The sequence below is a fragment of the Cryptomeria japonica genome, chromosome 8 (genome assembly GCF_030272615.1).
Source record: "Cryptomeria japonica chromosome 8, Sugi_1.0, whole genome shotgun sequence".
Taxonomy (NCBI): domain Eukaryota; kingdom Viridiplantae; phylum Streptophyta; class Pinopsida; order Cupressales; family Cupressaceae; genus Cryptomeria; species Cryptomeria japonica.
The window spans coordinates 364779258-364851346 of NC_081412.1; positions in this window are offsets into that span (position 1 = coordinate 364779258).

Below are 72089 nucleotides of genomic sequence, written 5' to 3' on the forward strand. Positions count from 1 at the left end.
GTTTTCACTGGAAGATCCATGTTTTATCGTTATATTTTTGCAGCTGAAAGGTTTGGCATCTGCCCCGAAGTATGCTGCGCTATTTAGTTCTATGGCGAATCCAGCTTTGTGATCCCCGCTTGGTAGGTTATCCCTTAATTCCAAAAAGTCAATGATGGCCTCATCATTTTGGAAGAGGTCAAGACATGGGGGATTTGGTTGGTTCCATTCGATGAGTTCAGGGTGGATAATGGGCATTACATCATCAATTAGGTTAAGTGTGTTAGATGTATCAGAGAGGGTTAAGACATTGTGGTGAAGGTCGTTGATGGTACTCTCCCTGTCAGAATCAGGCGTAGGATGAGATGTAGGGTCTATGGAAGATGTTTCCAGCTCAGGAACCCAAGAGATCTTTATTTGTGCTTCTCCATAAACAGGGATGTCTTTGCATGGTGGAGGTAGTGATGTGTCTTCCTCATCTAAAGTATTAAGCTAGACAGAATCAAATTCCCACTCATGTGAGTCAGTCTCTGAGTCACTTTCCAGTATCCGATTACTATACCATACTAGGATGTCCTTTGAGTTAAATACTGCAGGTGTGATTGGTTGATGTACCTTTGTAGATGAAATGATTGGTGCTGTAGGAAGGTCGATGGGGATTAAGGAATCCAATACGGGGAGTACTGGTAGTGTTGACTCAGTTGCTTCTGCTGGAACTGCTGGTGTCGTAGATGCTGCTGCGGGTTCTGATACAGTTGCTGTTGCTAATGGTGCTATTGATGTTATTGCTGCTGCTAATGGGATTATTGGTTTGATTGGTGGGATAATTGGCATTGTAGATGGTTGTGCTGGGATTTTAAGCCTTGGTGGGGCAGTTATGATGGTGTTTGATGCTGCATTGATAATGAAAGGTGTCTTCTTTGCAATAGGCTGACATAATGGTTTGTTGGGTTTTCCTTTGAATTTGAGTTTAGGAAAGATCTCTTTTTCAAAGTCTAGGCCTGTATTACCTTTGGGCTTTAATTCCAGCAGCAGAGGTTCATGTCGTCCTTGTTTGCAATATCCCAAAGCACTCTGACCATCATACCCCATTCTTTGCATAATGAGGAGACCTTTGCCATATTGATCTATGGGAAGCTTAACTTGCGGTATATCAGTGGTGATGGGATCTTTATAGATCCATTCTGCTAAGTCCTCATCTTGGGTTTCTTCTTCTTGACTCTTTCCAAGGATGAAAGGCATCAAAGCACATGCTAGCGTGATTAGTGGTTGCTGGAGTAACTGCTATGGTTTACCATGTGTTCTAGGAGAAGTGGGCATTTGTCCCACATAAAAGAGTTGACTCAAATTGTATTCCCCAGGACCTTCCTCTGCTATTTTCATCTTAAGCTTTTCTTGTTTTGGTATAGTGGTGTTCGAATTGGCAAGAGAGGTGGGACTTATATATGATGTGGAGGAAATGGCTTCTCTATTATTAGGAACGGTAATCTCTGGTTGATGGCTGATATTATGGCAATATGCAAAGGGATTTGCATCTCCCAAGATTGTGATCTCTACATCGTTATGTGGGAACTTGATACATTGATGGTAGGTAGATGGAATGACTTGCATGGCATGTATCCAAGGTCTTCCTAACAATAGATTGTATGGCAGAGGAAGGTCCAGAACCTGACAGATGATGTGTTTTACCACAGGGCCCACTCGGATTGGTAGTACCACAGCTCCTTTGGAGGAATGTTCCGCATCGTCATAGGCTTTGATTGTGATCTTCTTGCGAGGATCCACGGATTCAATGGCATATCCCAATGCTGTGACCAACTGTAGTGTACAAATATTTAAGCCTGCTCCATTATCGATCAAGACTCGCTTGATCTTGTGCTGGTTGATAAAGCCTTCAATGTATAGTGAAGCATTATGAGGTTGCTGGAAGGAAGAGTTGTCACTTTCAGAAAAAGTTAGACAAGGTGATGACTTTAGACTTCCAACCATGGCTTGAAATTGGTCTGTATTCAGGTTTGTAGGGACTGACGCCTCTTGGAGCGCTTGATCCAAGATAGTTTTATGAGATGGCGATAGGCGCAATAGCTCTAAAATGGATATAAGCGCAGGTGTTTTGTCTAATTGTTCCACAAGATTGTATTGCTCTGGTATGGAGGTGGTGCCTTGTGGAGCTGCCTTTATGGTAACCTTGCCACGACGTGTAACAACATTGCAATTTGAGTTGGGATTTTTGATGGTTATAGTTGCAACTTGTTCACTGGCATCATACATGTGATTTACAGTGTAATTATATGCAGCTTGCATATAATCAGTGGTATCAATGCCTCTCCCGAAAGTGGAAGGACCCCTTTGATCTTGTGATGGAAGTGGATTTTGGAACATCAGATGATCATTGTTTGTTGTTTTTGGGTCATGCCCTTCAATTTCAATTTCACCTCGGTCAATAAGATCCTGAATAAGATCTTTCAATCGATGACAATTACTTGTCTTGTGTCCTCTCCCTTGGTGGAAATCATAGTGTTTAGTATCTCTCCACCATGTAGGTTTGACTTGAGGCTCATAGTTTGATGTTTTAGGTAGAGTGACCAAATTTTGAGAAATGAGTTGTCGAAATATTGTTTCAATGGGTTCCCCTAAGGGAGTGTATGTTCGTTTTTGTTTTTGCTGATGAGGTCTAGGTTCATCGTGAGATGTGATGCGACCTTGATTTGAAGGAACATTTGTGTTATTCTGAGGTGGAGGATTCTGTCCTGCAAACTGAACGACAGGTTGTGCACTTTTTATAGTCCTGGCATCCACAACCCCATCGTTGATGATATTCTTATTTTTGTTCCAGAAGCTTGGTTTATCACTATTGAAGCGTGAGTGAGGACTATCCTTTTGTTCATTATAGATTTTGATAAGTCCTTTCTTGATGAGGGCCCGTTCACATTTCAAACCCTTGGTGATCATGTCATTAAAAGAGTCCGTGTCTTTGACATCCAGGTGAAATTATATTTCTTCGTTTAAGTTGGAAATGAATATTTCCACTAGTTCTCGTTCAGGTAACCGAAGAGAATGTCTGCTAGACATTTGACGCCATCGTTGTAGGAATACTGAGAATAGTTCACTTGGTTTTTGTTTAGTGTTGCACAGATCAGCCATGGTGATGTCACGTTCAATGTTATGAGAGTAATGAGATAGGAACTTCAAGATGAGTTCCTCAAATGTTCTAATGCCACCTGGTAGTTGGGAAAACCATGATGTGGTTGTTCTGCCCAAGCTTTGGCGAAAAAGGTGCATTAGGTATTTGTCTTCATATGCCACTTCGAGGCAAGTGGAATGAAATTATCTAACATGATCACGAGGATCTCCTTTTCCTCGATACTTTTCAAACTTGGGTGTTTCGAACCCCCATGGAAAAGGTGGCATATGAAGATTCCTATCGAAGGGATAGGGACAAATCTCATCAAGTGAAAATTGGGTTGTTTTCACGCCATTGCGAAGTTGTTGGGCGATATTTTCAACTTGTCGTCTCAACATCTCTATTTCATTTGGAGGAGGAGGAGGTGGTGGATTACCTTGAGGAAGGTTGTATCTGATGGGATCTCTACCTCTTTCTTCCTCATTGCGACTTTGTCATTCTGATGCTTGTCTTAGTTGTGCAAGATCAAAGTCAGAGGGGAGTTTGGCTCCTTCTTGAGCAAGTCTTAAAAAGTGAGCGTCCGCATTGCTCCTGAGTATTTTGTCAAAAAGTCTATTAAAGAGAGGGTTGTGTTGGGCCCTTTCTATTGTTGCAGGAGTAGGAGTACTTGGGTTTTCGTCATTTGCATTTCCTCCAAGTGCTTCTTGAAATTCATTGAGATTTTCTTCCTCTTCTTCTTCAATTTCTATTTCTCGTTGCCTTGACCGTGATCGGGTATGAGCCATTTTGTTTATAAGCTTTTGTTGAAGTTGGGTGAAAATGATGATGAGTTGTTGATGAAATGAGAGATTTATGTTTGGTGGAGTATTTTGCATATGAATCTCTAGCACTAAAGGTAGATATTACTAAAGTTCTTTCTTGAATTGATTGTTGTTTGATTGACAAAATTTAGTGTGATAAGGTTTAGAAGAATCTGAGATGTGTTACAGATTCAACTACCTAGTAATGAGAGGATCCACTCAAAGACTAGTTTTAACTTGTGTAGAAATGCCTCTTTAGGACGAGCTTATCCTAGATGTCGAGACACTCTAAAAAGTGATGTTTGTGTTTGATTCAAGCAATATCTAAAGAGAACTTAGGATAAAAACCTCTTGGTGTTTTGATAGTTGAAATGGATGAGATGATGTGTGAATAGGATGATGGATGAAATGTTTTACTTCAATAGAAACTTTGTGTAACAAAAGGAACAAACTCTTCCTCTTCTCTTTCGGGTGTTGATGGCATTTCCCAAGCTACGTTGTAGGTGATACAAATGTTTGGAAAGAAGTCTGGGTTGATCTTTCCCCCTTTGTTTTTGTGGTAACTCAAAGCTCTATATTGCATAAAAGCTCTGCGGTTTAATGACTCTTGATCAAATTCGTTTGTTTTTCCTTGAATATAAAGGCGCATGTGACGCAAAAAGGCTCTATTAGAGACAAAGATTTGTCTATTAAGATAGAAGAATTTCCTCCTTTTGATTAAAGCCTTTGAGCTTAATGGTCTTCTTTTCAAGTTGACATGTTGATGAATATTATTCTTTCTCAAGATATGAAGAATGGTCATAAGATTTGATACCTTTTCTCTTTGTTTTTGATCTCTTGGTTGGTATTTTGAAAAATGTTTGTGTTGAATGAATCACTTTGTTTTTGGGAACTGATTTTGGATATTTCTTTGACAAGAAAACAAAGCAAGCACATAAACACAATATTGTTGCCTCAAAAGGCACAAATGAGTATGGGTCTATATCAACCCAATCCTTGGACTTTTTATGACCCTTTAGATGTATTTTAAGGTGTATTTCCAAAGCCTGAAGTCGGCTCAATTTGCACTGGTCTTGACTAAAAACGAAGACACTTCAAACACTTTTTATCCTTAAGGTCAAATGGCCAGTTGCGATAAATTTAGCCCACATCTTGATATTTCTTCGACTTTGGTACTACATACCTTATGAATCCCGCCGTGGTAGGTAAGGATGTGATATACTAAGTCTTGCATGAGCATAACAAATAGATGATCCCTATAATGGGGGAGTCATCACTTTTATCAAGCCACAAGTGACTTTTCAAAAAGCTATGTTTCTACTCAAGGAAATATGTATGGTGAGTATCTTGGGAGCAAAACCATCTATGCTCTTGCACTAAATTATATCACAAATATCCTCAATCAATAGAATGGGTGGGCTACTACTTAAAGGTGTTTAGTCATGTTCGATGTTTTTGGACATAAGTTCATTCTACAGTGACTCACTTAAGAGCCTTGTAACCAATGGTGGGGCCCATTTGTCCTTTCGGCCAGTTACACTATAGGAACAACTATACCCAAGGCTACAACTTTTGCTTTCACCTGATTTCTATAGCGGCTCGAAGGATTTACCGCGTGAGGTTGTTCCCAAGAGTATCAATCCCTTGGCAGGCCTCTCTTAAAAAGATAAAACTTGAGTATTACTAACACTTTTCTCTTGCACCTAGGACCACGAAAGCCAAGGGAGAGGATAGTGTGTGTTAGAAGTAAGACCATTCGACAAACTCTTTTGCACAAGTGTGCCAAACACAAAAGACACTCGTTCTTTTTAACCCATCATCACAATGCGATCTATTTGCTACTTGGAGATGTTGCTCCAACAACCATGGTGTTCTTTTTAGCCAAGATAGTAAAATGAAGTGTTCATTTTTATCCAAGATTGCAAAATGATTGTTCTTTTTAAACTTGAAAAATAACAAGTTGATCGTTCTTTTTAGCCCATATTGTAAGATGTGTTTGTTTGTTTTAGCCAAGATTGCAAGATACGAATGTTTGTTTTAATCCATTTTTTGCACAAAATAAGACAATGTGAATGTTCGTTTTAACCCAAGGTAACAATCTGATTGTTCATTTTAAACCATTTGTTGAAAAAAAAATGAAATTGCCTATCCTAGGATTGATCAATTTTTCCTCATTAAATGATTTAAAGAAAATATTGCAATTTCAACATCTTCAAACCTTGCAAGACAATTTATTAGAAATACGTTCCTTCATGTCCTGCAAGCACAAGATATAAACCCAAAATTAATTTCCAAAATCAAAAGTAGATTATAAAAACCAAATAAAATACCATACAAAAAAAAATTAAGCTAAGCACACAAATAAAAATCAAAACCTAATTAATACCTAATCTAAAACTAAATTAACAAAACTAAATTAAATCAAAACCCCTTTTAAAGTCTAAATTAAAACTTAAAGTAATAACTAACTTAAAAATTCAAATTTAAAAAGAAACTTAAAAAAAAAAAAACTACTTTAAAAATGTAATCTTTAAAGAAATAAAAGCTAAATTAAAAGAAAGGCCTTTAATCCTTTAGGCCTCACGTAGGCTTTGAAATAAGCTTTTTTTCTTTTAAAAGACTTTCAAGCAACTTGTGCCAGTTAAGACTTTTAGAATCTTTCACGGGTGTAACGCTATGTTCCAAACATTTTACTAGTTGCCTCCTTGTCGAATCGATTGGTTTTTGTTTTGTGAAAAGTTTCTAGAAACTTCTAAGCGAATGCTTGTGGGAGCAATAGGCGTTAAATAGATTCAAAAACCTCAAAAAGAAGTCATTTTGTGGAATTTGTGATTGCAATGTGTGCACGATATGCACAAAATGATGCAATCTTTTTTTTTTTACTCCCGCCTGTGCATTAAAAACAGAGCTTTGGATACAGTGTATGGATAGAAATCAAAGCATGAAGGAAAGGGGAATTTTGTGCAAGGCGCTAGCTGCAAGTGCTTTAGTTGATATGGAATACAGGTTTGACAAAATGCCTCCGAGAGATCTCGACTTCACACCATGCTATGATTGCAAGATATGAATGAAACTTGTTTTGTTGAAATGGCTTTAGTAACTTTAAAGCAAATGCAATTTGCAGATAAATCACAAACAATCAGAATACAATGCTTCTAAAAGACATGATCTCATGGAATGTAATAGGTGTAAATCCAATTTTAACAATATTTACCAACATTTGTACAGCCTGAAAAAAAGAATCCATCAAAACACTATGGAACGCAAATTTTGGTCAGACATTGACATGCTTGCAAAACATGTAAATGTATAGGTCTCTACTGTTTGAAAGCATGCTTTTTAAAATATGTCAAATCATGCAATGCAGTGATAGCGCAATTAACAGGCTGAAAGCCAAAGTTTTTAAAGCATTCAAGATAATGAAATGGATATGTGCAAAGCCACATGCTTCAAATTTTTGCTAGCAGCCTCCCAGCCTATGCCAAAATGTCATCATGAAAATGGAAATTATTACTTATCGATATAAATTCATAATAGAACTCAAATCATAAAACCATTTCATTACGAATCAACAAAAATTGTTAGCATAGGAAACATAAATAAGAAAGCATGAAAAAACTTCACTTCCCCATTCACGTCGGGTTCACCAAATGTAACGCCATAAAACGGTTAGTCCAAGGGTTAATCGAATCAACATAAAACTAAACCATTAAAAAACATTATCAAGAAAGATTAAACATAGAAGCATATTAGAGATAAAAATGAATAAAGATTAAGACTTCACTCATGATGCTCCCTACGCCATTAGCTCTCTCTTGTTCCTCTCCTCTCCAAGTTCCCAAATGAGTGTAGCTCTCAGTAGCTTTTTGCACTATTTTTGGATGTCTTATGGAGATTCAAGAGTATGAAGTAAATGCTCATGAAAATGCAAACATGAACAAGCTAAGAAATGAGATATTATGTAACTAACTAAGATTAATTCTAGACCAAAGTGAATTATGCTAAATACTCTCTAGATTTTACTATAAGCTAGATGCATGCAAGTTTTCAGGATCTGGATTATGAAGAAATGGGCTCTATTTATAAGAAAAATGGAGCAATGGATGGTTGAGTTTGAGCAATCTCAACAAGGGTCAGGATTGAATGATTTGAGATCCATGTGAGGGCTTTCAACCCAACCCTAGGATGACAAGTGTCAATGTGAGATAGGTTGAGAGGAGAGGGAATAAGCATTAAATGCTTGACATGACCTGAGGGTTACTCTAGGGGGTAAGGTTAAGGTTTGGTTAGAGTTATCCATTGGATAAAGCTTTTATCCAAGGGGTAAACTCTTGTGCAAGGGTTAATTAATGACCAAGGGTAAAGATGAAGGTTGAGTTAAGGGGTCAAAGTCTCTAACCATGGGTGCAAGTGGATTTAACCATAAATGGTCATGTAAGAGCTATTAATGGTTTGGAAGACTTTAGAGGTTAGCCATTTGAAGACTTCAAGCCTTAAATGCCTTTCAAAGACTTTGAGGGCTTTGAGAAGTGACTCCAAGTTGCTTAGGAATGTGACAATATTTAGGGGATGGATTAGGCTAATTAGGAAGGGGTTAGAAGAATCTAGAAGGGGGTTAGGATTGCAAGTGGGTTTTGTAGGAGAATGCAAGTGGGAGGAATTTTGGGATTTTAATTAAAATAAAATTAGTTTATTTCAACTTGTTATCACAACTTGCATTTGTAGGAAAATGCAAGTGGGGGGGGATTTATGATTTAAATAAATGTTTTATTTAATTTATTTAAAAGAGGAAAGAGGATTAAATTGAATAAATAAGATTTATTCATTTAATTGGGTGTGAATTTGGTTGAATGAATTAATTAAAATAAATTGAATAATTTATTTAATTAATAGGAGAATGTTTGAAGATGAATTAATTAAATATTAATTTAATTAACTGATGGCTTAGTGGATTTTTAATCAAATAAATAACAAATATTCATTTAATTAAAATGGACATATTTATGTGACTACAGATAGTCAACAGGTTTTTATTAGATGCTTCAACTTGTCCATTTCCTTAAGGGTAATATACAGATGACCAGTGCTGTTTGATTTTGAATTTCTCACAGAGCTCATCTAAATCTTTATTCTTGAATTGTCCTCCATTGTCAGTCACAATGGATGAAGGTATCCCATACCTGCAGATGATATAGTTAAGGATGAAAAGAGCTACTTGTTTACCGGTTGCTTTGATGAGCAGAACCACTTCTACCCACTTAGTGAAGTACTTAGTGGAAGTTATGATAAACTTGTGTACTTTGGATGATGCAGGATATATTTGACCAATGAGGTAAAAGGCCCATTGCTGAAAATGCCAATGTATAATGAAGGGTATGAGATCCCTTGCTGGAGCATGTATGAGATTCCCATGTAGCTAACACTTGTTACAAGTTTTAGAAAACTTTATAGCGTCTTTCTCCATGCCTGACCAATAGTAGCCAACCCTTAGTAGTTTCTGAGCTAAAGTAAGACCATTCGAATGAGATCCACAAATACCTTCATGGACTTCCGATAATGCACGTTGGGACTCTTCAGTTTCTAGACACCTAAGAAAAGTACTATCCAAATCTCGCCTAAATAGTTCATTAGCGATGATGACGTACCGTGAAGCATTTTAGATTAGGTTCTTTTCTCATTACGGGTAAGATTTTCTTAGACAATTTGGTCTCGTAGATAAGAGTAAATATGGCTGTAGTGAGATGAGTCATGTCCAATAATAGGATAGACCATCTGGGACTCAGGAGAATCATAGGCAAGGTAATATAACTCTTCCACCAAGAATTCAAAGCGAAAATTAGATTCTTGTAACTCTGGTATAGATGCCAAGGTGACCATAGCATCTGCTGCTCTGTTTGTGGATCTGGGAATTTGCTGGAATGATACAAAAGTAAAATATTTCTTGAGATCATCCACCATTCTCTTCTAAGGCATCAATTTCTCATCTTGAGTCTGATATGTATCATTGATTTGATTGATGAGTAGCTAAGAATCTCCATAGATGTGTAATTCCAGAACCTTCCATTCGATAGCCAACTTGATCCCATTTACCAAAGCTTCATACTTTGCAATATTGTTTGTGCAAGGGAAAATAATCTTATAAGCCTTTGAGATCGAATACTTTTGAGGAGTAATAAAAAGTATTCCAACACCGGAACCATTTTGAGTGAAAGACACATCAAAGAACATCTTCCATGATTGTTGAGTAAGGTGCATTATTGATTCATCTGAGAATTCTATATGTAGAGGTCGAGTGCCTTCAAGTGGAGCATCAACAAGTTGATTTGCAATTACCTGTCCTTTGATGGCTTTGCGTTCTACATGTTCAATATCAAACTCTGTAAGAACCATGACCCATTTAGCCAATCTTCTTGTAAGTGTTGCTTTGTTGAGAAGATATTTGAGTGGATCAATCTTAGCTACTAGCTTGCTGGAATGTGCTAACTTGTAGTGTTTCAATTTTTGTGATGCAAAGACTAATGCCAAGCATGCTTTTTCTATTATAGTATAGTTCATTTCATAAGATATTAATGTTCTGCTGATATAATATATAGCTCTCTCTTTTTTATTTTCATCCTATTGTGCCAGAAGTGCCCCCAATGATGAATCAATAGCTGATATGTATAGGATCAATGGTTGACCTTGAATTGGTGGCATCAATATTGGTGGATTAGACATGTATTCTTTGATTTGCTGAAGGTGCTGTTCACATTCTTGATCTCAGTTGTATGTTACTCCTTTCCTTAATACTTTTGTGAAAGGTTGAGCCTTATCTGCTAGCTGAGAAATAAAGCATCTGATTGACTGGAGACGTCCTTGTAAACTTCTCATTTGACTGATATTCTTTGGAGGTGGCATTTCTATTATAGCTTGGACCTTCTCAGGATCAACCTCAATTCCTTTCTTTGAAATGATGTAGCCAAATAATTTCTCTGATGTCACTTCGAATGTACACTTTTTAGGATTTAGCCAGAGCTTGAATTTTTCCATTCTATCTAATATAAGGCCTAGCTTTTGAATATGTGTGGATCTCTTCACAGTCTTCACTAAAGTGTCATCAACATAATTTTCCATATTCTTATGCATCATATCATGAAAGATAGTTGTTACTTCTCTTTGGTAAGTTGCTCCTGCATTCTTTAGCCCAAATGGCATGACGCTCCAACAGAAGGTTCCCCATGCATAGGTGAAAGCCATCTTTTCTTGATCTCCAAGAGCTATTTTGATTTGATTATAACCGGAGAATCCATCCATTAGTGAGTACATCTCATATCCAATAGTCATATCCACTATCATATCAATGTTAGGCAATGGAAAATCGTCTTTCAGACATGCTTTGTTAAGATCCTTGAAGTCCGTGCAAACCCTAATAGATTTGTTTGCCTTTGATACAGGTACTATGTTTGAAATCCATTCTGCGTAGTCTATTGCTCTAATAAATCCAACTTTTAGCAATTTTTCTAGCTCATCTTTGACTAACAGTGCCACATGAGGGTGCATCTTGCGGAGTTTTTGCTTGACCGGTTTAACTCCTAGTGTAATAGAAAGATGGTGCATGATGAGATCAGGATCTAGACCTGACATATCAGAGTATGTCTAAGCAAAGTTGATCTTCTTTTCTAGAAAGAGATTGCTGAAATCTTTTAACTCTTCTGCTGATAATGATTGAGCTAAGTGGATAATATGTGGTCTCTTAGCTCCCAATATTTACTGGTTGAGTTGGTTCAATCAATATAGAAGACCTTTCCTAGAAATGACTTGGTAGTATATCAAGTATCTCACCTTTAGGTGCCTTAGAGAGGTTTTCACCCTTAGGTACGTCCTTTATTTTCTCTATTTTTGATTCTGACACTGCCACAATGTGGTTTTCACAATCAGATCTTTTATTTTTGTATTTTATTTTTGTGACTAAGATAATTGATATCTATTTCAGTCATGTTCTCACTTTGTTCAATGGTGGAAGAGTCCATTGGTTCAACTACATTAAGGTAGTAGGCTAACGTATAGTCATTGATAAAGATAGGTACATTCATAGGTTGGTTTTGGATACTACAATCATTAGTTCAGGATGAACCAAGGATAAAGTTTGGATAGGCTCGAGAGAGTTCAAGGTATTGTCATCATAAATTCAGACCGACAAGTCAACTTCTAGAAGACTACCTTGCGTAAATGTCTCGAGACCAAGAATAGTTACAACATGATCATTGAAGTGCACGCTAATATTTAGTTGACCAAGTCCAATAAACCTACTCATAGCACCATTTTCTATGCCAGACTGGACTACATATCATGGTTCGACAGTAACAAGATCAGTAGACTGATTCCTGACATCCGTGATAGAGGAGTTATAATTTGATGCCGAATAGGTATTATCATCAATAGGACTGTTGTTGGAGTCATCTAAGTCATAAGAGGGAGTTTCCGACTCTTCTTCAAGTGATTGAGTGAATGTATGTATAGTGTCAATACCTACATCATTGATGCTGCAAGTTCCTTCATGATTTGGTTCATTTATCACTTGTATCTGACATACCTGTTGACATAACCTTGATGGCTCTATGAACTTCTGTCTTCTACTCCATTCAACTTCTTTTGGACTAATGACTGGTTCTGTTTCTGTAGCTTCCAATTTTTCTTATGTAGTACCAAGCCTGATTTGTTCTATCCTATTAGAGGGAGACATAGTAGGTGAAGAATTTTCTTGTGTCCTTCCTCTTTTCAACTTTTGTTCATAGTCTTCCTGTCTTTTTAGTCTGATTTCTTCTATCTTCGTTTGTAGTTTTAAGCGTATCATCTCTTGTGTGTCATCTATGATATCATTGGACTCTTCTGGAGTTTTTGTACCAAATGCATCTGAGAGATGATCTGGACCCCATTCATACTCATTCGAGTTAGTTTCTGAATCATCCACTTGTTGTCTACTAGTGTATGTAGCTAGGATTTTTCATGGTGCAAACAATTCTCTGATTCTTTCTACCTCTTCTCTCATATCCTCTGGGACTTCTACTCCTTGCAATATTGTAGCTGATACCATTGGGACTTGAGTACTAACTGTTTCTTCTCTCTTGATTGCTATTTCTTTTTGTTCTTTTTCATACTCTTCTTGAGTGTGTTGAGTGTTTACTTCTTGTGATAGTGAAGGCAATGCCTTTTTCTTCCACTTAGACTTAGAAGCATGTTTTTGGTCTGATGTCTTTCCTGGATTGTATCCCAGTCCAACTTTTTCATTTGTAGACTTTGTTTGTAGATGAATGGGTTCAATAATACCTTCTTGATTTTTCCTCAAAGGACCAGTACCTGAATATCCCATACGTTGAAGAATTTTATATCCTAGACCATACTGTATCGAGGAAATCTCACAATGTCTTACTTCTTTGTTTTTCACTATCTTCTTTGAAAAGCCATTTGAGAACAACATCATCTTCTATTTCATTTGCAAGGGAAGTAGAGGATTGTACAAAGAGATTGTCATATATGATATTTGGAGTGGAAGTATGTGGTTTCATAACCTCTGATGGTTTTCTTGATTGTCTGGGTGATGGAGGAAGAGAAATGAGTGAAAGTATTGGTTCTATCTTGTATCCATCCATGCCAGTATCTGTGATTTTCAATTTTTTTTCTAAGTCCTTCATCAAGGTTTTTGAACTTTCAACTGTAGAGGCTGCTCTATTATGAGGTACAAAGGTATCAACACTCTTTGTCAATGCATTACAAGGGGAGTTTGTATCAGCAGGAATATTGACTTCAACCCCATTATAAGGAAATTTTAAGCATTGATGATATGTAGATGGAACTGCCTTCATTTAATGAATCCATGGCTTGCCCAGTAAGATGTTGTATGACAGAGGAAGATCAAGCACCTGGAAAATAACATCTCTTTCTATAGGTCCTACCCTGATTGGTAATAGTACCAAACCTTTAGAGGTTCTTTCTTCTTCATCATAAGCTTTGATTGTTATTTTCTTGGCCGGATCAATCATTTTCAGAAAATCCCAACTATGTAAGCAGATTATAGGTACAAATATTCAACCCAACACCTCCATCTATCAAAACACATTTAACTTGGTGTTTATGGATCATAGCTTCAATGTGAAATGGCTGGTTATGTGGGTGATTCGGTGAGTTGTCATCTTCTTCAGAGAAAGTAAGATAATGAGGCAAAGTTAGGTGACCCACCATAGGTTGAAACTGATTGATATCTAAATCTTTTGGGACATTAGTTGTGAGAAATGCTTTGTCCACGATCTCTTTTTGAGTAGAAGAGATTTTGAGAAATTCAAAGATGGAGATTTGAGCATTCATTCTTTCAATTGTTCGACAATGCTATATCCAGAGGATGATGATGAAGTTAGTTGTTTAAATTTAGCAAATGTTGTATCTGTTTGTTTGTTTGATGAGGTTGGTAGGTTTGATGTCGTTTGAGTAGGATTTGAAGAACTAGCTCCTTGGAGAGTGACTTTCTTTTGAGCGCGGGTCACAACATTTGCATTTTGTGATTTGTTTAGTTTATATTTGATTATAATCACATTGCAATATTCAGGTTGGGAAGAATCAATCATGTTAATCATATTGTCATTGTTGGTATAGGTGTAATTAACTTTGGCACCTCCTTTTGACTTTGAGGAATCACCTTGTTCATAAATAGGTAAGGGATCTTTAAAAGCTTTGTGATCAACATTAGTTGTGTGATTTCCAACAAAAAATTTGCCAACATCAATGAGATCTTGAATCTCATGCTTGAGCTTCATGCAATTGTTTGTGTTATGACCTTTGTTTCGATGGTAGTCGCAGTATTCATTTTCTCTCCACCATTTTGGTCTAGTTTTTGAATCATATGGCCTAGAATTGTCTGGTGAGGTTATTAGATCATTTTCCAATAAAGTTTTGAAAGCGGATTCGTATGATTCCTCTAGAGGAGTGAAGTCGCGTTTAGGTTTTGAAAGCCAAGTTTTCTCTTCAAACCACTCTTTTACTTTCTTTGGAGGATTTTCTGCTGCGGTTTCAGCTGCTTTGAGTACTTGCGTGCCACTAGCCAAGTTAAATATCATGGATTTTGATTTTTCTTTAACAGTGTCTACCACTTCATCATTAACAATGTTTTTGTTGCTGTCTTTGCCATATTTCCAATATTTTTTCTTTTCTTTGGAGCTAGAAGCTTGTTGTGTTTCTTTCCAAAGTGAGATATCTCATTTCTTTATAAGCACATCTTCCATTCTGAGGGCACTGTCTACCATTTTGTTGAATGATGGATATACTTGCATTTGGTGTTGAGACATGGACCAGCTAGGACTCGAACCTAGGACCTTCCATACACTGCTGGAGTACTCTACCACTGAACTAGTGGCCCCTCTTGGACCAGTCCATCGTCGGTCCGGGTGTGGCTTATTTCCAACACCAACACCCCCCCTTAAGCCACATCTCTTGTGTGCTTGGGGCTCCTAGCCTGGACTTGGCTTTGATACCATGTTGAGACATGGACCAGCTAGGACTCAAACCTAGGACCTTCCATACGTTGCTGGAGTGCTCTACCACTGAGCTACTAGCCCCTCTTGGACCAGTCCATCGTCGGTCTGGGTGTGGCTTATTTCCAACACCAACATTTGGATATTGTATTTCAATTCAGGGATTAATTTGTTGACGAAGATATACATCTTCTCAGAATCTAGAATAGGCCATGAATATCTAGAGAACATATTTCTCCATCGTTGGAGAAAAGTGAGAAAGGGCTCTCCTATTTTCTGTTTCGTATTGCAAAGCTCTATCATAGTGACTGGGTGATGAATGTTATAGGAGTATTGTTGTAGAAATAGTTGGATTAATTATTCAAAAGTTTTTATTCCCATAGGTAGGCTTGAGAACCATTCCTTAGCTTGCCCCCCTAAACTTGTCGGGAAAAGGTGCATGAGATACGTTTGTTCGTGCATGAAATCCATACATAAAGCACAAAATTCTCTGATATAGTCTTGGGGATCTGAGTTGCCATCATATTTGTCAAATTTTGAGATCTCCACTTGTGAAGGAAATGGAGGCATGTAAATGTTTTTGTTAAATGGAAATGGGCATATTGTGTCCACAGAAAATTGTTTTGGTGATTTATCCTTGTTTTTCAGTTCTGTGATCTTAGTTCGTAACACTTGTAATTGTTTGTTTATCATTGCTAATGGTGTCTCTTCCTCTTTAGTGATGAGGGCCTCAACGTTATAACTAGTAGGAAGTTTAGCTCATTGCTTTGCCAGTTCTAGAAAATAGTCTTCTTTTTCTCTAGCCATGATAACCTTCATCATTTTTCATAAATCTTTATCTTTTTGACATTTCTGTATATCAGTTTTTGGAGGTTCAGAGGCTTCAGATTCACTTGATGAGGAATCACTGTCTGTATCATGGATATTGAGATCATCATAAGTTTTGTGTTTGGCAGCTTGTCTTTCTTGTTTTGTTCCAGATATGGTGGGAGACAAGGGTCGATCATAAATTGGCATATCTAATGATGAAGGTTTATCAGTGAGAGGATCCTTTATGTAAAATAGATTATCTTGATATGAAAAGGATTGTCCTTTGTCCTTGGCACCTTTCTTACGAGAACTTCTGGTTTGAATAGGCATTTTTATTGACTGATGTGACCTAAAGCTGTTTGTGATGCAAAAGTCAAGATCAAATTTGGAGCTAGTTGTTCATTTAACGTATTGATTGAGAGAAGCAACTAAGATTTAGTCTAGTTTCAGGAAAGATCTATCATGTGTAAGATGTTTATCTAAGTTACCTAGTTTGATTTAAGAGAAGTGACTAAGACTCAGTCTAGTTTCAGGAATGATCTATCTTGTGTAAGACGTTATCTAAGTGACTTAAATTTGATATATGGTTAATTGAACTAGCTAAAAGATGATCGACAAAATCGTGCAACACTATGGCATAAGTGCATTGTTTAGATTTGTTTATGCTCAGAATGATGATAACCAGTTTTATGCTCACTGCAGACTATTTTAGGAAAGTTTGACTGTTTTGGACTGACAAAATTAGAGATTTGTACGACAGGTTTTACAGGACCAGACGACAGCTTAATAGCTTCAGGACAACAGAAACATAATTTTGTACGAGTTGCTGCCTATGTTCACACGACAAATGGGTATACCTTAGATGACAAACTGATGAATGTAATGGTTTTTCATACGACACAAAATCAGAGATCATACGATAATTCCCCAAGCAGGATGACAGTATGTAGCAGGACGATAAATCAAAAGACTCGTACGACAATTTATTGGACAAAGACAAAATTTATGTCAGACCGAGTTTTTATTATGACTGATGACGACCTGTTTTGAGATGGACTAATTTTTTGGACAGCTGAGATAGACTTGTTTTTGACACGGACAGAGTTTTGACTAAGATAGACTAGTTTTTGATACAGACAGTGTTTTGACTAGTATAGACTAGTTTTTGACACGGACAAAGTTTTGACTACTGAGTTGTTTATTGTTTTCTCCAATTTTTCTATTTTAGTTTTAGTTTCAAGGATGAAACATAGTAAACATACAATATGTCTAATGACTTCAATCACAACACGCTAACCCTATGGAAATTGGTGAGAGAAGAAAACCTTTGCTTGCAAAATCAGGTGCACACCCAATAGCTAATTAGAATACGACCGCTGAGTCTCACACAATGGATTCTCAACGCCATATTAGCCGACTCCAAATGCTAATGGGGGCACAAAATGACAAGTATCTTGGGAGAGTTACTATCTCTCTTGCACAAAGATTATCCCCCCTTATGGAGGTGAACCAGGTAGCTTCTAATCTTAATTTGAACTAGTAAGGGATCCGTTCAGTGCATCAGGGTATAAACACAATTAAGAGGTCTCCCAGCCTTGAAAACCAAGGTTTGATATACCCGAAGGTACAAAGGAGAGCTATTCCCGAGCACTGTTGTTGACTTGATTTTCATCAAATCACATTTATTTTATAGTGGGTTGGAGTACTTGGCATTTAGCCGTTCCCACTTGGGTCGTTCCCCTCTCACCAACCCTAATGGCTTTGGCCTTAAAGACTCCTTGGGAGGGCAGGCCCGCTAAAGTTATACAAATCTCAAACTTAGGAAAAAGACTCAAGGGTCTAGATTTCTGATTGTCTATGCAGACAAGAGCATACTCTCCTACCTCTCAAAATTTTCTTAAAACACGAAAGAAAGATTTGTTCATTAACCAGATAGCAAGTTAGGTGCCTAAAAAAATGAATTTAATGAATACACAATGTTTGCTCGAATCTCCTCAGGCAACCTGCAAAGGCAATGAATTAGTAGTCATATTGTCTTTGTTTGACAAGTATATTCTTTGAAAAGCGTTATGCAAAAGCTGGTTAGGTTGTGAAAATTTCTCAGATAGACGAACAACAAGCCAGGGTCAACATTAGTATGATAAAAATTAAATGAGAAAACTCGACGAATGAAATATGCTTTTAATCCAGAAACATAGAATACCGTACGACGATTCTCATCAAGTTGTATGATAATTCATATGAGATCACATGATATTTTTCATTTTTCGTTTGGTAGAGTGGGAAAAATCGTACAATAATTTGTAGCAACTATATGGACGAATATCCGAAAAAATAAAAATCTGAAAAATAAGAAAAAGTTAGTCTCCGAGGCTGAAAGATGTAGTCTTCTGACCCATGGTGGGTGCCAGAAATGTGTGGATGAAAAAGTGGAATAAGTATCTATAAGCTATAAGACACAACACTTCAATTAAGTCATTACATGTATAGTTAGACAGATATAAGCATGAATAATATAACCATAACAAATTGACCAATTGCCTTCTAAAAGATGTGAGTATAGACTTGCTCTCAGATTTGTATAACAAATACCAGTGACTAGACTACACCAAGATGAAGGATTTAATATATATGGGCACAATATTAAGCTAAATGGATGCAAGATTATGCTAGATGGATGAATAGTAAGCTATATGAATTCAAGCAATCATAAAAAATGCCAAAAGAAATTAAACTAAGATGCAATAATCTCAAAAAGCAAGCATAATATCTTTAATGATTCCAGAGCAAAAACTGCATAATAATAAAAAATCTCCATGGTGTTTTGAATGAGAGATGAAGACTGAATTTATAGAAAATCACAAGAGAGATCAAGAAAAAGCACAATTTAGGATAATTGAAATAATTGAGAAATCAGATTCAGTTAACCTTGAGATAGATTCCAATTATAGTTTGAATTGAAATGCATTCAGATTATAAATTTGAGTTTGCATTAGAGATATATTTCAATTAATTCCATGCACTTGAGATGAAAATAGGTAATTCAATGCGATTTCTTTGATTTATTCAAGAAAAGAGTCTTTTCAATGCAACTGAACTTCTTTTCTCAAAAGCTTTGAGTTCCAATTTTAGAGAATGATTAATAATCCAATAAATTGCTCTTCTAATTTCAAGTTCTCAATTTAGATGGAGAAATAATATCTCAAGTTTGATTTCTCTCTCAATTCAATTCTTTTATTTTATTTTCAATTTAACTCTTGCTTTGCATATTGATTCATTTTTTGTGACAAATTAATTATTTTTTTATGATTAATGGCAAATTTATTAATTAATTAAATATGTTAAGATATTTGATAAATTAAATAGGATAATTGATCAAAATGATTTTTTTGGAATGATTTAATTAATTAAATAAATATTTAATTAATATAGAATAATTCACTTGCCATGTGACATTTAATGATTGAAGAATTAATTAATTATGTGCTCAAATTTGATTTAATTGCCTTTGGTTAGGACCTTGGTGATGTTGTCAAAATTAGGGGCCCATGGTTTTAGATGACTAATTTTAGGGTATTACATTTGCCCCTCTTTGAATTAGTGTGCGAGCAATGCGTTGGTTCAAAGTGTTAGGATTCCCATAGATACTGAGAGGGGGGGGTGAATCAGTATCTAACCAGTAATATGATTTTCTTAACTTAAAACATGTAGAGCATATTAATACTGTGTACCAGTAAGCAAGAAGTAATGCAATAAACAGAGATAAAAACAACCACATGAAAAACACACCATAACACAGTAGTTTAACGAGGAAACCTGGTGTGGGAAAAACCTCGGTGGGATTTGTGACCCACAATATTCACTTACTGGCCAATAAGAGAATATTACTGCTACAAGAGGGGCCTGCACATGCAGGAAGGCCAAGTGCCTAGAGCTCACTACTCAAATACAAAATAGGAAGTCTCACTGACTTACAAAATGGATTATATAAATCCAGTGTCTTGTAATGCTTCAAAGTAGCATCTATAATGCCAGATCCAGTACCAGTTTCTGCTCTGCTTCTTACATAAACCCTTAACCTATAATTTTCATAATAGGTCTGCCTTATTTCGCCTAATTACATTCCTCTTACTTACACAAAATGTTCTACAATGATCTCTCTTATATAAGAGTCATTTTACAACTTGCCAAGTCGACTTACAATGATTTTACAATAATAAACAAAATATACTACAACAAAAATCCTGTCGGCCTCTATGCCGGTATGCTTCCTTTCACTACCGGTGCCAATGATCTGAGTGCCGATGTAGAGTCTGATCTTGCTAGTGCCGGTGGAATGCCTTGCCAGTGTCATAGGATTGTAAGGTTTCCATCAATGACAAAACCTTCAATCACCTACAATGTCTCATTGGAGTGTGCATATACCAACAATCTCCCTCTTTGGCATTGATGGCAACACTCATGAGAAAATTCAAAAAGTGTATCCAAAACTTGTAATCCAAAAATTGTGTACCAGAAATATGTGAGCTCCCCCTGAGCAGATAAGTCTTTTGCTAATTATTTTCTCATACTACTACTCCCCCTTTGGCATCAATGACAAAGGTTGTCAAAGTATCAATAGAGCTGTAGTTTTCTGTCTCAACCTTGTAACTGGGTGGTTATAATTTGAAAAAGATCCGCCAAAACCAAATTTATGCTTTCCAAAAACTTCTTACTGTGTTTTATTGCTGCCTCTGTTCTTTGAACTGTACCGGTGAGGTGCTGCATGTGCTCTGTCAGTGTTTTCTGTCCTTGTACTAGTGCCTCAAATATTTCCTTCCTCAGGGATGCTAGATAGTCCAGTCTTGGACTTAGTCTTAATCTCAGATTATTAGCCTTGTTTATTATTCTCTCATTTTCTCTCTCTAGCTTCAGTAATTCTTCCTCAAAAATAGTTATCTTTTGCTCAAAAACTAATAATGTATAAGGTGAATTAACAAAATTGTCAGCAAGTTTATTTATTTCTTCTTGTGCCTTGCTCATTTTCTTATCTATGTCAACTGTTAAAAAGTTTGCCTTGCAAATATCTTTGTACAGAGTTTTAAATTCCTTCAATGTGTTACATAGTTCTGGTAGAAGTGTGTCAAATTCCCTATTACACTTCTTTATTTGATCCGCAAAGGATTTTTGTTTTTCAATTTCCAACCCGTCTTTGAATGCCTCTTCCTTTATTTGTTCAATTGTCACTGTGTTGTCAGTAATATACTTCAACAAAGTGTCGAGTTGACTCAAAGAATCCTTATTATCTACATTGCATTTTGGAGCTATCATCTTCAAAATTGGAATTGTGTCATCTATAACTTTATATGCCTATGAACTACAATCAATTATTTTCTTTAAAGAATCTAAAAGAACTTCAGTTACATTTGTTGACTTAGATCCTGCAATTGAAGAGTCAACTCTCTGAATTCCACCGGTGGGAGCAATATCCTTTCTTGTAGTGACCTCTGGTAGGTTAGTCTGTGTTTCCATTTCCTTAAGCAAAGGTTTTTGTTGTTCTCCTGTTGCCGGTGGCACTGTTTCCACATGAACCCATTGTTGTTCTGGAGCCTGTTGCTCTGCTTGTCTCTCTATTTGTTGATCTATGCTATCATCTGCCTCTTTTCCTTCGGTGTTATCAATGTTGTCAGCTACCGGTGGCTCACTAGCCATATCTGTCTTACTGGTTGTGTCCTTGTCTATCATAATGTTGACCTTTTGAGTATCAACATAAACTGTGTATAGGACCTCAAGATTAGGATTTGTATCCTCTTGTGATACATCCATACTCTTATTAGCTGGTTGATTTTCAGTTGTTGTTACTGGTGGAGTAATCAGAGGTGGTGGGGATAATTTATCTCTTATTTTGATGCTTGGAGGACCACCAACCTTTCCTTTACCCTTATCCTTGTCTTTTTGATATACCTTGATTGGTTTAGGGTTTCTATACTCTTTCTGTTTTTCCTTCTCAACAAGGAATATATCCCATGCATTTTTAGTTTCTTCTGCAACCTCATTTACTCTTCTAACCATTAGTGCAATATGCCGGTGTGTAGTAGAGAATACTGACCGGTTGGCTTCTGCAATTAGATCATCTATTTCCTTCAGAGAGTTAACTGGGTAAACCGCAAGTAATTTTTCAATTTTTATTTTCTTGTCAAGTTCTACAATAGATTATCTTCTTGCTTCTAGTCTCTTGAATAGTTCATTTGGTAGTTCATCTACAACTTGCATCAAGAACTTCTTGTAGATATCCAAGTGTAAAATAACACTGTTTTCAACCTTTTCTTTATCATCAACTAATAGTGAGTCATATAGTTTGTTGATGTTTTTAAGTTTTTCTTCTTCTGTGATTTCATCCAACAGTCTATCAATCGGAGAAATATTTTGTTGAGTCCTTTTCTTTGGTGTCAACTTTTTCTTCTTAGGAGTAGATTTCTTGACCGGGGGCCTCACTGCCTGTTATTTTTGCCTGGTTCTTCTAGGTAAAGGTGTGGATACTAGTGAAGGTTGTCTTTTCCTTACAACTCTTTTAAATTTAGTTGGCATGTCACTCTCTGAAGAAGTTGCTACCGGTGACAGGCGAGTTTCTGGTTGTTGTGCCTGTAACTCATCTTCAGTGATACCGGTTTGTTTCAGTACATCTTCTTTATAAGCCTTAGCCTGCCTTGAACCTCTCCTTACTGTTGCTTCTACTTTCTTTACTCTCTTCTTAGATTGAATTTGGCTTTCAATGGTCTCAGCACTACCGAATACCTCATCCTTAGGTTCATTGGGTGCTTCCAGAAGGGCTTTTGTATATGTTTCAATGATGTGATCATCGGTCTCATAACCCATCTCAGTAACCCAAATTGTTTTTGGGATAACTGCTTCCATCCAGATCTCATCCTTTTTAATCATAAAACATATATCATCTTTGTATTTGTTAACAATTTCCTATGACAGTCTGACTCTTTTGTTCATTCTGGCCTTTAGTGCTTGAAAATACTCATAAATATTCTTTTGTTTTCTTTCACCCATGTTGTTGAACAAGTCTGATAACTGTTTCCCTACCAGTATGTCAAATCCAAGGTTCTTGATACCTATACCGAGCACTTGTTTGGTTATATGTAGCATTAAGCATACAAGTAAGTTGCCAAATCTAAATGTTCCTTTCTTATCCTTCTTGATCTTCCCTAAATTGTCAGTCAATTCATCCTTTAACCATTCACATACATCAATTTTCAAATTCTCTTTTACCATACCATGTGCACTTTTTATGCATAAACTGGAAACTGAGTTAAGTCAGTTTGCATGTGTTGCTTTGTAACTTAGAATCATGCTAATGAATCTTACATTTATGTTGGTTACATAATTAACCCTTAAGGACCTTTTGTCGGATGTTGCACCTATTAGGTTCATTACCAGGTCATTTGAGACCTTCTTTGTCTTGTTTGGTCTGTTACCAGTGGAAGGTAACCCTGTTACAACTTTCACAGCTTCCTTGGTAATTTTATTAATTGAATCTAACCAAAAGAATGCACCATGTACCCTTCTCAATACTATCCTAATAACTTCCTTAGGAAAGTCTAGAATGCAAAGGATCTCAGTGAATCCTAGGGTTTCAACAATTTTGTGTCCAGATTTTACATTTTCGGAGTCATCACATATGATAGTCTTGTACATGTTTTTGATTTCTTCATCTCCTAATTCTTCTATATGGAAATGGATATAAATTCTAGGGTCTTCTGCAAAAACAACTCCTTTTGGGATTTGGGAAAATGCACCTACATTATCATCCTTCTTGGCTATCTCGGGAACTAGCTGAAATACGGGCCTAGGGCGTTTGATTACCTCGACTACAGTAGGGTTTGCTATGAATTCAGGTACAAAAGAGGATTCCATGATTATAAATACCTTTTTCTGCCTTTGGAAAGATTGATTGCTGAAATGCTTTGCCTCTTTGCTCAAAATGCCTTAGCTCTGGAAATTTCGCACTCTTCGAATGTTTGAATGCTCGGTGAAGTGAAATGGAGCCAAAAACATTAATTTATAATGTCGAACCATCAACTACCACCTTTAATGCATGCTGGTTAGGTAATCACTTAACATATCTACCGGTATGGAAGTAAATTCAACTTCTTACCATCAACCGAGGGAATAATAGCATATGTCTCATTGATTGCCAAACCCTCAAGGAAATTTCTTCAATTTGATGAAGAGACTCCTGCCGGTGGAGTGCTACTTTGTTCTGCCGGTGGAGTGCTACTCCATCCTGCCGATGGAGGAGTATTCCTATCCACATTTAGTTCTGATTTCTTGATCCATTGTTTTGAAAATTCTTGCTTAACCTCTTCAACTTTTTCTTTACCTTTCAAACTAGAACCTTTGTTGTCTACCGGTGGTGCCTTACTTCTGCAGAATTTTGCAATATGTCCAATCTTGTTACAAGCATAACAAGTCACATTATTTTTCTGAATATCCTTTCCATAACCTATGCCAGTTTGTGTTCTGCATTGATTAGATAAGTGTCCAAATCTTCCACAAACATAACATCTTACATTCATTCTCCAATTCTCAGAATTATGACTAACTTTGTTGCATTTTGAACATTGACCGATGGGTGCATTGGTATTCTGATAATTTCTAGATCTACATTGATTTTCTCTATGACCATACTTGTTACAGTTAAATCATTTGCCACTGAATTTATAAGCAGTAGGTTGTCTTACCAGTTTGCTATGATCTCGTGTGTTTGCAGTACCAGACCTTTCACCAACTTCAAAGCCAATTCCACAAGTGTCACCTTTAGGTTTTTGATTTTTCAGTAAGTTACCAAGTTCTTCTGAGCTTTTCTTGAATTTCTCTTTATGTTGATTTGCAGTATCTATTTCTCTTTCTAAGACTTCTTTCTACCTCATTAGTTCATTTGAGTCATTCTGAGTGTGCATCAGATCTGTCTTCAACAAATCATTTTCATAACTGAGTCTTGTGTTTTCATTTGCAACATCACTTAGTCTTCTAGTCAAATCTTCTTCATTCTTCTTTCTATCTTCAATTTCTTTACAAAATTTCATAGTCATATCCTGCATCTCATTCTTTGTTGTCATGTTCTCTTGTTTCAACTTGTTTATCATATCATTAAGAGTTTCCTTTTCATAATTCTCATTTTGCATCTTTTCACAAAGTTCTCTTCTCTTGTTTCTTGAAATAGTAAGATTTTCTTGAAATGCTTGAATAATATCCTGAGAAGCATTTAGATTATCTTCAAGTTTGATATTTTTCAATTTTTCTACATCATAGTCTGAGAGAGCTCCTTCAAGTTGCTTCATCAAGTTTTCCATCTCTACCGGTGTCAAGATCTTCTTCAAGCTGTTAGGCTTTTGAAAATAGAGGACCAAGCTCTGATACCAATTGTTAGGATTCCCACAGATACTGAGAAGGGGGTGAATTAGTATCTAACTGGTAATATGGTTTTCTTAACTTAAAACATGTAGAGCATATTAATACTGTGTACCAGTAAGCAAGAAGTAATGCAATAAATAGAGATAAAAACAACCACATGAAAAAAACACCATAACACAGTAGTTTAATGCGGAAACCCAGTGTGGGAAAAACCTCGATGGGATTTGTGACCCACAATATTCACTTACTGGCCAATAAGAGAATAATACTGCTACAAGAGGGGCCTGCACATGCAGGAAGGCCAAGTGCCTAGAGCTCACTACTCAAATACAAAATAGGAAGTCTCACTGACTTACAAAATGGATTATATAAATCCAGTGTCTTGTACTACTTCAAAGTAGCATCTATAATGCTAGATCCAGTACCAGTTTCTGCTTTGCTTCTTACAAAAACCCTTAACCTATAATTCACATAATAGGTCTGCCTTATTTTGCCTAATTACATTCCTCTTACTTACACAAAATGTTCTACAATGATATCTCTTATATAAGAGTCATTTTACAACTTGCCAAGTCGACTTACAATGATTTTACAATAATAAACAAAATATATTACAACAAAAATCCTGTCAGCCTCTGTGCCGGTATGCTTCCTTTCACCGCCGATGCTGGTGATCTAAGTGCCAGTGTAGAGTCTAATCTTGCTAGTGCCGGTGGAAAGCCTTTCCAGTGTCATAGGATTGTAAGGTTGCCATCAATGACAAAACCTTTAATCACCTACAATGTCTCATTGGAGTGTGCATATGCCAACACAAAGAATAGTTGATGTCTAGGAGATACCAGTTCTGAACTTGATTGATCATGAACTAGATGAAGAGCGAGGTGTTTAGCTTGATTTGAAGTTATGAAGTTGAACAGAGTTGATTAAAGCAATACTGATCCTGAAATTGATTGAACTAGGACCGATAGAGAGCGAAGATACCAAAATTGAACTTGATTGATCAAGAAGCAGATCTTATCTATCTAGGACTTGATTGAACTAGACATAGTGAGCGGAGATAAAATCAATCTTGAACTTGATGGATCAAGACACAATGAGTGAAGATAAACTATCCAACATGATTTGATGAGATGAAACTGAACACCTGCTTATCTTGGCAAGAAGAGCTTCAAATTCCATCAAAATCTCCTCATCATCCATTTCTCTGCTCTGTCTTGGTTCACCGCCGGTGCTTGCTTCTTTTCCTTTTCTGGATGGCGCAACAGATGCTCTAAAAGTTGATTTAGTCTTCTGAACACTACCATCAAAACTATTTAGGTCATAGGCTATTAATTTTGCAATGATGGAGTCTAGGGATACCTTAGTCTTGTCTATTGATCTCAACTCCTGAATAGCAGCAACCCTTATTGCATAGACCGGTAATAAGGACCTCGGGGCTTTACTAATAACAATAGAATCTTCCATTTTCCCTCCTGCACTCTTGATTTCTCCAACAATAGTATTGATTCTTATTCCATATTGTTGAATGGTCTCACCTTCAACCATCCGCATGTCTTCAAACTTCTCTCTAAGGCTTTCTTCCTTAGCTTGTTTAACATGTTCATCACCACCATAGATATTCTCAAGAGTATCTCATATTTCTTTGGGATTTTCTTTATCCTGGACATCAATAAACTCAATGTCAAATAAGCTACTTATTAGGGCTTCCATGACTTGCCCATTCTCCTAGATCTCTCTCTTTTGATCATCAGTGAGAGTACCGGTAGGAATAGCATAGGCATTTTCAACATAGTTCCAGTGCTGAGCACCCATGCTTCTGATGTATATCTTCATTCTATCTTTCCATATTTTAAAATTGTCTCTCTTGAACTTTGGACCTTCCCTCTTCATCATTACAATAGGATCTTTCCCTCAAGCGGTTAAGCTTACAACATAGAGGACATAGAGGACCTAGAGGATGCTCTGATACCAATTGATAACTCAATGATGAAAAGTGAGTACCAAACCGATACTGAGAGGAGGAGGGTGAATCAGTACAGGCACAAAATCTTTTCCTGAACCGGTTTGATTGCAGACTGTAAACTACTCGCAATCCCTAACACCGGTCCAAACCAGATTACTACCAGTTTAAACACACTGCAACTGTGAAAGACATGAACCAGTCAATCTTCTTAGCTTTCCATACAACCTACTCCCTCATTTCCACTTTGTCCTTATGCATAAATAGATAATCTATCATCAGAAATATAATAACTTGCTAGATCAACATGATTCACCGTTTGAAAGAAAACAACAAAGCATCACATGAAAAAGACATCACATATGACACACATATTTTTCATGTGGAAACCCAACTGAGAAAAACCACGGTGGGGATGAATACCCACAATCTATTTTTGAACTCTTTAGAAGTCCGCTCTGTTAGAAGCCTAGTCCGGTTAAAGACTGTTACAATAGGTTCTATTAGGAACCGATCCTGTTAGGGATCACCCGGTTAGGGGATGGCTAGAATACTCGGTTAAGGGTTAAACCCTGTTAGAGGTTACCTTGTTAGAGGATTTTATGAACTCAATGGCTTTGAGTCACCCTGTTAAAGGATTTATAGCAAGCTGGTTAAAGATACCCTGTTAAGGGATTTTCCAACTGTTGAAGTGGTTAGAGATCAAGAGGTATCACAATGATCTGGTAATAGCACTCAATGCCTAATGTAGATCTGCTTTAGTTCCTTCCTTCTGTACACACACTATGCAGGTATCAATCCTCTCAACTGGTTTGGCAAGAATCACGTATCTCTGCACATAGATACACACACAACATTTGCCAACCACCTCAGCATGAAACACCACATCGACCTTATAGGGAACAGATAGGTCGATAGCATAAACCCTAAACCCTAGACACTTAGGTTGAGAAATTTAGTCAGTTCAATCCTGACCATTGAACACTTTGCATTTGAATACAACGGTCTTGAACAAATCTCAAGACATTCTCCATCATTCATTCTTCACCACTTCTTGGAGGTGATAACCCATCACGCATTCTCCACCATTTGCAGAGACTTTGCACATTCTCGAGGTAGATAGGATCAATCTCCTTCATGCAAGATCCTTCACGTGCACGAGGCTGACGTGGCAACATGATCTGATCTCCATTATAATGCTAACTCATCACACAATGCCATCGGTTGAGACACACAGGCTCAAAACACTTCAACCGGAAACCCTAAAGCTGAGACTACCAACCGGTAGTTATGCCATATGAACCCTTGACACAAAACATTCCATATATCGGTTCCGGTTCACAACATCATACTGGTTCACTTTGTCAGTTGCTTAGCTTCAATAATCCTGTTCACTCTTTATCATGTTACCGGTTCACTCTTCAGCATATTATCGGTTCTCTTTCAGCATATTGACATCAATGACAACACAATATCATCATGTCAACATATTCTGCACATATGCCAACACCAATGAGGACAACAATATTTATTTGAAGACTGAAGGAGACAAGGTGTTAATCGTAGAAGTATTTTGTCATGCTTAGACATTTTGGGAAAAATGAAACAATAATTTTTTTTTTAACAACATAAATACATTAAATCATCTACGTTTAAAAAGGAATGAATAAGTTTTGTCTTAACTAAGGATTAACTCTGGGTTAAATAGAATAGTTTACTAAGTTGATTTAAATAACTAAAACAATATGGCGACAATAATTAGAGAAGACTAATTATTCCCTAAAAGGGGTCACCATAACTTAATTAATTAATTAACTAAATTAATAATTAACCCCAAATTAAAATGTCTCCAACAATTGTCTAGGAGACATTAATTATCTCAACAGTATTAAAATACTCAAGACTAAATAAAAATAATGTTAACTTATATTAAAAATAATTAATTGAGCAACCACGAAAACGCCTTTAATTAAATTAATAAAGTTAACCTAATTCAAATAAAATATCAGACTAATTAAGTCATTTTATATTAAATTCAAATTTAAATCCCTTTGGATATTTAAATCTTGACTATTAAATATTTGACAATCAATGACCTCATAGGCTAAAATTTTACATTATGCATTTAATATTTTTCATAAATAAAATCCCCTAAAGGAATTTTAACCCAACATCCATATTTAATTAAATAAGAAAAATAACTATATAAAATTCCTCATTAATAACCCTAGTTAAAAAAATTAAATCAATTATGTGATTAGAATAGCTATATAAAAATTAATCCCCCAATTTTAATTAAACATTGATAATAAAGACTATATAAAAATAAAATCAATTTGCACCCTAGTCAATATTAGGAGTTAAATTAATCCCACATATGGCTATAGGCAAATGGGGGGAAATTATTTTTCAAATTTTAAAAAGAATTCCCCCTCCTCTCATTTTAATAATATTTAATTTCAAATCCCTAATTAGGGTTGATTTATCCCTTTTTATTTTTTTTAAACTAACCTAATATTTCATTCCCTTATTATTAAGCAAACCCTAACCCGAAATAGGGTTAGGGTTTCTTATTAAACTTTTCTCTCTTTATATTTTTTTTTAAATGTTAACCCTAACTCGAAAATGGGTTAGGGTTGCTTATTTTATCATATCTTATTTTTTTTTTTGGCTTTGCTTTTGGTGTGTTTGTGTTTTTGTAGGGTTTCATGGCAGTGACGGAGGGAGGCCGAAGGCCATGGTGGAAGGCGAGAAGGCATGGCGGCGACAACCAAATGGAGGGGCGGCGACAACCAAATGATAGGGCGGTGGCCGCTATGGTGGCCATCCGCAATGGCGGCCAAGGCCACCACTGGGGGTCGCCACCCGTAGCGACGTGACCTATAGTGGCACCGCGGGTGCCTCTATGGGTCTCCGCCCACAGAGGGGCCCGAGCCGCCATGGGCATCTTGCAAGGGCTTCGGCCCGGGAGAGTTTGAGCATTATTTTTTTTTATTTAAATTTATATATATATATATATATATATATATAATTTTGATAGACATGCATGATTTCAGTATAAATCAGAAAATTGAAAAAAGACAGATTATAAGTATATTTCATTTCTGGAATTATAATATATCAAATAAATCTATATATATAGCTGTACATGAGCATGTTTATTTTATTTATTCACAGCATCATACATGTCTATTTTATATCTTTTTTTTTCTTTTTGAACAACAGTTTAGTTTTAAATAATAAAACTACAGGCATTATCCCTTGTAAAAATATATATATGTACATATGAAAAAATATATATGTTTACAGGTTTGAGTCTGTATTTCCATTATTTAGAACAAGTTATTATCAATAAACAGAGTATTTTAATTCTTTTTTATGTCCTTCATTAACCTATAGTTTTTCCCTATGATTCAACATATTCAATAACTAGGTTAATAATATTTTCTACTAAACATGCTTTTACAGAATGGAAAATGGGACATAATATTTCTATTTACAGTTGCAACTATCATTTTCAAAAAAAAACATTTAATACAACAAACTGCAATATCTAATGTATTATCATTATCTAGGTTTGTTTATTTTTCTACTTAATATGCATTTACAGAATAGAAAAAGTAGCAGAAATTAATTTATTTACAGCTGCAAATTTATATCTTTCTAGAATTCATTAAATAAAAGCAGTAAGATGGAATGTAAGATTAAAAAGTACAACTATAATTTTCATACCTAATCTTTTCCTATAACTGCATCACATTTAAAAGACAACTTCAGCAATGCATTCTTCACTTTCCAAGGAAATATATACTTCAAATAAGATACATTTTATTACATGGTAAAACTTAGTCAAATAATAATTTATTTATTTTTGCAATAAAAATACAATAAGAAAACTCTTTTTTCTTTTTTTTCTGCAACTAGAATATAATAGGAAATCTTTTCTTTTTTGCAACTAAATACAATAATAGGATCATTCCAAAGATTTTTCTTCAATCTTTTCCGAAGCAAAACCTGTAATAAAAAGCTTGAGGTTGTGACCATGGAGGCTCACCTCCCAACCTAGGCTTACTAGAAGCCACCCCCAAGCTAGGGGAATCAAGGCGAGACAGGAAACACACATTCAAACACATACATGCAGAAACTCATAACAACAAAGACACTCCCAACCCAAGGATTAAACAATGTCACTTATGTGACTTTTCAAGTGGGGTGAAGGTGGACTAAGTACCCTTGAGGAGAATTCTTTAAATAGTGAAAATAGTGCCATAAGAAGGCTGCAAATATAACACATCCACAAGTTCCAAACTTGTCCCTACAATTCCTTATGACCCCCAAGGCATACAAGCCAACAACTCCCCTTATGACCCCCATTGCATAAACATAATACTATGCATCAAGGGTCACAAAATCTCCTGAGATTCACTCTGTTCCAAAGAGAGCCTCTCACTCAAAGGCTATCAAACAACCCTTCACCCCAAGGCCACTCTACCCTCCCAAGGGTGAGTTTGGCCTTGAAAACTCCAAAAAAACAAACATAAAAATACAACCAAAACACATAAGGAAGAACCCTACATCTTCCTACATAAAAAAGAAAAATAGCAATGGAAAACAATTACAACCACAATCTTTTAAAAAGAAAAACAACATCATACAAGAGATAGTAGTTCAACCAACCTTAAATCTTCCAAAAGGGTAAAAGGAGTTGTAGTAGAGCTTCCCAAATCCACAACTTTTTCTCCAAAATTTAGCCAAAATCTTCCCAAAAACTTGGAAAAATTCTTCAAAAATTCTAAGTCTCCAAAATGGAAAGTGGGTGATCAAACTTCTCCCTCCCAAAATATTTCCTATGAAGACACTCCTCACCCTTTCCAACCCACTTGGGAAGGGTGAAGGATGTTCATTGGTTGGTCTTCACAAAACCTTATAGACTCTCTAGCCAAGACACCTCAAAAAGGATAAAAGGAATGGGGAAGAGAAAAGCCACTCATGAGGAGGGTTATCTAACCAAGGAAGGCTCTTCTAAAGATGAAATTCGGCCAACTTGGGAAACTCAATTTTTGGGGAGGTTAAATAGGCACTAGGGAGTGGACACATGGCTAAATTTGGCCTTCATCCATAGGTACATCATATGACCCACTAAAAATGTTCCTAAACTGACTCTAGGAGTTGGTATAACCCCTTGAAAGTCCACCCAAAGTTTACCTACAGATCAACCCTTAGTTGACCTTACTTATGACACCCTAACCAAGACATTCTTGGGACCATTTTAGGATAATTGAAAATATATGCATTGGTAAAATAATTTCTTCAAAAGAGACATGTCAATTCCAACTCATCCTACAACACATGTGTCAAGTGACACTACAAAAATAATTACACATCACTAAAACACACATGGCAAATGTCCCTTTTTTTTGGAATTTATAAATTAAACAATTTCCAAATTATACACACATCCAAGCATAACATTTACAAATTAAAACACATTTACAAATGAGGGGTTGTCTCTCCAAATAGACAACCCCTGGCTTCACAATCGCACATAGGCCTAGACTTGATTCTCTGAATAATTTCCATGGTCACATGGAATAATTTTCTTGCACATCTCACTTGCACATTTGTAATTCCAAAAATCACATATAATATTATCAAAAGAATACAATTCAGACATCGCATAAAATTTCAATTATAAAAATCAAGTATCCAATTATCTGATAACATCCACATACAATCATCTACTAAATGACATCATCCTCATAAACATGGAATTAAATCATTTTTAGAGCATGCATCCACAATTTCAAGCATCAAAATAAAGTACTGCAAATCAAAGTAAATGACATAATCATATCAATCTTATCCACAACACGAGATCATATAAAATTTGGATCCATAATGCATCAAAATATAATATCCAAAATAGGTCCAACATGAAAATAACAAAAATGCTATGATGGCTCAGGGTAGGGCCTCACATATTTGTTGATGACATCATATTTGGAGGAAATGATGATATGAGTATGAGTTTTGCAGATGAGATGGAGAAAAACATTGAGATATCTCTTATAGGTGAGATAAAAAAATTCATTGGATTTCAGGTTCAACAGCTGAAAGGTGGAATTTTTATCAGTTAGTATAAGTATGTGAAAGAAGTGTTAAATACCTTTGGAATGGGAGACTGTAAACTGGTTGGAACACCTATTGTTACCGGTTGCATATTGTCAAAAGAAGATGATTCACCCTTAGTGGATGAGAAGGAATATAGATCTATGATTGGGAAACTTAATTGTGTTGTTCATAGTCAACCAAATATTTCCCATGTAGTTGGTTTAGTAGAAATATTTCAGAAGAGCTCTAAGGAGACACATATGACAACAATGAAGAGAATATTTAGCTATTTTAGAGAGACAGGTGATTATGGATTGTGGTATCCATACATAGGCAATTTTTCTTTGCAGGTATTCACTGATGCTGATTGGGTAGGGAATGTAGATGACCAGAAAAACACAACTGGTGGTGCATTATTTCTAGGTGGTAGACAACAAAAGTGGAATATGTGGCTGCATCCATGAATTGTACACAAGATATGGATGATACATGTCTTGGAAGGATTTAAACAAGATATGACAGAACCAGTGATCATACATTGTGATAACACTAGTGCTATAAACATTTCAAAGAACTTGATACTGCATGTTAGGACTAAACATATTGAATTGAAGTATCACTTTCTGAGAGAAAGAGTACAGGAAAAGAAAGTGAGATTGGAGCATGTGTCAAGTAAAGAGCAATTGGCAGATATATTCAATAAGCCATTGCCTAAGGCTACCTTTGAACATCTCAGAGGTAAGTTAAGGGCTATAACCCTACCTAAGGTCAACTAAGAAGATGTGGAAGCACCAATCTAGTGGACTCATTGAATATCTTTCACTGTGGATTGATGAGAAGAGGGCTACTCCTTAGGGGGAGAAGCAGAGATTAAGCAACAAAGATGAAGACAAAAGATGCATTTGCACCTTTGGCATTTTTGTCAAAGGGGGAGAAGAAATGTAATATTTAGGGGGAGAAGAACAATGAATGCAAAGGAGGAGAAGATCAAGTGAAGAACAAATCTGTACAACATGGCATGATGAGTTTTTGATATTCCTCTTCAATTGATTATTTTTTTGTTGTATTCTTTTAGTGTTGCCATCAATGCCTAAGGGGCAGAATTTTGGCATATTGGAAAACCTGATGGAGATGATGGTGTACTGATAAAGGACTATTGGTGATGATATAATTATGATATGATGCTTAATGATCAATTATTTGTGTTGCCATTGATGGCAACCATGTGTGTTTATGCTTTGGTATGTCATCTAAGTTCTCTAAGTCTATCAGTTAAGTCTAACCGGTAATAGATTGAATTGGATTGAGTTGGAAAGAAAAATTGGCAAGTGATAGTGAACCGATAAGCAGGAACAAAGAAGGAGATGGTTGCAGTAGAGATCCATGTTGAGTTAGGTGTTGCAGTTTGGAATGTGTGCTTATGAAATTGTAAGGAGTCTATGACTTGAACCACATCATGTTTAGAGAATTGGAAGTCATGTTTGTAATTGACTATTGTAGTTTCTTTATAGGGTTTCAGAACCGGTAACAAGATCTTTAACCAGTGATGTTTTATGGTTTGGCGGTGATACTTTTCATGTTCATAAGTTGATGATGATATGTTAGAATCCATGTGAAGATATAAGATGCTGTTTTGGTGCATACAAGGAGTGAAATTATTGGGAAGCAACAAATTGATTAGATAAATGTGTTAAGGGTTTGACAACTTATCAGATTGATGTGCAGTGATGAGTTATGATCATTCAACAACTGTAATTATCTTCAAATTTGTTGTAATGATTTGTATGATGAATTGTAATGATTTATAATGATTTGATATGATCTATGATGTAAATTAGTTATAGATTAGGGTTTTGTAACTGATCTAATTGTAAAGTCTATTTAGGTCAAGTTTTAGAAGGTTTAGTCATTAGTGTGTCAGTGATCAGAGAAATGTGTGTGTACTGAACCAGATTGAGATGTTTGCATGAAAGAAGCAGATTGGAGCTAACAAGGATTTGTAATAGAAACCTATGAAGTGTTGAGTCTAGATCATATATCTATTGTTTCCTTACCATTGTGACAACATTAAAATCCCTTAACTGGGTAGGTCCTAGTAGGCCTGGTCTTATAAATCCCTTCACTGAGTGGCTCATTAATTTGGGTTTAAATTCTTTAGCAAGGTTACTCCTAATAGGGTAAAGCTCCTAATAGGGATAATTTGTAAAATCCCTTGAGCGGGTGACTCCTAACAAGGTCTTCTCTTAACCGGGCATTATTATAAAGCTCTTAACTAGGCTAGGCCTTTAACTGGGCGCATTCTAAAAGAGTGCAAATCTTGTGGGTATCGATTCCCACCGTGGTTTTTCCCATTTGGGTTTCCACTTGAAAAATATCAGTGTTCATATGGTGGTTGATTTGTTTATGTGTAGTTTTGATATTACTTCATTTCTTACATGTTGATGAACACATGAATGAGTAGTTCGGTAAATCTTCTTTAAGTGATTGATTAATCAACTACCAGTACTAGTTATGAATTTTTTTGTGAAGTATTTTGTATATTGGTGAAAAGTATCAATTTATCCTTATTACTGATTCACCCCCCCTCTCAGTAATAACTAGATCCTCAAAATAACATAAAGAACTAATCATGGAGATAGCCAAGCCTCTGGATTCATGAACTAATGATTTTTTGCCACCTACTTCATCGGTCCCATAGGGTGATATTAAGGCATTGTATGAGATGAGGAAAGTAGCCACAATGGTTAGGACCTGGGCTCAAAGATCAAATGAATAAAGAAATTGTTCTTGTAGGACACATTAAAGGTGTTTGCAAAAGCTCGTGATAATGAGAAATCCCTTGTTTCCTATTCCAAGCAGTGGGACCATCATATCCTTCATCTCTCACAACTACATATGATGCTTAAGAAGATTCAAAGATTGGGAGAAGAGACCATTGTAAAACAATACTTTCTAGGAGGAGAGAGTGTCAGTAATTTGCAGTCATATATAGATACTGTGGATTTAAAAATGGAGATCATGGAGCAATGTCGCACCAAGATTCTTAAGGAACATCCTTCATTTATCAAAACACTTGAACAATATGAGGAGCTATTGGTTAAATTATTGGGGAAGTATGGTTATAACCTTAATCAAGGAGGAGTACTACATCAAGAGACCATACTTAGCGGATGGGATTCTTTTACCACTGACTATTTCACAGGTGCTGTGGAATTCACTGTGGACATAATGGATAGATATATGTATATGGTATTTCAATGCCAGGGTGCATAAGTGATGATGGATGATATGGTCAGTAGGTTGGAAAATGTAAAAGAGATACTTAGAGTATCCAAATTTAGAATCCAATACATCTTTTACCCACCTGCTGCTTCCATGGAATGCATCCTCACCAACTATCAAAATTACAACAAGAATAAAAAGTAAAATAAATAGTTGTGAAAAGAAAATGCATGCTGGACCACCATCACCATCACTATCACCATCACCATCACCATCACCATCACCATCACCATCACCATCACCATCACCATCACCATCACCATCACCATCACCATCACCATCACCATCACCATCACCATCACCATCACCACAACTGAGCTGTCAACTGGAGCTACATTTAATACTTTCTTTTTGAGCATTCTTTTTGCATGATTCAAACTTTTTGCTGCTAGAGCATCATTTTAGGAGTGGACATGGAGAACCAGTTTAGTAATAGTTAACTGGAGTTCAGAGGTAGCAACTTACATGTTGACTCTGACCCTCCCTTTTTGTAATCCTGGTTTGTAGGCATGATTTTTTCCTAGGGTGTAGGGTGAAACTCTATAAATTGTAAAATTTGGGCCATTTTTGGGGTCCGCGAAGTGATGATTCAAGGCCATTTAGCTAGATAATTTAGTTTTATGCAATTTCTTGCCCATGAACTCTTGAGGATCTTGTCATTCATTTTACAAAAAAAAATACAAAAGTAGCTTGTGGATTGCCTAATCTACAATACGTGTTCTATTGGGTTTTGTTCTTTGTAGTCTGGTATCTTCTTTCATTTGAATCAACAACTTGTTATTCCAAACTTTATTCTTTCATGAATCATATTGTACATGTTAATGGTTTATGAGGATAAAATAGTAGAGTGATTATATGATGTTGTGATTGCCATTTCTATTTATGTGTGGATTATATGACTTCACATATTTGTTGGAATGTCTCTTTTGAATGTTGATTAGATGTTATTGATAATACCTTGTTGTGATCCATTGACTTTGTAGTTCACTAAGTTGTTCAGTATTGGTTTAGTTATTATCTCTTGCTACCTTGACCGATCTTTTGAAGTTTCTTTATCAAGCATAAATCAAAAAATACAAAAAAAGGATTTTGTTTGTTTTGTTTCAACTAGCAGGCCCCTTGATAGGTACAATCACATCAGCTACCAAGTGACCCAACATCGTCGTGACCCGACTATGTAGATGTTGGAGTAATTAGTCTTTCAAGATTGATTGCTTTTTAGGAGAGGTGGTATACATTTCATATTCAACTTGACTATTGGTGAGTGTGTCAAAACACACATCAACAGTTCCTAATCAACTAATCCCACCATAGGATAATTCATAACATTTCTAAGCATAATCATTAACCACTTTTTGCTAAAAACCCTCATAAATATTTTATATAATGCACAACTCATATTATAATAATGCTTAACAATCAATTACATCAATAAGAACCTAGATCTCTAGTTGCAAGAACAACAATAAACTAGGACACAACAAATTTGACAAGAATTCCTTTCACCCATATATACTACATCTAACAAGATGAAAAATCACACTCTCATGTTACAATATCGATTCACATCTTGCTCTATATGTAAGGAATTGCCTTATCATTACCATAACTATCTTTGCAACAACAAATCATAGCCAATATTATGATTAAAAATATCCAGAGTGCATGGTCACAATGATACATCTATACACAAATACTACATAATGTATTACTCGAAGAATGAAAAATCTAGATGAAGAGATAAGAGAATCCACTCCACGCAAACAAACATATGCCAAAGAGAAAATCCCAATGGAAGAAGGCATCAAACCACCCAACCATGTGGAACCAATAAGGTCCACCCCCTATGCTTCAAAGAATGACATGAGGTCCCACACACACACTTGAAACCTAAGATGACACCTAAAAACCAAAAGACATAGACATTATTGAAGACTAATTACAATGATATAACCAAAGTCACAACAAAAAGAACAAGACAACATAAAAACAAGAATCTAGATGCTACCAAAAAAATCCAATCATAAGAACCAAGGATGCATATAAGAAAGAGAGTCATTAAATTCTATCACCTCATGACATGGTTTAACAACCTCCTGTGGATTCTATAAGTCTAGTGGTTGTATTGGGAATTGACAGGTCAATCTTTTGGTGGAATGGAAACCCTAGCTTGTAACAAGTGGTATTAGAGCTTGGTCACAGGTTCAAATCATGTAGACCATGACGAGTGACATTGGGAGAGGGATTTCTGCCAATGGGCCAGCGTCCTTCTTGGGGATTCACAACATGGTTTAACAACCTCATGTGGATTCTATGTCTAGTGGTTGTATTGGGCATTGACAGGTCGATCTTTTGGTGCAACGAAAAAACCAGCTTGTAACAATCCATACAAGGTTCCACATAAACAAATCTAATCCATAATGCCTAATTCCATAATATCATAACAAATAATTCCAACCAAGAGCCAATACCCTCAAGAACTATACAATAACAATTAAGATTTCAACAATTCAATGTTGGTTAAAAGATTATTCTAAAAAGCGAAAAGCCACATACAACCAATTCTCAGAAAGAATCAATTTCATCACCACAAGAACACAAAACACATAGACAAAACAAGCAAGCCTCTGGTTTGAGAAAAATAAGTCTCAGACTAGCAAGATCGTTAGGTAACCAAAAACCATGATAGAATGACACATTTACAGAATAATTTAGCGCCTTCATAAACCAGTATAGCACATTTGAGAAATAGTACGACACATTTATGGGACATGTTAGTGTATACAAAAAATAGTATAGCACATTTGATAGAAACAATAGTGCATATACCCAACAAGGTAGTGCATATGGCAAATAGGGTGGGGCTTCTAACAATTACTCTAGCACATTCACATAACACAGTAGTGCATATGATAAAAAACATCAGTGCATCTAAGGCAGAGAGTTGGAAATGACTCGGGAACAAGTTGAATAATATGATTAAGTCTAAAAATGACTCAAAGGCATACCATGACTTCTATAGAAGATCACATTGGTGTTGAACAATTTGAATCAAAGGTACATATGAATTATGTGAACAAGGCGCATACATAAACACATAACAGTCCAATAGAATACAAAACTTCCATATACGGAAGCAATATCTCTTGAAAAACTAGGGGCTCTAAGAATAGCTTATGGAAACAAAAAGAATCAAATGTTGAACACAGTGTTACACAATGGAGATGTCCTTAAACAAAGGAAAATCAAAATATCCAAATAAATATAATTTCCATAGATGAAAATATGTAGGGAAAATGGTGTCTCAACCTTGCATTTACATGAGGTTACTATTTATAGTAAGTTTTCATTTGAGCATGAAATCGTGCAAAATTCTCCCTGAACCTTTTGGTTGTCTAGATGAGCATGTCGGTAAATTTAATTCACAAGATCATAGCTAGTTTTGAAGATATTAAAGTTTCTATTTTTGGAGGGTGTGATGAAAGGTTTGAATTTAATTTTAAGGAATTTAGACCCTTATAAATTTCATAAAAAGTGGATGTAAATGGTGTAGTGTTTTATGAGGTGATAGAGCACTTTGTGAGCTTTCTGACATTTCAAACGGTTCATCTATCAGACACACGGTTCACAAGTTATGGCCTTCAGAAGTTTGGACTTCAGAAATAGTAAATATAAAATGCATTAGACACATAAATAAGTTGTAAAAGGGAGGTACATATGTTGATGTGTGTTTTGACATGTCATAGGGCATCTAGAATGGAGATAAGGTTGTCTCTACTTTATTGGGTGGTTTTAGCCCATGCTTTTGTAATACCGTTTGATGGTTTCTTGTATAGTATCTCCTATATATGAGGTGCATGAGATAGAGGTTAGGTGTAAGAGTCTTATGGCTATTGAATTATCTATGAACATCTGATTAGTGGTACTCCTATGAAGAGATTTCTCTACAAGTATATTGTAATATGTTATTGATTGCTGAATAATATATTGAGCTTCTTTTGGAGTGTGGGGGTTTTCTCCTGAAAGGGTTTTCCCCACACAAATCACTGTGTTGTGGTATGAATTTTATTATGTCTATTTTTGTTATGTTTTTGTAACCACTGTAATGATTTGTAATTTTTTTGTATTACCCTCCCCTCAAGGTTAGTGTAGGAAGTTTTTCCTCTACTTAACTTCCCTATAAGTGGTATCAAATCCTGATCACCTTTGGTTTCAATTGTGGGTTGTTGGGTTTTGTGAACTAATCTAGATTTGAAAGGGAGCTTGTGTACAAGACACTTTTTGATCTTATTGTAGGAATTTTCAAATGGAAAGTTCATTAGGGAGAATTGAGGTGGAGAAATTTAATGGAATTAATTTTGAGATGTGGAATCTAAAGATGGAAGATTTTCCAAATAGATCGAGATTTGTGGGATGGTGTTGATACAAATGTTTCAAGACCCTCAGATCCTACTCTGGCTATTCAGTATGATGTTATGGACTGAAAATACAAGGGTCTAATTAGATTATGCGTGACAAACTCTATTCTAATCAATGTCCAAGAAGAGAACACTGCAAAAACGTTATGGACTAATCTTGGTAAAATGTATCAAGCAAAATCTTTATTAAATTAGATTTTCTTGAGGAAGAAATTTTATTCCTTTCAGATGGAAAGGGTAGATGAATTGTAGACTCCCTAGAATTATTTAATATGTTGGTGGCTCACTTGGTATCTGTAAGCTAGGAAATTGGAAATCATCAAAGCAAGTATCAAATTAATAAGCTAGCTCAATCACAAAAGCTCAAATGCAATGATCAATCCTAATTACATCCAATAGAGACATGAAAGCAAAACATTCAAGAATGAAAACTCAAGCAAACCAAATGCAGATCTGAGTGTCTCCTTCATGCGGCTCCATTGTCCTTCTTTCTCCTTCAAATAGCTTTGTTGTGGATCTCACCTACTAGTGCATACACATGAGATGAAAGCAAGTAGACAAGATTGTAGCACAAGAATACTCAAAGCGTGATTGATTTGACGAAGTGATTAGATTAGGATTGAAGAAATTCATCCAATTTATAGACAAATTGGAGAGATGACCAAATTAGCATGAAGGGATTCAAATGGAAATTGCAAATCAAGAATGTCAATTATGACAAATTTGCACTTTCTATGCAAAATTGATTGATTGATAATTCATGACAAGATTATGACAAATTTCTATGTCAAAATTGATTGATTGTCAATTATGACAAGTTATGACAAATTGAAATGTCATTCCCATAAAATTAGGAGGAAATTAGGAGGAAATTGAATTAGAAATTAGGAAAAATTAGAAAATTGGAAAATAGGAATTAAGTGAATTAGAAAATGAGGAAATTAGGAATTTAGTGAATTAATTAATAATTTTTCATTTATTAATTAATTCACAAAGAGGGAATTTAGAAATTGATGAAAAATTAGGAATTAGGAATTAGGAGAAATTAGGTAAATCAATTAATAATTTGTCATTTATTAATTAATTCACAAAAAGAGGAATAATTAGTTAGCCAATTAAATTAAACATTTAATTGTGACACGAAGACCTTGGATAAATAAATAAATAATTTAACCTAGAGGGAGAAATGACAAACAGGGTTAAATGAATAAAATCATGAAACCCTAAAAGATGAATTAGAAATGCAAGGATGACAATTAGGTCTTGACAAAGGATAATTGATATTGATTCGATTTGATCATGATCCTGACTTGATAAAAGACCGATGCTGATAAATGATGTGATTGATAAATGCGCCAATTGACGAGGAACAATGACTAATTGATCCAAATTGACACAATTGAGAAAGACGACGATTGATGACAAATTGATCGCAAAAATGACAAAATTGACAAGGACAAAGATCAATGACAAAATAGATCACAAGACGACAAGATTGATGACAAATTGATCAAAAGACAAGAATCGATGACAAATCGATCGCAAGATAATAAGATTGAAAATGACAACGATCGATGACAAATTGATCGCATGATGACAAGATTGATAAGAGGACAAAACCCTAATTAGGATTGACGATGTCCAAAATGATGACAAATGAATACGCACATTGATGCAACAGGATAAGATTGACCAAAATCATGACAAATATTGCTATCGACAAGACCAAATTTGAAAGCGAGACAAATGAAGAAATGCAGAAGAAAGACTCGATGCTTGTAAATGATAAAGACCAAGTGCGAATCATAGGAGAAATGTTAATGCGACGCAAAAACCCTAAAATAAGGCAATGCGCAAATGTTAAAGTATGACTCCGCAAGCGTTGACCATTTTTAGGTGTCTACATTTTGCCCCTCTTTGAGACAATGCGATTTCAAGAATTGTTTCAAAGAACAATAATGAAAATGCCCTAGACAATGACAATGACATATGCATGCCCCCTCGAGGAATTGGCTGGAAACATGCATAAAAGAGGCCAATTGATCAATAAGAATGATAGAACATGATAGGAGCAAACAGACTGACAATCGAAGACTGGATGCATGAAGGACAAGCAATTGAAGGTGCAAAAGACCGCGACCAACATGAGATGGAGAGAGTGCACGTCCATCTATGCACTGACAAAGATCTATAAATGAGACAAAGAGAGTGAAAATTGCTCATTTGCACTAGCCAAAGAGGAGGATTTGTTGCTCTGGAAAAGGACACTTGCAGAGAGATGGGGAACATTGCAAGGGCATATCACCTCAGAGAACGTGTATGCATGTACATACGACCGGACGATGCAGGAGCAGTAGTATGTATCTCAAAAACCCATGTTTTCAATTTTATGAATTTGACTGGCTTGCGGGACATTGCGAGGCCCACAGAAAAGGCAGAAACTGACTTCTGTGCTTGTGTAGGGTGAATCTTGTGCTTGTGTAATGTCTTCTGTGCTTGTGTAGGGGGACACAGGCATAGGATATGTGACACAGGCACATGATACACAACACAGGCGCAGTTGTGCCCTGGGAACTCAATTTAGGTCAAAAACATCATGCAAATGATCCGAAAAGGGGGGATAAGGGTAGGATAGGTCAGAATAGATGAAAAACACCTTGATTTAGACATGAAATGAGGAAATGCAACCTGTAGGAGCAAACCTTAGAACTGACAAAATATGCCCCAATTGTGATGCAGAGTCGACAGTATCCATTGATCACGCGGGAGAACCGACCAGACTGCTTCATGTTACGACATAGACTCAGAAGCACAGATAGAGATACATTAGCAGGACTGGGAATATACTATATCACATTCATGCCCCAAGATTAGGGCAAACACAGAACTGCTTACCGCATTGGCAGAGTGATGACATTCAGAGACTTCCTCATTCCATCTCGCGACTGGAGAGGAGACTGTGACACTAGAGGATGTATGGCATATCCTCCGCATTCTGATTCATAGAGAGATGGTAGAGTATGACCCAGTGATAGGGAGAGATGTATTGTGTAGATTATTTGAGTGCGACACAGATGATTTGGATATCGTAGAGAGGGAGATTGGCTGGGAGACCATGGCATCAGAGTATGATCGATGATATGAGGTGATAGCAGTGATGATAGCATGCCTACTAGCAGGAGACAGATGAGGACATGGATGACCTATTGGATGGGGAAGAGTGCTAGAGCGGATGGCGATAGAGGGGACGGTGTATGCATGGGGACCATGTGTACTGGCTATGCTATATTTTCAGTTGCATCAGATAGCATATCAGGGAGTGCAGACCTTGAGCTGTGGAGTCACATTGTTACAGGTATGGGAATTTGAGCACATAGCCATATGTTGATCGATTACAGAGAGAAGGGTATTACCATATTGACCATATGTATACTGCTATGGGGGAGCACTGAGACAGGGTCCGTTTGGATACATATTATATTGGCAACATGAGCTAGACAGACTGAGAGAGTTCACATGGAGGCCATATCGTCATTGCCCTGGATGGTCAGATGATAGTGATGAGCTACCGTATTATAGACAGGAGAGGTACCTAATTGGGAGACCAGTGAATTGCCAGAGAGTGATTGAGATGCACCTGCCAGAGAGAGTCAGACGATAGTTTGGAGAGAGGTAGGATGTACCTAGGAGGACTGCACACTTTGCCTGATCTCACAAAGAGATGAGTCAGTGGGAGAGTATGATTCAGCCACACATAGCATATGCTGACTTCACATAGCTACAAAAAAGATAGTGGGATTGGAGATCAAATGTGGAGGACGCCGGGATGACAGAGGAGTATGAGCGATGGTTTGCACGATGACGGCCAGTGCCATTGACAGATCCTGATATTCCAGTACCAAGGAGACCAGAGGACTTCCCACTCACAGGAGAGGAAGAAGGAGATGATGAGGATGAGGAGGATGAGGGTGGTGATGAGGATGAGGGGGATGATGAGGACGGAGATGATGAGGATGATGACTATGAGCCAGATTAAGCTGATCAGGAATCATTGCAAGATATACCCATAGAGCCAGAGATAGCTAGGATAGAGGAGATGGAGATGTGCGGTGCTACCATAGCGAGTCAGCATGATCACATTGCAACATTAGAGAGACAGAATGCCATCTTGAGGACAGAGCAGGATCAGTTCAGAGCGGAGATAGCCAGACTCACAGCGACTCGAGATACAACAATATCTCAGGCACAACGAGAAGAAGAGAGAGTCACTGAGTATATTGGGTCGATTAGGGACGCTAGTGCACGGGAGATGGCACAGATGTTGGTAGAGACTGGAGAGGAGATACGCCATTGGAGGACATTATATGAGAGTGCAGTTCCACTAGAGCAGAAAGCAGCTTCATATCGGGCACGATCGAACACAGAGAAAAGGGCACGCTCTCAGAGGTCATTGAGCAGCATGGGGGTGAGTGGACCTATGAGACCACCACAACCAGGACCAGGAGGGACATCATCCTTGAGACATGGCAGGGATGAGGAGGACAGAGGGAGCACCCAGTGATAGAGGCACATGCTCTGTATGATAGACAATGGACATTATGTAGTTAGCCTACGGGCCATACTTAGGACAGATAGTCCAATTTTGTACTCCGATATTATTGTGACATATGATATGATATGCATCGATATGATGGGATGCAATGTGTTAGGACTTATAGTTGTTTTACATGTATGAATGACTTATGCACTATTGATGTACCATTTTGGAACATGTATGGATGTATTTTTTATGTGTTTTTGATGCATTTATAATATGCAATGGATAAAATGCTTGATGTGATGCTTGATGTAATGCAAATGTACTAACCAAATGGATGCAGGATGCAGCTTATGTTTTTGGAGATCAGAGCACTAGACCGAGCTGATTGCCCAAACTGAAAGAAGAAATGTTAGTAAGAAGAAATGAGATAGAGGACGGTTAGAGATGAAGAAAAACTTGCTTTCAGTAATGCACTTTGTAGGTGAGAACCTTTATTTAATGTAGCAAAACGGATGCATAGCATCATGGCATTGAAGGCCAGAGCTGAAATGCAACCCTTTTTTGCAAAAGACAGACACATCACAGACAAACAACAATCACAACAAAAAAAAGATGGACCATGAACCATCCCGGTCACTCTAACTCACTTAGTGACATCATCGAGCAACATAGGAACATGACCGAAGCCAAAGATAAATCAGTAAACAGATAAGATGCACAAATTCCAACAAATCAAACAAACATCTTGATCTTCATTGTCAAAAGTTGAAAGTGTTGATAGGACGATCATGCTGTCTGGTTTTCGGATATGTGGTACCCCGTCTAAGACAGGACATGGTCTGGTTTTGAGTATACCACACCCTGTATAAGACCCATGATAGTAGTGACAAGGACAAACGATATTGGTGGTTGATTGATATGACAATTGCGATCAGTTTGAATGTCTGGTTTGAGTGAAAAGTTCATCTGTTAACGTGTGATTTCATTAAAGCACAGTGTTGGATTGCGTGTCGTTGGAGGGATACTTAGTGATCTGTCTTATGCACAAAGGGATCATTTTTTTTTTTTTTTGCGTTTCAAGATTTTACAATTTTTTTGTGTTCATTTTTTTTAGGACTTTATTTGATTTTTTTGGAGATTTTTAGGACATTATTCGATTTTTAGGGATTTTTTTTAGGACATTATTTGATTTTAAGAGACTTTTTTAGGACATTTTTCAATTTTTATGATTTATTTCAGGACATTTTTCAATTTTTATGATTTATTCAGGACATTTTTCAATTTTTTTGAATTATTTCAGGACATTTTTCAATTTTTTTGAATTATTTTAGGACATTTTTCAATTTTTTTGAATTATTCAGGACATTTTTCAATTTTTATGATTTATTTAGGACATTTTCAATTTTTTATGATTTATTTCAGGACATTTTTCAATTTTTTTGAATTATTTCAGGACATTTTTAGATGCAAAAGTTCCAGTGATTGATCATGACAAGGGGAATGCACCCAATGCACATTTGAAAGACATATGTACAAGAAACCGAAGTATGCAAGACAATGATGTTGACCAATCACAAGCCTGGAACCGAACATTGGGTCAAGACAAAGATAGACATGATAAACCGGCCGAGAGAAAGCATAGCTAGAGATCATGACAAATGACAGAGTGATGATCTCGCTTACACATGGCGCCTGATTGCCAGGATTTCACCATGGTAATTGCCCAAAGTGCCTGTTTGCTAGGTTTTCACTAGAGGGCGAATCATTTTTCTTTACTTTTTTGCTCTTTTTCTCTTTTTCTTTTTTCGTATTTTTTTGCTTTTTTAACTTTTTTTGTATTTTTTTGCTATTTTTCACTTTTTTTTGTATTTTTTTCAGGATCATACTTGAAGAAGTGCTGATAGAAAATTATGCCCAGTACTTGCGAAGGTGCATGCTATTGATAGGATCAGCCAAAGGTTCACCTTCTGGAGTGGCAAGCTGATATGCCCCTGAGCCATAGGCTGCAGTCACTATGAAAGGCCCAACCCAATTAGGTTCAAACTTGCCTTTGATGATGTCACTAGACTGTGCATTCTTAGGGTTTGCCTTTAAAACCAGATCTCCCAATTCGAAGGGTCGCCCTTTGACCTTCTTATTATAAGAGCGACGGAGACGGTTTTGATATGCTTGCAAATGTGTCAGAGCTGTCTGATGTTTCTCATCTAACATCTCAAGTTGATGCAATCGAGAGACCCTGTGTGTCTCATCATCAATTAGATGTTGCAAGGAAACATGCAAGGAAGAAATCTCCACTTCCAAGGGTAAAATGGCTTCCGCACCATACACCAAGGAATAAGGTGTTGCGCCAGTAGGTGTGTGGATAGAAGTGCGATAGGCCCATAGTGCTGGATTCAACTGTACATGCCAATCTCGACCAGCATCATTGACAACCTTTTTTAGGATCTTGATAATGGTTTTATTTGATGCTTCAGCTTGACCATTCCCCTGTGGATAGTATGGACTGGAGAAATGGTGTTGGATATGAAACTTTTCACAGAGTTCCTTGACATCTTTATTCTTGAAGGGACGACCATTATCTGTGACTATGGAAAGGGGAACCCCATACTGGCATATGATATAATTCAATAGGAATTTTGAAATTTGCACACCAGTGATATAGGTGATGGGGATAGCCTCGATCGATTTTGTAAAATACTCTGTGGCTATACTGATAAACTTGTGTCCATTTGCAGATGTCGGGTGAATCTTGCCAATAAGATCCAATCCCCATTGAGAAAAGGGCCACGGAGATATGACAGAATGAAGCTCTTGGGCTGGTGCATGAATGTAGTTTCCATGGATCTGGCATTTGTAACACTTCTTAACAAAATCATGAACATCCTTTCCCAGAGTGGGCCAATAATACCCAGCACGAATCAACTTTATGGCTAAGCTCAGACCATTGAAATGGCCCCCACATATACCATCGTGAACCTCGTGTAAAGCCGTTTGTGCTTCATCAGAATCCAAACACCTGAGGAGGGTATGGTCAGAGGAATGACGGTAAAGGGTGTCGGCAATGATGACATATTTGGCTGTCTGTCGGATGAAGGCTCGGCATTGGTTAGTGGAAAGGTTAGGTGGTAAGGTTTGGGATTTCAAATATTGCTATACGTCATTGTACCATGGGGAGTTGGGACCAACAAGAATGCACATCACATCTGCTATCAGAATGTCAAAAGAAGGGACAAGCAACTGTTCGACCAAAAATTCACATTTATCCATATTGTGGGGCATATTTAACATTGAAGCAATCGTAGCCATCGCATCTGCTGACTTGTTTTGCATTCTTGTAACTTGACTGAAATGGATAGCCGTGAATTTTGTCTTGAAGAAATCTACCATATGCTTATAGGGAATAAGCTTTTCATCTTTTGTTTCGTAGTCATCATTCACTTGTCGGATGACTAATTGAGAATCTCCATAGACATGCAAATGTGTGATATTCTAGTAGACCGCTGCTCGGAGTCCTGTGACCAGTACTTCATACTCTGGAATGTTATTGGTACAATGAAAAGTTATTCTGTAAGACTTGGGAATAGCATCACCTTGAGGGGTGACAAACAAGATGCCGGCTCTGGACCCGAACTTGGTATGGGATCCATCAAAGTATAACTTCCATTCATTAGAAGATGTGAGAGCAAAGACTGATTCATCTGGAAAATCGGTCAACATGGGATGATCATCATAAATAGGAGCCTCTGCAAGTTGATCTACTATGACTTGTCCTTTTATCGCCTTTCGCTCCACTCAATATCAAACTCACTGAGGATCATAACCCACTTTGCTAGGCGACCCGTCAAATCTGCTCTGCTAAGCAAGTATTTTAGGGGATCAATTTTTGCAACCAACAATGTTTGATGATTTAACATATAGTGTCGGAGCTTCTGTGTTGGATGACATTTGTCGGCCAACTAAGCTATGAAGCGGTGGATTGACTCTAGCTTTCATTGCAGACTTCTTAGTTGACGGAGATTAGCAGGAGGAGGCATATCCATTATTGCTTTAACCTTGGCAGGGTCGACTTCAATGCCTCTATGAGAAACAATGTACCCTAGTAATTTGTCGGTTGTGACACCAAAGACACACTTCTTTGGATTGAATCTGAGCTTGTAGGTCTCCATTCGGTCAAAGATTGGGCCCAGAATGGCTAAATGACTGTCTCTTGTGACAGATTTGCATAATAAGTCATCAACATAGTCCTCCATCAAAGTATGCATGAAATCATGGAAAATTGTCGTCATCTCTCTTTGATATGTTGCGCCTACATTTTTAAGACCGAAGGGCATCACATTCCAACAATAGGTACCCCAAGCACATGTGAATGCAGTCTTATGTTGGTCTTCAGGAGCAATGCGAATTTGGTTATAGCCGAAGATACCATCCATTAATGAGAGCAACTCATATCCAACAGTCATGTCAACTATGATGTCGATATTTGGCAATGGAAAATCATCTTTAGGCTACGATTGCTTCCATGTTAAATAAGCCCCACAATATGGATAAATGTGAATTTTTGGTCGAACAGTTGCTTGTCCGTTCTTTTGACATTCCGACAGCAGATGTGATGTGCGTTCTTGTTGGTCCCAACTCCCCATGGTACAATGACATATAGCAATATTTGAAATCCCAAACCTTACCACCTAACCTTTCCACTAACCAATGTCGAGCCTTCATCCGACAGATAGCCAAATATGTCATCATTGCCGACACCCTTTACCGTCGTTCCTTTGACCATACCCTCCTCAGGTGTTTGGATTCTGACGAAGCACAAATGGCTTTACACGAGGTTCATGATGGTATATGTGGGGGCCATTTCAATGGTCTGAGCTTAGCCAAAAAGTTGATTCGTGCTGGGTATTATTGGCCCACTCTGGGAAAGGATGTTCATGATTTTGTTAAGAAGTGTTACAAATGCCAGATCAATGGAAACTACATTCATGCACCAGCCCAAGAGCTTCATTCTGTTATATCTCCATGGCCCTTTTCTCAATGGGGATTGGATCTTATTGGCAAGATTCACCCAACATCTGCAAATGGACACAAGTTTATCAGTACAACCATAGAGTATTTTACAAAATGGATCGAGGCTATCCCCATGACCTATATCACTGGTGTGCAAATTTCAAAATTCCTATTGAATTATATCATATGCCAGTATGGGGTTCCCCTTTCCATAGTCACAGATAATGGTCGTCCCTTCAAGAATAAAGATGTCAAGGAACTCTGTGAAAATTTTCATATCCAACACCGTTTCTCCAGTCCATACTATCCACAGGGGAATGGTCAAGCCGAAGCATCAAATAAAACCATTATCAAGATCCTAAAAAACGTTGTCAATGACGCTAGTCGAGATTGGCATGTACAGTTGAATCCAACACTATGGGCCTATCGTACTTCTATCCACACACCTACTGGCGCAACACCTTATTCCTTGGTGTATGGTGCAGAAGGCATTTTACCCTTGGAAGTGGAGATTTCTTCCTTGCGTGTTTCCTTGCAACATCTGATTGATGATGAGACACATAGGGTCTCTCGATTGCATCAACTTGAGATGTTAGATGAGAAACGTCAGACAGCCCTGACACATTTGCAAGCATATCAAAACCGTCTCTCGTCGCTCTTATAATAAGAAGGTCAAAGGGTGACACTTCGAATTGGGAGATCTGGTTTTAAAGGCAAACCCTAAGAATGCACAGTCTACTAACATCATCAAAGGCAAGTTTGAACCTAATTGGGTTGGGCCTTTCATAGTGACTGCAGCCTATGGCTCAGGGGCATATCAGCTTGCCACTCCAGAAGGTGAACCTTTGTTTGATCCTGTCAATAGCATGCACCTTCGCAAGTACTAGGCATAATTTTCTATCAGCACTTCTTCAAGTATGATCCTGAAAAAAATACAAAAAAAAGTGAAAAAAGCAAAAAAATACAAAAAAAGTGAAAAAAGCAAAAAAATACAAAAAAAGCAAAAGAGAAAAAGAGCAAAAAAGTAAAGAAAAATGATTTGCCCTCTAGTGAAAACCTAGCAAACAGGCGCTTTGGGCAATTACCATGGTGAAAACCTGGCAATCAGGCGCCATGTGTAAGCGAGATCATCACTCCGTCATTTGTCATGATCTCTAGCTATGCTTTCTCTCGCCTGGTTTATCATGTCTATCTTTGTCTTGACCCAATGTTCGGTTCTAGGCTTGTGATTGGTCAACATCATTGTCTTGCATACTCCGTTTTCTTGTACATATGTCTTTCAAATGTGCATTGGGTGCATTCCCCTTGTCATGATCAATCACTGGAACTTTTGCATCTAAAAATGTCTTGAAATAATTCAAAAAAATTGAAAAATGTCCTGAAATAAATCATAAAAAATTGAAAAATGTCCTAAATAAATCATAAAAATTGAAAAATGTCCTGAATAATTCAAAAAAATTGAAAAATGTCCTAAAATAATTCAAAAAAATTGAAAAATGTCCTGAAATAATTCAAAAAAATTGAAAAATGTCCTGAATAAATCATAAAAATTGAAAAATGTCTTGAAATAAATCATAAAAATTGAAAAATGTCCTAAAAAAATCTCTAAAAATCAAATAATGTCCTAAAAAAAATCCCTAAAAATTGAATAATGTCCTGAAAATCTCCAAAAAAATCAAATAAAGTCCTAAAAAAAATGAACACAAAAAAGTTGTAAAATCTCGAAACGCAAAACAAAAAATAAATGATCCCTTTGTGCATAAGACAGATCACTAAGTATCCCTCCAATGACACGCAATCCAACACTGTGCTTTAATGAAATCACGCGTTAACAGATGAACTTTTCACTCAAACCAGACATTCAAACTGATCGCAATTGTCATATCAATCAACCACCAATATCGTTTGTCCTTGTCACTACTATCATGGGTCTTATACAGGGTGTGGTATACTCAAAACCAGACCATGTCCTATCTTAGACGGGGTACCGCATATCCTAAAACCAGACGGCATGATCATCCTATTAGCACTTTCAACTTTTGACAATGAAGATCAAGATGTTTGTTTGATTTGTTGGAATTTGTGCATCTTATCTGTTTACTGATTTATCTTTGGCTTCGGTCATGTTCCTATGTTGCTCGATGATGTCACTAAGTGATTTAGAGTGACCGGGATGGTTCATGGTCCATCTTTTTTTTGTTGTGATTATTGTTTGTCTGTTATGTGTCTGTCTTTTGCAAAAAAGGGTTGCATTTCAGCTCTGGCCTTCAATGCCATGATGCTATGCATCCGTTTTGCTACATTAAATAAAGGTTCTCACCTACAAAGTGCATTACTGAAAGCAAGTTTTTCTTCATCTCTAACCGTCCTCTATCTCATTTCTTCTTACTAACATTTCTTCTTTCAGTTTGGGCAATCAGCTCGGTCTAGTGCTCTGATCTCCAAAAACATAAGCTGCATCCTGCATCCATTTGGTTAGTACATTTGCATTACATCAAGCATCACATCAAGCATTTTATCCATTGCATATTATAAATGCATCAAAAACACATAAAAAATACATCCATACATGTTCCACAATGGTACATCAATAGTGCATAAGTCATTCATACATGTAAAACAACTATAAGTCCTAACACATTGCATCCCATCATATTGATGCATATCATATCATATGTCACAATAATATCAGAGTACAAAATTGGACTGTCTGTCCTAAGTATGGCCCGCAGGCTGACTACATAATGTCCACTGTCTGTCATACGGAGCATGTGCCTCTGTCACTAGGTGCTCCCTCTGTCCTCCTCATACCTGCCATGTCTCAAGGATGATGTCCCTCATGGTCCTGGTTGTGGTGGTCTCATAGGTCCACTCACCCCCATGCTGCTCAATGACCTCTGAGAGCGTGCCCTGCTCTCTGTGGTCGATCGTGCCCGATATGAAGCTGCTCTTTGCTCTGGTGGAATTGCACTCTCATATAATGTCCTCCAATGGCGTATCTCCTCTCCAGTCTCTACCAACATCTGTGCCATCTCCCGTGCACTGGCGTCCCTAATCGACCCAATATACTCAGTGACTCTCTCTTCTTCTCGCTATGCCTGAGCTATTGTTGTATCTTGAGCCACTGTGAGTTTGGCTATCTCCGTTCTGAACTGATCCTACTCTGTCCTCAAGATGGCATTCTGTCTCTCTAATGTCGCAATGTGATCATGCTGACTCGCTATGGTAGCCCTGCACATCTCCATCTCCTCTATCCTAGCTATCTCTGGCTCTATGGGTATATCTTGCAATGATTCCTAATCGGCTGAATCTGGCTCATAGTCATCATCCTCATCATCTCCGTCCTCATCATCCCCCTCATCCTCATCGCCACCCTCATCCTCCTCATCCTCATCATCTCCTTCTTCCTCTCCTATGAGTGGGAAGTCCTCTGGTCTCCTTGGTACTGGAATATCAGGATCTGTCAATGGCACTGGCCATCGTCGTGCAAACCATCGCTCATACTCCTCTGTCATCCTGGCGTCCTCCACATTTGATCTCCAATCCCACTGTCTTTGCTTTAGCTGTGTGAAGTCAGCATATGCTATGTGTGGCTGAATCATACTCTCCCACTGACTCGTTTCTCTGTGAGATCGGGCAAAGTGTGCAGTCCTCCTAGGTACATCCTGCCTCTCTCCAAACTATCATCTGACTCTCTCTGACAGGTACATCTCAATCACTCTCTGGAAATTCACTAGTCTCCCAATTAGGTACCTCTCCTATCTATAATACGGTAGCTCATCACTATCATTTGACCATCCAGGGCAATCACGATATGGCCTCCATGTGAACTCTCTCAGTCTGTCTAGCTCATGTCGCCAATATAATATGTATCCAAATGGACCCTATCTCAGTGCTCCCCCATAGTAGTATACATATGGTCAATGTGGTAATACCTATCTCTCTGCAATCAGTTGACATATGGCTATGTGCTCAAATGCCCATACCTGTAACAATGTGTCTCCACAGCTCAAGGTCTGCACTCCCTGATATGCTATCTGATGCAACTGAAAATACAGCATAGCCAGTACACATGGTCCCCATGCATACACCGTCCCCTCTGTCGCCATCTGCTCTAGCACTCTTCCCCATCCAATAGGGCATCCATGTCCTCATCTATCTCCTACTAGTAGGCATGCTATCACCACAGCTATCACCTCATGTCGTCGATCATACTCTGATGCCATGGTCTCCCAACCAATCTCCCTCTCTATGATATCCAGATCATCTGTGTCGCACTCAAATAATCTACACAACGCATCTCTCGCTGTCACCGGGTCATACTCTACCATCTCTCCATGAATCAGAATGCGGAGGATACGCCATACATCCTCTAGTGTCATAGTTGCCTCTCCAGTCGCCAGATGGAATGAGGAAGTCTCTGAATGGCATTGCTCTGCCAATGTGGTAAGTAGTCCTGTGTTTGCCCTAATCTCGGGCATGAATGTGATATAGTATATTCCCAGTCCTGCTAATGTATCTTTGTCTATGCTTCTGTGTCTATGTCGTAACATGAAGCAGTCTGGTCGGTTCTCCTGCATGATCAATGGATACTGTCGACTCTGCATCACAATTGGGGCATATTTTGTCAGTTTTAGGGTTTGCTCCTACGGGTTGCATTTCCTCATTTCATGTCTAAATCAGGGTGTTTTTCATCTATTCTAACCTATCCTACCCTTATCCCCCCTTTCCGGATCATTTGCATGCTGTTTTTGACCTAAATTGAGTTCCCAGGGCACAACTGCGCCCGTGTTGTGTATCCTGCGCCTGTGTCCCCCTACACAAGCGCAAGATTTGCCCTACACAAGTACAAAAGTCAGTTTCTGCCTTTTCTGTGGGCCCCGCAATGTCCCGCAAGCCAGTCAAATTCATAAAATTGAAAACATGGGTTTTTGAGATACATACTGCTGCTCTTGCATCATTTGGTCATCTGTACATGTGTACACATTCTTCGAGGTGATTTGCCCTTGGAATGTTCGCCATCTCTTTGCAAGTGTCCTTTTCCAGAGCAACAAATCCTCCTCTTTGGCTAGTGCAAATGAGCAATTTTCACTCTCTTTGTCTCATTTATAGATCTTTGTTAGTGCATAGATGGATGTGCACTCTCTCCATCTCATGTTGGTCGTGGTATTTTGCACCTTCAATTGCTTGTCCTTCGTGCATCCAGTCTCCGATTGTCAGTCTGTTTGCTCCTATCATGTTCTATCATTCTTATCGATCAATTGGCCGCTTTTCTGCATGTTTCCGGCCAATTCCTTGAGGGGGCATGCATATGTCATTGTCATTGTCTGGGGTATTTTCATTATTCTTCTTTGAAACAATGCTTGAAATCGCATTGTCTCAAAGAGGGGCAAAATGTAGACACCTAAAAATGGTCAACGCTTGCGGAGTCATACTTTAACATTTGCGCATTTCCTTATTTTAGGGTTTTTGCATCGCATTAACATTTCTCCTATGATTCACACTTGGTCTTTATCATTTGTGAGCATCGAGTCTTTCTTCTGCATTTCTTCATTTGTCTCGCTTTCAAATTTGGTCTTGTCAATAGCAATATTTGTCATGATTTTGGTCAATCTTATCCTGTTGCATCAATGTGCGTATTCATTTGTCATCATTTTGGACATCATCAATCCTAATTAGGGTTTTGTCCTCTTATCAATCTTTTCATCATGCGATCGATTTGTCATCGATCGTTGTCATTTTCAATCTTATTATCTTGCGATCGATTTGTCATCGATTCTTGTCTTTTGATCAATTTGTCATCAATCTTGTCGTCTTGTGATCTATTTTGTCATTGATCTTTGTCCTTGTCAATTTTGTCATTTTTGCGATCAATTTGTCATCAATCGTCGTCTTTCTCAATTGTGTCAATTTGGATCAATTAGTCATTGTTCCTCGTCAATTGGTGCATTTATCAATCACATCATTTATCAGCATCGGTCTTTTATCAAGTCAGGATCATGATCAAATCGAATCAATATCAATTATCCTTTGTCAAGACCTAATTGTCATCCTTGCATTTCTAATTCATCTTTTAGGGTTTCATGATTTTATTCATTTAACCCTGTTTGTCATTTCTCCCTCTAGGTTAAATTATTTATTTATTTATCCAAGGTCTTCGTGTCACAATTAAATGTTTAATTTAATTGGCTAACTAATTATTCCTCTTTTTGTGAATTAATTAATAAATGACAAATTATTAATTGATTTACCTAATTTCTCCTAATTCCTAATTTTTCATCAATTTCTAAATTCCCTCTTTGTGAATTAATTAATAAATGAAAAATTGTTAATTAATTCACTAAATTCCTAATTTCCTCATTTTCTAATTGACTTAATTCCTATTTTTCCAATTTTCTAATTTTTCCTAATTTCTAATTCAATTTCCTCCTATTTTCCTCCTAATTTTATGGGAATGACATTTCAATTTGTCATAATTTGTCATAATTGACAATCAATCAATTTTGACATAGAAATTTGTCATAATCTTGTCATAAATTATCAATTAATCAATTTTGCATAGAAAGTGCAAAATTGTCATAAATTTGTCATAATTGACATTCTTGATTTGCAATTTCCATTTGAATCCCTTCATGCTAATTTGATCATCTCTCCAATTTGTCTATAAATTGGATGAACTTCTTCAATCCTAATCTAATCACTTCGTCAAATCAATCACGCTTCGAGTATTCTTGCGCTACAATCTTGTCTACTTGCTTTCATCTCATGTGTATGCACTAGTAGGTGAGATCCACAACAAAGCTATTTGAAGGAGAAAGAAGGACAATGGAGCCGCATGAAGGAGACACTCAGATCTGCATTTGGTTTGCTTGAGTTTTCAATCCTGAATATTTTGCTTTCATGTCTCTATTGGATGTAATTAGGATTTATCATTGCATTTGAGCTTTTGTGATTGAGCTAGCTTATTAATTTGATACTTGCTTTGATGATTTCCAATTTCCTAGCTACATTAATTGGTGAAATTTTATTCCTTTCAGATGGAAAGGGTGGATGAATTGTAGACTCCCTAGAATAATTTAATATGTTGGTGGCTCACTTGGTATCTATTATTTTTAAGATGGATGAAGAGGAGAAATGCTAGATCTTTCTTTGTTCATTGCCTGATTCATGAGATTCCCTTGTTATGACTATCGATAGTACTTTTGTTATTTTGAAGTGTGAATATGTGGTGGGTGCCCTACTTGGTGAAGACATGTGAAGGAAGGTATCTATCAGTTTGAAGGAATCCCTAACTATTCATGGAAGACCTGAGGAAAAAGGCAAGAAGAATGAGAAGCGCAACAAGTCCAAACCCAAAGGGAGATTGAAATCTCTAGGAAAGTCCAAAGTCATTTGCTGGAATTGCAATAATTCAAGTCACATCCATAAGGACTGCAAAGAAGAAAGGAAGAAGAAAAAGAAGAAGTTTGATTCTGATTCTTGAGTTTGAGAAGGAAGATGGTGATGCATTCATTGTAGCTTTGGCTACTCATGCAAGTAATGATGCATGGTTAATTGACTTAGGTGCATCTTTTCATATGACTTATAAAGAGTGGTTTTCTAAATATGAAGAATTTAATGGAGGCAAGGTGTTCTTGGGTGATGATTCACATTTAGATATTGTTGGTGGAGGTAAAGTTAGGATGAGGTTTCCTAATGATAGAATAAAAAGGATTAGTGGTGTGTTGCATATCCCTGGATTAAAATGAAATTTATTAACTATGAGCAAATTGATAGATGCGGGTGTGTAGGTAGTATTTTCTGATGCAATATGTAAGATGGTTAAGGATGCTATGGTGATTGCTAGAGGTGTCAAGTTTGATACTTTGTATAAGTTAGAGGCATACATAGTTAAGAGTAATAGCACTTCTGTAAAAAGAATTTTAGAATACTTCATCGAAAGATTTGAGGGTTTCACCTTTAGTTAATGGACATGGCTTTTGGGTACCTAAGGGTGCTCTTTCTTCTGAAGAAAATTTACCTATAGAGAAGACTATGTCATGGCACCAAATACTTGGCCACATTGGAGAAAAGGATCTAAGGACCTTGAAAAATAAAAAACCTTGTTGAAGATTTGAATGTTTGTATTCTTGACTTTGATTTTTGTGAGCATTGCATTTATGGAAAACAAAACTGCACTCAGTTTTACTCGAGTTCTCATAAATCTTGTGGTGTTTTGGATCCTATTCATTTCGATGTGTTTGGTCTTGTATATGTTCTTTTGATTGGAAAATCTAAATATTATGTTTCATATATTGATGATTTTAGTAGGACATGAATATACTTTCTAAAGAGTAAATCTAAAGTTTTCAATTGTTAGTAAATAATTTAAAGCAATGGTTGAGCTATAGTCTGGAAACAAAATTAAATGTTTGAGGATTGATAATGGCGAGGAATTTTTCTATAATGATTTTAATAGAATATTTAATTGTGATATTAATAGATAGAAGACAAATATGTATTCTCCACAACAGAATGGAATTACAGAAAGAATAAACAGGACACTAATGGAGAATGCTAGGTGTATGTTGAGTGGTTCTAGTATAGAATAAAAGTTTTGGGTTGAAGTTGTTGCCACTTCTTGCTACTTGATTCGTAGGTCTCCTACATCAACTCTTGTTGATAAAATGCCTATGGAAGCATGGTCAGGTCATGAGCCTTCATTGAGACATCTTAGAATTTTTGGTTGTGAGGCATATGCACATGTGCCAAAGGAGAAGCGGACAAAGTTAGAGAATAAGGTTGTGAAATATATCTTCATTGATCATGTTTCATAAAAGTTAATTCATAGTAGAAGTGTTGTTTTTAGAGAAATTAAGTCTCCTTCTATTACATTCTAGCAAGAATAGGCTAAATAGGAAGATGCAATTCAATTCCCTTCTACACCTGAGAGAGTTGAATTGAGACTGCTTGATAGGTAAGAAGTTGAGAAGAGCTCATCTAGCTCTAAATCTTTAAAAGAAGAGGAAGAACCTTCAAATCAGATTGTTTGAAGGTCTATAAGACATAGACAACCACCTAAAAGGTATTCACTTGATGATTGGAGATGTATGTTTTCTTTGAATACTAATGTGGATGAACCTAGATCTGTTGAAGAGGAATTAGGTATGAATGATTCAGATATTGGCAATTGACACTCAATTAATTGGTTTCAATATGTTTTCATTGATAGAAACATGTTTCGGCTTCATATTTTGGTTTAGTAGTGTACTAACAGACACTTCACCGACACCAACACCGACACCGACACTAGCAGGTTGGAAGGAATTCTTTGGTTACTGACATTATAGGCCGACATGACTTCATTAGGATATAGGTATTGGAGGCCAACATCATTTGGGAGATCTGACATCGATAATTGATTTTAATATTCATGTATTTATGTATTTGAGATGACATGTATATTCATATTGTAATTATCTTTGTTAGCCGACATAAGGCATGATAATTTGTAAAGGGTATATAGGTCAGTTGATTAGATCATTTTGGAATATGTAAGAATGTGAATATGAAAGATTATGGAATGTTATGGAGATACAAAATATATGAGAGAGATCATGTATGTGAGGATATTTATGTAAGGAGTTATTCTGGTTAAGGGTTTAGGGTTTCAGACTGGAATATACAAAGCTTAACCGGAACTGTATTCAGGCATAGAAGATGTTATCTTTGTAGTTCAATTATTTCTCTAGATTGTAGTCTAGATCTGTATGTAGTTAGTGAGGCTCCTTTTGTGATTGAGAAGTGTGCTATAGGCTATAAGCCTTCCTGCAAGTGCAGACCCCTATATTTTATAATATCTCTTCATATGGCTAGTGGATTGATATTATGGGTCACAAATCCCACCGTGGTTTTTCCTTTTTGAGGTTTTCCTCATATAATTCTCTATGTTATGGTATTCATTTGTGTGATTGGCTTATTGGTTACTTTAGTTCTTTCAATTCTATATGTATCGGTATACCGATTGGTGAGTGCATACTTTAAAAAGGTTAAAATTGATCTTTCTGGTAGAACATTGATTCAGCCCCCCCGCCCCCCCCCATTTCAATGTTCTTGGATTCCAACAATTGGTATCAGAGCCTTGTGCCTCGGAGGAAGTTTAATAGCTTGAGGGAGATCCTGAATCCAGAATCCTTGGATATGAGTTTGGAGAAGCAACTTGAGGTAGCACTTGAAGATTATGATGTTAAGTTACAAGATGAATTGAATTCTACTCAGGAATTCATTCTTGTCCTATAGGAGAGGTTGTCATTTGTTCAAGCTAGGAGGAAGGCATTTTTACTGAATAGGAATAATTAAGAGAAAGATGCCTTTAATGAGTGATGTCTGAAGATGAGTCAGAAGAACATGGTTATGAGGAATGAAATGCAAGCTATAACTATGAGGATGTCAAAGGAGATTGAAGACCGGAAGAAGAAGGAAACAAAGTTTGTTGTATCTCTAAAAAACAAATTTGAGGAATGTGGAAGGTTGGTTCATGAAAATGATTTTCTTAGAACCGATTTAGTACAATCCCAAAGTAATGAACAAGAACTTGAGAGACAAATGGTAATTCTGAGAGATGATCTGACTATTGCAAGTGAGTACAAAGACAAATTCAAGGTTTGTTTAGCACAACTTGGTGAATTATTGAAAAGACAAAGACAAAATGGAGATTCCAATGGACTTAGATTTAAACAAGGACAGAGTTCCGATACTATAAATGAAAATCAAAACCATAAGGCACCAGTAAGGCAGTTCAATGCTTATAAATTTAATTGTAGATTCTTTGTTTGTAATAGATTTGGTCACATGGCTAGGCAATGTAGAAATAGAGTAAATCAAAACCATGATTCTGCTCCCGGTCAATGTTCTAAATGTAATAAGTATGGTCATAAGACAAAAGATTGTAGAATAAATGTTAAATGTTATGCATGTGGAAAATTTGGACATATGGCTAATCAGTGTAGGTCAAGCAATTATACCCGTTTTAGCAAAGCCAAAAGAACAACGTTACATATTATGCATGCAATGAGGTTGGACATATTGCTAAATTCTATAGAAGCAAAAATCCACCGGTTGGTAATGATGGATCAAATGATAAAGGGAAAGAGAAGGTAAATTAAATTTGACAAGAACATATCAAGAAATGGGTTAGGAAGTTAGAAGATAATCAGTAGATGGGAATGCTTTGGTTACTCAACTAGCAGAGAAGGTTTCTACTGCATCGATAGGAAGCTTATCCAGTAACTGAGGTAGATGCCTTAGGGGTGGGAAAAAATCATGATGATAGTGCATATGCCACGAGAAGAGGTGCTGGAAGATGTTCCAGACATTGAAAATGCTTATCCGATGTGGAGATGTTTGATCGAGATCTGGTATCTTCCATCGGAAGTCATTCATGTCAATGATGGATTAGGGTTTTTTTTGGAGGTTAAAAGGTTGAATTCACTTCATTTCTGATCACTTTGCATTCAGAGTGATTCAGAGTGATTCAGAGCAAGTCTAAGGCAATTCAGTACAATCGATATCATCTTGACTGATTTCACCAGCGATTAGAAGAGTTCTTTAGGGTTTTCATCGACAACTATCTTTTAGGTATTTATCTTTCATCATGGAAATGGGATCATCATCTGTACCTACTTTTTTTGCAAATCCTACTGTTGTTGAGATCAAGGACCATCCTAGGCTGATTTTCAAGCAATATCCGCATATTTCTACTTTGGATGATTCAGTTGGTGCTTTTTTCTGTGTCCTAGAAGGAGTTGTATACGTTGGATATGTCAGAGCTTACATTCACTGTCATATTAAGGATTTGGGAATCAGTGATATTAAGAGCATGTACATGAGCGAGTTAATTGGAGATTCTTGAAATAATAAGCCGAATAATAGCATATTGAGGATCTAGGGTTTACTGACATTCTGAATATTCTAGAATTTGAAGATGAGATTGTCAGATATGTTTTGAGTAGAGTGCATGGAGAATTTATCTGGTTGGACAAAGAGTATAAGATCTTGAAGGAAGCAATTAGGGCAATCACCGGTTTACTGCAGGTTGGACAATGTCTCGAGAAGAAGGTTTCTTTTGATCAGGTCAACAAGATCATTAGCGCAACATCAGACAAGTGATCAATGAGGGTTAGTACTATCCAACCCTTCTAGGTTTCCTTTATTATCTCATTCATCCTTCTTAACATTAGGCTAGTTATTCTATGTTTGTTGTTAAAAACCTTCCTATCTGCAGCCTGAATTGTCCTCTTCATCTCATCTGGAGTTATAGCAATACATATAGCTAAAAGTTCTTGCATCTTAATGTTTTTGTCTTCTTGCATTGCATATAACCTTCTAGCATATAACATGTTGTATAGCTCTATTGGTATTTGATTTTCTATTTCAGTTAATGATTTCCTATAGATATATAAATATAGAAGAATTGCTTCCTCTACCTCTCTCAGTTCATCATCTTCAAATGCATCATAATAGGAATTAACATTTTTCAGCATCCCATCCTTAGTAATTTCATCAACAATTTCAGCACAAGTCTTAGGCAAAATAATTGTTACATTACCAATCTCAAGTGCCAAATCAATGTCACTTTTCTTCCTCCTTCTGGCAGTACCAGATGTAGCTGATGGTGTAGCCTTGGGTGCCTTCTTCTATGCCAGTAATTTGATGGTAACCTTCCTAACCGGTTGTTTCTTTGGTTCCACTTTAGGCTCTTCTAGTTTCTTCCTCACAACCCTTTTGAATGATAATGGTGTGTCATCTTCAGGCTCAAAATTTGTAGTCATAGATTCAATGTGAACTACCGGATCCTTCCTCTATCTCCCTTTCTCTAGGATAACATCAATGAGTGCCTTAATGTCCTTGGAAACCTCCTATACACACTTTCTTGCCTTACTTTCTTGTTTTTCCCTCTTCTTTCGGTTGAACTTAGTTTCAACCTCAAGAGTTTTTTGTTGTGTTATTCCACAAGGTTTTTCTACTTTATCTATATCTACATCAAGTAGAATTTTAGCATATGCATCAATAATTAATGCATCCACCTCATAGCCCATTTCAGCTATCCAAACCTTTTAGGGCTTGACTTCCTCCATGAGGGTCTCATCTTTCTTGACCATGAAACATATGTCGGTAGAGTATTTCTCTACTATATGCTCAAGTACTCTTATTCTAGACCTCATAGATTTCTGAAAAGCCTTGAAGTAACCCCATACCTTGTCATCTCTAAGATTTCCCAATGCAACAATTGATTGCTTAAGTTGTCTTCCTACCAGGATGTCAAAATCCCATTGCTTCCTTCCAAAACCGGGGGTATCATTCAAAAAGTATAACATTAAGAATACTAACAGATTTCCATACCGAAAGGTGCCCTTCTTCTCACCTTTAATCTTTCCTAAATTGATCAATAACTCCTCAAGAATCTAGTCACAAAGATCTAACTTGATATTTTCTCTCATCATTGTATAAGCGGCCAAAATACATAAACTAGAAACTAAATTCAGTCAGTTAGACTGAGTTACCTTGTAGCCTATGATCAGGCTTCCAAATTTGATGTCGGTGTTGGTGATGGTGCTCACCTTCATCGATCTCTTGTCTAATGTGGCATCGGTGATCTTCCTTACAAAGTCATTTGATACTTTCTTATCTAGATGTTTCCCTACCAATGACAAACTAGTAATTGCCTAGATGGCTTCCTTAGTGATTTTATAGGGTCTATCCAACCATATGAATTCCCCATGTACTCTTCTTAGTACATATCCTACTATTTCATCCTCGAACTCTGGAATATCCAGAATATCAGTGAACCCTAGATCTTCAATGTGTTTATATGTTGGTTTGATTTTACTAGATTCTCCCATGAGTTCATTCATATACATCCCCTTGATCTTTGAAGTGCCTAAGTCCTCTATATGATAATGAATACAAGCCCTAACATCTTCCACATATACCACTCCCTCTGAGATGCGAGAAAATGCTCCAACCGAATCTTCCTTGGTAGTCACATGTGGATACCATTTGAAAATTGGCCTGGGGTGGTCCTTAACTTCTACTACAGTTGGATTTGCAATAAAAATAGGAGCAGAAGATGATCTCAAATTCCATGATTCAAGAAAAATACCTTTAGAATGCTTTCGGTAAAAAACCTCTAACAAATCCTTCTAGATGCCGGTGTGATCATTCAAGAAGAAATATGATCACCTCTGAATAGCTTCTGATTGCACTAAGTCACTCTGAATCCACTCTGAATGCTGGGTGAATAAGAATGAAGTGTAATCAATCTTTTATCCATTGAGAAAACCGTAATTTTCTGTTGACATAAATGATTGCTAGTGAAAGATACCGAATCTCACTTTGAATATATCAATGCCGGATAATCCTCTCCAATAACTGGAACATCTTCTAGAAACTCCTCTAGGGGAATATCCATCATCTTCCATGAAATTTTCCTACCCCTAAGGCATCTGCCTTAGTTACCAAATGAGCTCACTGCCAGTACAGGAGCAACCTCTTCTGCCAGATAGGTAACTGGGACATTCTCATTTGATGATTGCTCTTCAGTCTTTCTAACCCATCTTTGAGTATCATCTTGCTGGATTTCACTAACCTTCTCTTTGCCTTTATCATTTGATCCTCCATTTCCAACTGGTGGATTTCTGCTTCTGTAGAACTTAGCAATATGTCCAACTTCATTGCATGCATAACATGTAACATTGTTCTTTTGAATTGCCTTTATAAAACTGGTGAAATTGCTTGACCTGCACTGATTAGCCATATGTCCAAATTTTCCACAAGCATAACATTTTACATTCATTCTGCAATCTTCTATCTTATGACCAATTTTATTGCATTTAGAATATTTACCGGGAGCAGAATCAGGGTTCTGATTTGCTCTGTTTCTAGATTTCCTAGCCATGTGTCCAAATCTATTGTAAATAAAACATCTACCATTGAATTTATAAGCATTGAATTTCCTTACTAGTTCCTTATGGTTTTTATCTTCATTACTAGTATCGAAACTCTGTCCTTGCTCAAATCCAAGTCCACTAGAATCTCCAATCTTCCTCTGTCTCTTCGGTAACTCATCAAGTTGTGCTGAGCTGATCTTGAATTTTTCTTTGTACTCACTTGTAGCAATTAAATCATCTCTTAGTAATATCATTTGTCTTTCAAGCTCTTGCTCATTACTCTAGGATTGTACCAAATCAGACCTCAACCTCTCATTTTCATGAGTCAACCTACCACATTCTTCAAATTTGTTCTTTAGGGATATAGCAAGATTTTCTTGCCTTTTCTTTTTGTCCTCAATATCCTTGGACACCCTCATAGTCATAGTTTGCATTTCATTCTTCATAACCATGTTCTCCTAACTCAATTTCTGACATTGTTCCTTAAGTGCATTTTTGTCTTCATCATCCTGATTTTGCAAAAATTCTTTTCTCCTAGCTTGAACAGATGATAGTCTCTCTTGTAGGACAAGATAAATTCTTTAGCAGAATTCAACTCATCTTGTAGCTTTAAGTTCTTCAATCTTTAAGCATCATAATCTTCAAGTGTCATCTCAAGCTGCTTCTCTAAAGCCATATTTAATGATTCCAGTTCTAGGATCTTCCTCAAGCTGTTAAACTTCCTCTGAGGCACAAGGCTTTGATACCAATTGTTGAAAACCAATAACACTGAGAGGGGGGATCAGTGTTATACCAGAAAAAAATGTTTTACCCTTAACAAAACATTCATACACCAACCGATAAACCGATATAAACAGAATTGAAAGAAGTTATGCAACCAATAAGCCAAACACATAAATGAGAACCATAACACACAGATTTATACGTGGAAAACCTCAATGAGGAAAAACTATGGTGGGATTTGTGACCCACAATATCAATTCACTGGCCATTTGAAGAGATATTACAATATATGATGGGCCTACACTTGCAGGAAGGCTTACAGCCTAGAGAACACTGCTCATCACAATAGGAGCCTCAATGACTACATAACAATCCAGACAACAATTCGGAGAAGTATGAAGTGCTTAGTATAGCATCTCCTATGCCATAATACAATTTTGGTTTAAGCTCTATTTGTTCAGGTTAAAACCCTAAACCTCAGTACCAAAATAACCCTTACAATTAATTCCTCACATGCATAGTCTCTCTAATATATTTCACATTACATTACATTCATATATATCCATTACACATGTCTATCCCTATTCTCTTCTTACAAAATGATCTAATCAATCTCCCCTATATTCCCTATACAAATTTATGCCTTATGTCAACTTACAAGGATATATACAATATCATATTACATGTTGACCATATAACATAAATGAATAAGCATTAAAACAAGTTGCCAATGCCGGATCCAAGATGTGTCGGCCTCCAATACTGATGACCTTTACTATACCATGTCGGTTTGCATTGTCAGTGACCAAATAAATATTTTATCCTACTGATGTTGGTGTCAGTGTCGGTGTAGAGTTTGTGAAGTGCCTGCCAATACACCATATCAAGCCAAAACCCAAAATCATGTTGCCATCAATGATAATATAATGAAACCTAACCAATAGAGTTTCAATTGCCAACAGATATCAGATTTAGAAGAATGGTCATTAGTTACAAGGTAACTCAATCAAACAGTCTGAATTCTATTTCTAGTTCTTGCATTTATTCAGCACATAAGATGATGAGAGAAAATGAGAGGTTAGATCTTTGTGGATGGATGTTGGATGAATTATTAATTAACCTAGGAAGGGTCAAAGGAGTGAAGAAGGAAAAATTCCAGTATGGTAATCTTATTGTCTTCTTAATGTTGTTTTTCATCAATGAAACTCTCAGTTTTGGCAGAAGATAATGGGTGATTGATATCCCAGTAGGAAGACAACTTAAACAATCTATTGCTACATTAGGTAGTCAGCGAGATGAAAAAGTATGGGGTTACTTTAAGGAATTCCAGAAGGCTATGAATTCTAGGGAGAGAGTTCCTAAGCACATTGTTGACAAGTACTCGACCAAGATATGCTTCATGGTTAAGAAAGATGAAACTTTGATGGAGGCAGTCAAGCCTTGGAAGATATGGATTGAGGAAATGGGTTGTGAAGTTGATGTGCAAATTCTAGATGCTTATGCAAAGTTGCTAATTGATGCACCTATTGATGAAGTTGAAAAAACCTTTGGTACTGCTAAGAAGAAAAAGCAACATATGAAAATTGAGTTTAATTGAAAGAAGAGGGAGAAGCAGCAGAGCAAGGCAAGCAAGTCTATGGAATAGGTTTCACAGGATATCAAGGCATTAATTGATGTTGTTCCGAAAAAAGGAAGGAAGAGAAAAGAATGAGAAATATTTATTGAGTCTATTCCATCAGAATCTATATCTGATGATGACACACCCTTAGCATTCAAAAGGGTATTGATGAAGATAACTGAAGAGACTAAGGTGGAAGCAAAGAAGCAACCGGTTAGGAAAGTTATAATCAGGGTACCGACACATAAATGAGATCCAAAGGAAACACCTTCAGCCCCATCCGATACTGGAAGAAGAAAGAAGATGGATGACATCAATCTTGCACTTGTATTTGGTAATGTAACTATTATTCCACCCAAGACTTGTGAATAATTGGTTAATGAAATCACTAAAGATGGTATGTTGAATAATGTATAATTTTATTATGAGAATTTGGATGATGATGAACAAAGAGAAGTTGAGCAAGCAGTTTTTTTGTATTTGGATATTTATAAGAAAGCATTGTTAGAAATTAAAAAAAAATACCGGCATAGTTATATGAAAAATTAGATGCTAGAAGATTATCAGCAATGGAGGAGGACAAGTATATAAAGATTCAGGAGTTGTTATCTATTTGTGCTTCTATTACTCTAGAGGAGATGGACAAGACACTTGAGGTTGCAGATAGAAAGATTTTTCATAGCAAGCACATAATAGTAAGTCTTATGTTAGGTAGGGTTAATGAGATAGTCAAGGAGACCCACAAGGCATGGGTTCAATTCCTTGCAGCAAACTTTAGTTTTTATACTTCATTGAAGCCTAAAACAGATACTATAGACATCCTGATTGAAGGAAAAGGTAAAGGTATAATGGGTACCACATCTACAATTTTAAACAATATTAAGATATTAGATATTAGATATTAAGTCCCTGGTAGAAACTAATGTGCATGCAAATGTAAATATATCAACAAATCAGAGAGTGTACAATTTACTAATGTTGAGGACAATAGTCCTCCGGATTTGAATGTACAGGTTGAGGACATAGTTCATAAGGAGGAACCGACAGGTTATTGATACTGGACCAAGTGGCAAAGCCACTGGTGCAAGAGAGGAAGCTATAAAAGTTAAACCATCAGAGGAGAAGAAAGGGGAAATCGATAGGGAACCGGTAGTGAGCCCATCATTGTTGTCAATTGACACCTCACAGGTTGAAAATAATAGCATAACGAAGATGAGTTCTACTGAGCTCATGATGATGGTTGCATAGAAAATGATGAACGAAGGATCTATGGATAAAGGAGTTATTGATCAGTCTATCCTAATTTTGCATAGACTTGTCTTGGAGTGGAAATGTGACAAAGAAGCAAGCCCATTCAAAAAGCTTAAAATAATCATAGAGCATATTTTAAAGGACTTTCAGTCTTTGCAACAGATATCAAACCGACAGGCATTGGAGAGGTTTACGCGGGCTAAGAGAGCAACATTTGATCAAATGATTGAGTCAAAGAGGAAGGAGATTAATGATAAGCTGAAGTTGATTGATAATGCTTTGAGGTGGTGTACTAAAATTTACAGAGGATGTTGTAACACATGCTTACTTACTGCACAGACAGATAAAAGGATTAAGGATATTTAGTAGGAGATTGTAGGTATAGATAATTATTTTGATGGATCAAATCATTTAACTACATCTATAGATAGTTAGTTTTTGGTTTTGGAAGCCCAAGTTTTAGCTCTTGAGAGGGAAAAAGATAAAATCATAAGGAGAGCTAGAAGTCTTAGAGGATTGGTGAGTCCTCGGTTGGATTCATTAAGTGTACATAAGAAGGAGTGTATAATTATGGCTGGTAAGCCCACACCAGAAGAGATAAATGAGAAAGAGTCATATGCCCATATGCTAAATGGACTTGTATATATTTTTGACACTCCAAAAAAATACAAATATATTCAGCTCCGGTAAGGTATATTTTTGGACATTCTTTATATAGTCTTTCATTCTTCATCCCGGTTATTGGTATTTTTGTTTGGCATTGATGTCAAAGGGGGAGGTATAGGTGAAAAATATTCAAAAGATATGGAGGTATGGATTATTTTGTTTAGATAGATATTCAGCTCAGTGGGAGCAGGCTCAGGATGAAACCGACAAATGGAAACCATGATCATTTTTCATTGTGTTTCCATCAATTACAAAGGGAGAGATTGTTGGCAATTGACACTCAATTGATTGGTTGCAATATGTTTTCATTGATGGCAACATGTTCCAGCTTCATATTTTGGTTTAGTGTACCGACATACACTTCATTGACACCAGCACCGACACAAGCAGGTTGGAAAGAATTCTTTGGTTACTGGTATTGCATGCCGACATGACTTCATTAGGATATACGTATTGGAGGCCCACATCATTTGGGAGATCCACCATCATAAATAGATTTTTATATTCATGTAATATGTATTTGAGCTGACATGTATATTCATATTGTAATTATCTTTGTAAGCCGACACAAGGCATGATAGTTTGTAAAGGGTATATAGGTCAGTTGATTAGATCATTTTCGAATATGTAAGAATGTGAATATGAAAGGTTATGGAATGTAATAGAGATGAAAAATATATGAGAGAGATCATGCATGTGAGGATATTTATGTAAGGAGTTATTTCGATAAGGGTTTAGGGTTTCAGACTGGAACAAACAGAGCTTAACTGAAATTGTATTCAGGCATAGAAGTTGCTATCTTTGCAGTTCAATCATTTCTCCGGATTGTAGTCTAGATTTGTATGTAGTTAGTGAGGCTCCTTTTGTGATTGAGAAGTGTGCTCTAGGCTATAAGTCTTATGACAAGTGCAGGCCCCTATATTTTGTAATATCTCTTCATATGGCCAGTGGATTGATATTGTAAGAGACAGGCAGTGGTTGCTTTGTCTACTACAAAAGAAGAGTATATGACAACTACTCATGCTTGTAAAGAAGCCATTTGGCTTAAGAGACTATGTTCAGATATTGGAAAAAACAAGGTGTAGTGACAGTTTATTGTGACATTAGAGTGCGATCTACCTATCTAAGAACCTGACATTTCATGCCCGAACCAAGAATATTGATGTTCAATATCATTTTGTCAAAGATATGGTCAAAAATGGTAGGGTGAAGCTGGTTAAGATAGAGACTTTGATGAATGTTGCAGATTCTTTAACAAAGGTTGTGAGCACAAAGAAGTTCAGATGGTGTTCGGAGTCTATGGGCCTCATGGCCCCTAGAAATTATATTATTGTGTTGATACTCCCTTTGCTCTTGCAAGGTTTCTGACAAGTGGGAGAATGTTGAGAAAATGGTGTCTTAACCTTACATTTACATGAGGTTACTATTTATAATAAGTTTTCATTCAAGCATGAAATAGTGTGAAATTCTCTTCGAAGATTTTGGTTGGCTAGATGAGCATGCTGGTAAATTTTCATCACCGGACCATAGCTAGTTTTGAAGATATTTATGTTTTTTTTTTTGGAGGGTGAGATGAAAGGTTTAAATTTAATTTTTAAGACTTTAGACCCTTTGTAAAATCTTGAAAAGTGGCTATAAATGGTATATTAGTTTATGAGGTGATAGTCCACTTCGCAAGATTTCCAATGCTTCAAACTATTTGTCAATCGGACATATGGTTCACAAGTTATGAACTCCAAAAGTTTTGACTCTAGAAATAGGAAATATAAAATGCATCAGACACATAAGTGAGATGTAAAAGAAAGGAAGACATGTTGATATGTGTTTTGACACGTCATAGGGCATCTAGAATGGAGATAATATTGTATCTACTTTATTGGGTTGTTTTAGCCCATGGCTTTGTAATATTGTTTGACGGTTTCTTGTATTGTATCTCCTATATATGAGGTACATGAGATAGAGGTTGGGTG